Below are 72,089 nucleotides of genomic sequence, written 5' to 3'. Positions count from 1 at the left end.
CAAAGTTCTTCAACCTTATAAGGAAAGAACAAAGGGTGAAAACTAACAGAAGCAGGGAGAGGTAAAACATTTTTTGCAATGGCTTAAGATAATGAACAGTTGGCTAACTGTTTTCCAACCTCAAGGAATAGATATTTCAGACATGTAATTTAGTGAGACTCTTATGGCCAAGCTCTAAAAATAATGTTATTGGCTGATTTAGTTCAAATCCAAGGTTTTTTTTTTTTTTTTTTTTAATACTAAATGAATTTTTAAATAAATTGCTTAAGTCATCTTGGATATAATAAAGATGCAAATACATATATATATATAATTTCACTCTTAGTTCACATTGTGTGATTACCCTTAAGATAGAGAGCAGATATTTCCATGCAATAAACTTTGCAGTGATGGTGGCACAGAGGTTAAAGCTATTGACTGCTAACAGAAAGGTAGGTGGCTTGAAACCACCAGCAGCTCTGCAGGAAAAAGATGTGGCATAGGGTGCCTCCGTAGAGATTTACAGCCTTGGAAACTCTTTGGGGTCACTAGGAGTTAGAATCAACTTGATGGCAGTTTTTTTTTTTTTTTTTTTTGGTTTATTTTATTTTCTGTATATTTAAAACATTCTTGACTACGTGATTATTATGCAGTGCATTTTTTGATCAGAGAATGCCAGTATAAACCTTTCTCTCTCTCTCTCTCATTCTCTTTGTGTGTACATACACACACACACTTTTTAGGGAGCTGACTTTGCCACAGATCTGCTCAGATAAGTTAACATATTCATAAGTTGCATCTCTGAATTTGACGGTGGAATGCTAGTTCAAAATCTTACTTTAGATCATGGCAGAATAACTGTAAAGGACTACCCTTCTATCCTTTTTGTGGTAAATAACCATTGAATTGGAAAAATACTAATACAAGTGGCATAAAAAACAGAAAAAAAAAGTCTGCCCTTAAGAGAAGGGCACAGACAGGCGAAGCCAACATGGCGCTATAGACAGAAGCACCACCACACTGTCCCTCCACAGCAAAGACCTGAAAAACTAGCTAAAACAGAGACAAATGTCGGTCCTGGAACCCTAAGCATCAAATGAAGAGATAAAGAACTCAGACAAGCACTGAATGGAATAAGAAACTTACAGAACAGAGAATGAGGAGAGATATGTGCAAAAGTCCCCTATCAGCTAATGCAGCATGGATTCACCATCTTGGACTCCTACTTGGCCTCCACTGCATCCTAACTGGCTGCTGTAGGTTGGCCGCCCATAAATGTAGGGTCTGCGTCACTTAGATCAGACCAACATCGGAGATTAGCAGACATGGAGTGTGAGAAAGCAGCTTCACGGAGCTCCCAGCAGGAGACAGAGCTCCCGGTAACCAGCAATATACTCTTTCCCACCCCCAACCCTTCTTGCCCCCACTTGGTCTCTGCCGCTTCCCACCTGCTGCACTTTCTTGGCCAGGAGGCACCAGTTCTGGCCTTGTGCCACTTGGACTTGCCCTGCCCACAATGGCCAGTTCCATCAGTACCATTTGTTTATTGCTGATGTTACTTTTTCCAATTCTTTTGGTTTCTTTCCTGCCTCTCACCACCTCCCCCTCCTTTCTCTCGAAGACCTAGTTTCATGTGCCAACTTTCTTCTTGAAAGTTGTGAACTGCTGCTCAGTTGGGGAACTGCCTTCCTGGTCCATGCTACCACATTGATGGGATCACCAGTGCCTTTTTTTTTTTTTTCTCTCTCTCTCTCTCTTTGTTTTGTTTGTTTTTCTTTGCATTGCTTGGGAGCCCCTTCTAGCTGGGCTGTACTTCCTGGCTTGGAAGCCACTTCCCAGTCTGCACAGCCATGCCACTAGGATCTCTGGGGGCATTTTTTTTTTTTTTCTCATTTTTCCTATAAGACTTTCTTCATTTCTCAATTTCTTGTCTCCCTATATTTACCTTCTTTTCCTGTCTCCTGAATGTCTAGCACTGTGTGACACCTATGCCACTTCTGGCCAGGCAGGGAGCTTTTCTTTTTTTCTAATTTTTATTTACTTATTTATTTTCTTTTTCCCTTTTTGATTTTCTCCATTTCTCAGCCTCTCATCTCTCCATTCCAATGGCAGTATCCCTTACCACTTTTTTGTGTGTGTTTGTTTTGTTGTTTTCTTTTTTTGCTATTGTTGTTGTTGTTGTTGTTTGTTTTTGCTCCTGTTACTCTCTCTCTCTTCTTTCCCATAGTTATCTTAGCTCCACATATCACACCCCCCCGCCCCCCCCGCTTTCTGCCTACCTGCATTGTGCACTGAACAGCACACCCCTGAGTAACACAGACATGGTCTACTGGAATCTGCCTTGCACTGATTTCCAGCCCACCCTGTCGGCCCCAGTACACGCCACAAACTACCCATCCCAGGCCCTTCCCTTCAGCTGAACCTACTCTGCTGCATCACAGCTGAGTGACTGGCCCTGCCCATTGGACAAGGAGGTGAAAAGTATGTTGTCCACAGACAATCAAACAACAAAGAACACCTGCTTAGACATAACAAAATAAACAAAAAAGCATATATATCCTGTTCTTTAATCCCATATTTGATTTCCCTTGCAATGACATAAATTTAAAGGAATATTCCTTTGAATATACCAAGGAAAAAGCTTCAGTTTGTTATTGATAATTATAAAAATTAACTTAAATACAATTGAGGAGGCTAAAAAAAACATAGCAACAAAGTTTTACTCTGAATTTATACTGTTAATTTAATAATCTCCCTCTGAAGAAGAGTCATGCTCATTATTTTTTGCTTAACTATCTCAAAATGTAACAGTTTAGGATGTTAAACAACTGCTAACTTTTCTGTTTAATTTAGAGTTTTAAAATATCCATATTTCTTGACCACTTTGATTTTTCTGACTGCTAGCTTTGATTTTTTGGGCTATACATTTCTCATTGCACACCCGGAATGACAAATTTCTTAGGGTATTAAAAATAAGTAAATGCTGTTAAAAGGATTTGCCTGGTTTAGAAATTTCTCCACAGCAGCAATTTATCCATCATAATTCGTGCAAATCTGTGAAATAAGCAGTGGCTGTGAGGTTGAACTTTAGACAAACTTCTCACTTTTCCATACTGACAATTATATTTTGTAAATGGAGAATTCAGAACCTGTCATAGAATTTATTATTCCTCTGTGGTCATGCAAATCCCATAGGCAGCATACATTTAATCTCTCCTCTTTTCATTAGTTTTTTTAATGAAAAAATCTGTGGAGAAGGGAAATTTTGGGCTAGTTCTCTAGAGGCAAATCTAAGAGGCAAGAAGGGAACTGATAATTAAATTTAAAGAAAATTTAAATGCTCTCTTTTCTACAATAGAGTTTGGACAAGGCTAGCTCGTGACAGAGTATCTTGTTAGCCCACTGAATACATAGACAGGTGATTATTATGCAAACACGTAGTATTTTTTGTTCGTTTGTTAACAGTTGGCAAGGCTGGATTTTAGATTAGGAATTTTCATTTTTGCAGTCTTTTTGGTTTTTCTGCTAGGTCACGTGTGAATTGTTTTTATTTAAAATTTCTCATAAAAACCCACTTAGGTTATAGACTTTAGTTTGAGTTTTTTTTAAGAAAATAATTTCTTTTTTTTCTTCTTTTTTTTAGATGAAGGTTTACAGAACAAACTAGTTTCTCATTAAACAGTACACATATTGTTTTATGACATTTTATGGCATTGGTTAACAACCTCCGACATGTCAACACTCTCCCTTCCCGGTCTTGGGTTCTCTTTAACCAGCTTTCCTGTTGCCTCCTGCCTTCTAGTCCTTGCCACTGTGCTGGTGTGCCCCTGTAGTCTTGTTTTCTTTTATGGGCTTGTCTAATCTTTGGCTGAAGGGTAAACCTGGAGTGTGACTTCATTACTGAGCTAAAAGGGTGTTTGGGGGCCATGCTCTTGGGATTTCTGCAGTCTCTGTCAGACCAGTAAGTCTGGTCTTTTTTTGCGAGTTAGAATTTTGTTCTACATTTTCCTCCAGCTCTATCTGGGACCCTCTGTTTTGATCCTTGTCATAGCAGTCGGCGGTGGTAGTGGGACACCATCTAGTTGTACTGGACTCAGTCTGGTGGAGGTAGATGTGATCTATTAGTCCCTTGGAGTAATTTTTCCCTTGTATCTTTAGTTTTCTTCATTCTCCCTTGATCCCAAAAGAATAAGACCAATGTTGTACCTTAGGTGGTCACTCACAGGCTTTTAAGACACCAGGCACTACTCATTAAAGTAGAATGTACAACATTTTCTTTATAAACTATGTTATGCAAATTAAGCTGGATGTTCCCTGAGACCATGGTTCCCTTGGCCCTCAGCAAAGCAGTTCAGGTCTTCAGGGGTTTGGGTGTGTCTACGGAGCTTCCATGACCTTGCCTTGTACAAGTTGTACTGGCTTCCCCAGTATTGTGTACTGTCTTATCCTTCATCAAAGTTGCCACTTACCTATTGTCTATTTAGTGTTTTTTCCATCCCCATCCCTCCCCTTCCTCATAAGAATCAAAGATTGTTTCATTTTGTGTGTAAACTTTTTCATGAGTTTTTACAACAGTGGTCTCATACAATATTTGTCTTTTTGTGATTGCTTATTTCATTCAGCATGATGCCCTCTAGATTCATCCATGTTATGAGATGTTTCACAGATTTATCATTGTTCTTTATTGTTGTGTGATACTCCATTGTGTGTATGTACCATAGTTTGTTTATCCATTCATCTGTTCATAGGCATTTAGGTTGTTTCCATCTTTTTGCTATTTTTGTTATTCTGAAGAATGCTGCAATGAACATGGGTGTGCATATTTATGTGACGACTCCTATTTCTCTAGGGTATATTCCTAGGAGTAGGATTGCTGGATCATATGGTATCTCTATTTCTAGCTTTCTGAGGAGGTGCTATATCATTTTCCGAAGCAATTTTATCATTTTGCATTCCCACCAGCAGTGCATAAGAATTCTAATCTCCCCACGGCCTCTCCAACATTTGTTATTTCCTGTTATTTTTGATTCATGAATGCCAGTAATGCTGGGGTGAGATTATATCTCATTGTAGTTTTAATTTGCATTTCATAAATTTTTTTTTTTTTTTTAAGGGCTAGCCATCATGAGAATTTCATCAAGTGTCTTTTCGGTGCTTGGATGTCTTATCTGGTGAAATGTGTGTTCTTTCCTTTGCCCATTTTTTAATTGGATTAGTTGTCTTTTTGTTGTTGGATTTTCTTGTAAATTTTAGAGATCAGACCTTTGTCTGATTTGTAAGAGCCAAATTTTTTTCCACCATCTGTAGGTTCTCTTTCTTATTCTTTTGTTGAAGACTTTTGATGAGCATAAGTGTTTAATTTTTTAGAAGATCCCAGTTATCTAGCTTGTCTTCTGGAGTATGTGTGTTGTTGGTTCTGGTTTGTATCCTGTTAATGCCATGTGTTAGTGCCTCTAGCATTGATCCTATTTTTTCTTCTATGAACTTTATAGTTTTGGGCTTTATATGTAGGTCTTTGCTCCATTTTGAATTAGTTTTTGTATATGGTGTGAGGTATGGGTCCTGCATCACTTTTTTTCAGATGGACATCCAGTTTTGCCAGCACCATTTGTTAAAGAGATTGTTTTTTCCCCATTTAACTGACTTTGGGCCTTTGTTAAATATCAGCTGCTCATAAGTGGATGAATTTATGTCTGCATTCTCAATTCTGTTCCATTGGTCTACACATCTTTTGTGGTACTAGTACCAGGCTGTTTTGACTATCAGGGCAGTAAAATAGATTCTAAAATCAGGTAGTGTGAGGCCTCTCACATTGTTCTTTAACTTCAGTAATGCTTCATTTATCTGGCGCCTCTTCCCTTTCCATATGAAGTTGGTGATTTTTTTCTCTCTCTCATTAAAAAATGTGGTTGGAATCTGGATTGGAATTGCATTACATCTATAGATGGCTTTTGATGGAATAGACATTTTTATAATGTTAAGTCTTCCTATCTATGAGCAAGGTATGTTTTTCCACTTATGTAGGTCTCTTGGTTTCTTGCAGAAGTGTACTGTAGTTTTCTTTGTGTAAGTCTTTTACATCTCTGGTAAGATTTATTCCTAAGTATTTTATCTTCTTGGGGGCTACTGTAAATGGCATTGATTTGGTGATTTCCTCTTCAATGTTCTTTTTGTTGGTGTAGGGGAATCCAACTGATTTTTTTATGTTTATCTTGTATCCCGATACTCTGCTGAACTCTTCTATTAGTTTCAGTAGTTTTCTTGAGGATTCCTTAGGGTTTTCTGTGTATAAGATTATGTCATCTGCAAATAGAGATGCTTTTGCTTCTTCCTTGCCAATCTGGATGCCCTTTATTTCTTTATTTAGCCTAATTCCTCTGGCTGGGACTTCCAGCAAATGTTGAAGAAGAGTGGTGATAAAGAGCATCCTTGTCTGGTTCCCAGTCTCAAGGGGAATGTTTTCAGGCTCCCTCCATTTAGGGTGATGTTGGCTGTTGGCTTTGTATAAATGCCCTTTATTATGTTGAGGAATTTTCCTTCTATTCCTATTTTGCTGAAAATTTTTATCATGAATGAGTGTTGGACTTTGTCAAATGCCTTTTCTGCATCAATTGATAAAATCATGTGATTCTTGTCTCTTGTTTTATTTATGTGGTGGATTACATTAATTGTTTTCCTAATGTTGAACTATCCCTGCATACCTGGCATGAATCCCACTTGGTCATGGGGAGTTATTTTTGATATGTTGTTGAATTCTATTGGCTAGAATTTTGTTGAGGATTTTTGCATCTACATTCATGAGGGATATAGGTCTATAATTTTCTTTTCTTGTGGTGTCTTTACCTGGTTTTGGTATCAGGGATATGGTGGCTTCACAGAATGAGTTTGGTAGTGTCCCACCCTTTTCTATGCTCTGAAATACCTTTAGTAGTAGTGCTGTTAACTCTTTTCTGAAAGTTTGGTAGAACTCTGCAGTGAAAACGTCTGGACCAGGGCTTTTTTTTTGTTGGGAGTTTTTCGATTACCTTTTCAATCTCTTCTTTTGTTATGGGTCTATTTAGTTGTTCTACCTCTGTTTGTGTTAGTTTAGATAGGTAGTGTGTTTCTAGGAATTCATCCATTTCTTCTAGGTTTTCAAATTTGTTTGAGTATAGTGTTTCATAGTAATCTGATATGATTCTTTTAATTTCAGTTGGGTCTGTTTTAATATTGCCCCTCTCATTTCTTATTTGGGTTATTTGCTTCCTCTCCTGTTTTTCTTTTGTCAGTTTGGCCAGTGGTTTATAATTCTTTACATCTCTGGTAAGATTTATTCCTAAGTGTTTTATTAATTTTGTCGATTTTTTCACCTCAGAAGAAAGGCCTGTCAATCTACTTCTGGAAAATCAACGCCTGTCCCATTTTTGTAGTCCAGTCACTCTTGCATGAGTAGGAAAGGAAGTAATTTCAGAGAAGTGTTGATAAACTGAGATAAAAGGGACAAGTTATGAAATCTCCTGGTAATTTTGACTTCTGTTGCCTCAATTCTGCTCCTACGACTTTCGATTGAGTTGTCTAATTCTAAAATTCTATTGTTAATCTGAATTTCTTTTTGCTGTCTCTCTATGGATTCTGGCAGCCTATTACGTTTGTCATTATAGTCTTCTCTAATCTTAATTTCCTCTTGTGCTTTGTCTGTGTGTTCATTAGCTTGTTCTGGATGTTGTCTGATTTTCTTTTTGATCTCTTGAAGAACTCTGTCTTTTATATTTTACCTCTGGTAATTCTAGAAAATTCTCTTCATCTGGAAGATTTCTTGATTCTTTGTTCTGGGAGCTTGCTGAAGCCTTCATAGCCTGCCTCTTTATGTGATTTGATATTGGATGTTGTCTCTGAGCTATCAATAAGTGATTGTATTTATTTATTTTGTGTTTTTCTTACTGTGCCCTATTTTCTTGTTTTGTTTTGTTTTTATATACCCAAATAGGGTGTTTGAGTTACTTAGTTTGATTATTGACAACTTTGAAGCTCTAACGTCCTATCACCAGGTGGTTAGAGCTGTTACTAAGTATGTGAGCTCAGGAGTCCTTTTAATCTTCTTGTATGGATGCAGCTCAGTTGTCTAGATAGTCAGTCACCAAGTGTGTGGTACAGGCTCTCAACTACCGTCTTAGACAAGCAGGAATTATTGGTATAGGCACAGGTATCTTGCTGAAGTAGTGGGTCACACAATGAGCAAGGCAGGGGGCTGACAACCGCCCCTGAGTGTCTGTAAGGAAAATGTGTTCCTGTTCCCTAGAGTGCTTAGGTGGGTGGGTTTTTTAGCCAAACTATGGGTAAAAAAAAAAAAAAAAAAATTTTTTTTTTTTTTATGGGCATCCAAAGCTGTTGGCTGTAAGGACTTGGAGGCACCACTTATCCTTGGACTCCTGTCTTGGGTAGTTATGTGGCATGGGTGGAGTCACTAGTTCTCAGGCCCCTGATGTGGATAGGTGAGGGCCCTGCTTAATAGGCAAAGTGGTGCCAAATGTCACAAACCTGCCTAACCACCATATAGCTGAAGCAGTTGAAGTTAGACTTCAGGTATATACCCTGTTGTACTGTGCTAATGGGGTCTATGTTGTTGAAATGGGCCCAAACAGGTCTGTGCAAGGGTGAAAGGCATTGAAAGTCTATGGACCTCTTATGCTTGTGCCTGGGCAAAGGAGCTGTTTCTGCTCTGTGTTCCCAGTTTAGGGGAACCGGCAGATTAATTTTTCTGGTTTTTCAATTTATTCCTTCTCCAGGGCTGGGACAATGGCTCAGGGCATGTGACAGGCCTTACTTCCGATCCAGGGAAAGCGGCTATCACTGAAGCCAGTTGGGGACCCAGTGCAGAGTGGGGGTGGGTCAGGTAAATGGGAGAGAGTTTTTTTTTTTCCCCCCAAAAGAGTGATTTTTGATCAGCACTGTAGATTAGACCCATGTATTTATCTTTCGCCAGTTGAGTTCCGCCTTTCTCTGACTCCAAGGCGTGAGTGTCTTGGTCTCTTGCAATATGGAAAATGTGTTCTGAACACCACTGTTTAACTCACTGAGCTCGCACCAGTGGATCTGGCCTGCAAGGTGCTGTTTCCTGCTGGGTCAGGTGTGGCAACTCCTCGCAACTTCCAAACTGTCTCTCCCTTCCCCTGCCGCTCAGTCCAACTCCTCAACTTTGCCCTTGATATTCAGGGCTCCCATACTGTCCTGTATAATCGATTCACTTGTTTTTTCAGGTCTTTGCTGTAAGAAGGACCACAGGAAGTGTCTACCGTCTTGACCCAGCCTCCCTTCTATCTTCTTTTGATGCTTTATATGTCATTCAATATTTTGCCCATAGAATCTTTCAGTATTGCAAATCTCGGCTTGAATTTTTTCTCCAGTTTTTTCACATTGAGAAATGCTCAGTGTGTTCTTCCCTTTTTGTTTTCTAACTCCATGTCTTTTGCACGTGAATAGACAAAGGAATAATAAAATTCTACCTAGATAGCAATAAAAAAGCAATTAAATTGTTTTCCTATTGTATGAAATATTAGATATTCTTTAAGAAGCTCAAGCACAATCTAAGATTGAACTAATAAGATCTCTTACATCTAAAACTGAATTTCTTCATATGCTTCCATTTTTAATCTTTGCATTTATATATTAAAATCCTCATATTTTTATTCACAAGGGAAGAATTCACATGCTTCAGAAATTTTTTTTTATGAGACTAGAAGAAAATTAAAAAGTTCTGATTCCGTTCTAAGAATGAAAAAATATATTACAACATTGAGAATTAAAGTCATTATAACCTGTCATGTCACTGGCTAAATCCAAGGGCTAGCTGCTTTTTTCTATGAAATACTAATGTTGGGAAAAAATTATTTTCAGATGTGTCGTGTACTCATTTCATTCTATGTATCTTTCCTGTGCACATAGAGAAGAATGACTCTCCACAGGATCTCTTGGAGAATTCTCTATCATTGGGCCCAGGAAAAGAATCAAATCAGATTTTTCAGGTACTCCATCAAAAGCATAGAATTTCCATTACCATTTGTAAAATGGAATTTTTGCAAATGCACAAAAAATAGTTGGAAGGTGTGTTAAGAAAAATCAAAATATGAGTATTAATTGGCTGCTTCCAGGTGCATTATGCTTGTGTATTTCCAAGATACACTAGAATACTGTCTATAGTACAATTGTGATATGGTTCGCATAATCTACCCTAAACTGTGCCTAACAAACATCTTGATCCCACAATTATTGCATGCTTTGGGGGCCGATGATTATGCTGACTTATCACAATGCACGCATTTTCTTCCTTAGTGAAAATTCACTTAGAACATGTTTCTCTAATAGGAGCGTTATAAGGGAAAGGGTTAGTGATGAGCCAAGGAAGGGGACATTTGCATGTTAAAGAATTCAAATAAGCATTTTTTGATCAGAAATTTCTGTATTGAAGAAATGTATAGATAATTGATATAACCGAACTGGTTAAAAATTTCATCCTATAGAAGGTTTATTTGCAAAATCACCACCATTATCTCTGTGAACCCAATTGCCTTTTTAGTCAACATATAATTTTACTTCTCATATCATGTTGTTATTGTTGTTAGCTGCCATCGAGTTGGTCGCCAATTCAAGGGCCACCCTGTGCAAAACAAAAGGAAAGGTGCCAGGTCCTCGGCCATCCCCATGATTGGTTGGGGGTTGAAACTTTGTGATCCATGGGTTTTTCATGGTTGATTTGCAGAAGTAGATCAGCAGGCCTTTCCTCCTAATCTGTCTTAGTCTGGAAGTTCTGCTGAAACCTGTTCAGCACCATAGCAACACGTAAGCCTCCACTGATAATTGTGACTACACGTGAGGCGCATTGGTTGAGAACTGAACTAGGGTTTCTTGCGTGGAAAACTAGAATTCTACCACTGAACTACCATTGTCCTCTCTTCATATACAAACAATCACACCTGTTGCCATCAAGTTGATTCCAACTCATAGAGATCTTATAAGACAGGGTAGAATTGCCCCATAGGATTTCTAAAGAGCAGCTGGTAGATTTGAACTGCTGACCTTTTGGTTAGCAGCTGAGCTCTTAACCACTGTACCACCAGGGCTCTATCTCTTCATATTAAGGGGCCTATAAATGTTAAAATTAACAACACTAGGGAAACTTTTAACTGCATTTAGTCATTTTTTAGAGAAGGGGAAATAATATCATAAAATACTTGTGATTATGTGAGTCTGTCCTTATGGGAAGAAAAAGTAGAGGGTCACTAGCAATATTCAGTGATTTTCAGTAAATTCTCTCTTATTGCCAAAAAAAATTACCCAACATGAACTCACTGGTATTTAGAGTTAGAAATTAAATGCTTATTCTTTTGGCCAAGTGCTGGTGCTATGGCATTCATTTTCATTAAAATGCAAATATCCTAAAGGCAGGGCTCCTAGTTTTACTCTCATTTATATCTTCCAGTAAACAATGGATACACAATCAATATTTCTTCATTCATACTGTCAGATGGGTTAAGAGAGAGCACAATTGATGTGGGAGGGGAAATAGAGAAGTAGAGAAGTAGAGAACCAATTCCCAGTAAAGCACATAGTTCAGGAAGAGAAATGTAAAATTGGGGAAAAAAAAAAAGGTCATAAAGACAAAGTTTACTTATATCACAGCTTTGCTGAGGGTTGACCTTGATTCTGCTTCAGAGAAAACACAGTGATTACATGAAACACCTTCAGAATTATTATAGTACAGTGAATGACAAAATGAATACCATGGATTACTAATACTAGAAAGTACTTTTAATAATATTATTGGTTACTACACATCTGAATAAAATATGTAGAATGAGTAGAGTTTGTAAAATGCTCCTAATTTATTATTAAACAAAACGTATTTCCTCCTTTGTATGGATAAAAGTGAGGAAATTAGAAGAAAAGCATTGATTGTAAATTTAAAAATGCATATTGAAATGCAAGGAATCTTCAATTTTTCTTGAACATGTGAAGGGGAGGGTGTTAAATGCTGTGGTCCTTTGTGTTAATTGTTATTTGAGAAGAGCTTAATAAAGAGAGGATTATTTTTTGTTTGATTTTATTTAATTTTTAAATTAAATAAGTAAAATTCACCTTTTTGTTGTACAGCTCTATGAGTTTATATACATGCTTACACCCTTGTAAACACAAAGACAGACCACAGAACACCTTAAATATCCATAAGAATTCCCATATATTCAGATTCTCTCCCCTCATCTTATATTTTTGCCTTTTTCAGAAAGTCATATAAGTGGAATCATACAATATATAATGTATAATGTTTTGTGGCTAACCACTTCCACTTAATATAATGTATTTAAGATTCAGTCATGTTATACATGTATTGATAATTTGTTCCTTTATATTGTTGAATAATATTTCATTGTTTGGATATACCAGTTTGTTTAACCATTGAACCACGGAGGCACCTCTGAGCTAGATTTTTTTTGGTGATAATGAATAAGGCTGCTTTAAATATTAATGGGTGGGCTGTGTAAATTTAAGTTTCATATCTCTAGAATAAATAACTAGAAATGTGATGGCTGGATCAATTGATCCAAAACATCAATGAATATAATTCACCATATCATTAACCTGGAGAAGAAAAGCCATATTGTCATGTCAATACATAAAAAGAAAGCATTTCACAAAATTCAACACCCATTCATGATTCAAACTCTCAGCAAACTAGGAGCCTCTGATCATATCTTGATCTACTAATCGTAGCCCTGATTAATGAGAATATATTGCTTTCTGCATATGATGTATAGCCACACACATTGTTATTAATGTTCAATATACTGTGATGTGTGTTTGGTAGTTTAGATTTAACTCAGTTATAACAAAAGCTAAATACATTTAGATCTTACTCAGTTTTCCCCAGAATTTGCAGCTTTGTAAGACTTCTTTTAAGAAAACAAAAGAAAAAAATGGAATTTGATGTTTTGAGCTAAATAATGAAACAGACTTTCAGTCTACTTCTTTAAAAAAGAAAAAAACACTCTACGTATGTAGAAAATCAGAGTTAAGGTGATATTCCACGTAGTCAGCTTTAGACTTTTATTCTGTCCTCTAGATCAGCACTCAGCTACATAATACTGTAAATACAAACTCTTGAAAACTTGTAGAGTATAAAACAAAAAAAAATCACAAATCACAAGAGAATATTAAGTAGAATTTGTTCATTCATTTCAGCTGTTTACTGAATAAATATTATTGATTATGTAGTTGTTTTATTAGCTGTCATTGAGTTAGCCTCCAACTCATGATGAACCTGTGCATGATAGGACAGGTCACTGTGATCATAGAGTTTTCATTGACTGATTTGTGAAAGTGGACTGAGGTAGAAACGTCATGAGAGGTAGCTTATGTGTTTTCTGACTGCAGGATAAGTAATTTCGTTAGTACTTTTCCTCAGTTACCTCTTTAGAGCCTTCAACATCGCCATTGCTGAAAATTGTTAATATGGAAAGAATGAAGTATGTTTTAGGTCTATACATATGTTTTAATATACAGTTCAATTTACTAATCAATGGGCACGTATTAGAGATTCTTGATACTGTGCCGGTTTTTTTGTTTGTTTTCAGGTATCTGCACACGATTTCACTCTACCTTTCCTTGCTCTGCTCTGTATTGAAGGAATCTGAATCCCTGAAGCCCTAAATCTGAATTTCACAGACTCTTCGCCAGCTTGAGTCAGATTTGACAGATGGGAAACAGTGGTAGATTGATTGATTTTAGTTTTTATTTTGAAATAATCATAGATTCACAATAATTTGCAAAGATAGTGGGGAGAGGCACTGTGTAGTGCAATATTCTAGAAAATATCAAAACCAGGCATTTGCCGTTGGCAAAATGTGTATGTAGTTCTATGTCATTTTACCACATATATAGATTTGTGTAACTGACATCGCAGTCAAGCTACAGAACTGCTTCATCACCCCAAAGATAACTCTCATGCTATCTGTTTATAGTCGCTACTATCTGCTCCCTCCAACATCCCTAACCCCTGGCAACCATTATATGTTTTCTGTATCTAAAGTTTGTCATTTCAAGAATTTTATATAAATGTAATCTTACAGTATGTAATCTTTTGAGACTGGTTTTCTTCATCAGCATGCAGAAACAAACAAACCCGTTACCGTTGAGTTGATTCCAACTCATAGATTAGAACTGCCACATAGTGTTTCCACGGAGCAGCTGGTAGATTCAAACTGCCAACGTTTTGGTTACCTGCTGTAGCTCTTGACCACTGCATCAGCATGCCCTTGAAATCACCGGTAGGATTTTAAGAAGTGGGATGGGCAGTGCAGCAGTGAGCAGACTCAGTTCCTTTGGAGTTCCAGCGGCAGTGCTAATGGGTGGCTGCCAGGAGCTGCGGGCTTCAGGCTTTCCTCTGGACTGATGGTTAAAGCAGGGAGCGGCTGCAGGCCTAAGTGGCCTTTGGCAGTTCTGGCATCGGCTGTTGCCAGCAAAGTCAGTGGTACCTGAGCTTCTGAGTTCTGGAAACATCATCTCCCTTCCTTTGGTTTCTTCAGCCCTCAGAATCGAAAAACTTCCCTCAGTTATCAGTCTCTCATTACCTATCGTTTGCTCTTTCTACTTTTGCAACACCTTTGTAATTGTTCCCTATATTTAATATCTTCTAATGAATTACGTAGCATGACTCCTGTTTTCCTGACTGGAGCTTGACTATAAAAAAAAAAAAAAAATAGACTATAGGCATCATTAAACAGCATTAATGCTAAGGAGCTATCTACATAGTGTATTGCAAACACATATGATGACACCAATAATATTATTAATGTTAATAATAAAAGAGCTACTATTTATTGAGAATCTATTTTGTGCTAATTATTTTACATAATAGCTTCCTTCCAAAGAGCTTACACCCGTAAAGGAAATGAAGACTGGTGTGAGAAGAGTAAATCCATGTCTCTTTTGTCATAGTTACCTAGTGCTGCTGTAACAGAAATACCACAAATGAGTGGCTTGAAAGAACAGAAATTTATTTTCTCACAGTTATAGAGGCTAAAATCTACATCAGGGTCTACACTGGTAGGACCTAAGTAGCCAAAGAAAACAAAAAATGCCTTTTAAAAAACAAGATCACATCCACAAGTACATTTGTGACTTCTACACACTTTTGTAGGACAAAATTCAACCCATTACAGCTATTTAATTTTCTATGTAAATTTTATGAATGAAAAATTAAAGCCAGTGCTAGGAGCCAACTAGTATGAAATTAACCCATCTCACATGACAGCTCATGTAGAAGTCCAATGGTCATCCGAACCTCATTATGGTTAAGATTTAGATACTCGCCGATGGACCCAGGATACGATGCCAATTAAATGGTCTGGTGCTATTGAATCACATTGTGAAATGCTGTCCTGCTTAGCACTTCATATGCCAAGTACAATTCAATATCCCTTACCCTGTGAAAATACCTTTGGCATCACGTTTTATAATTGCCTGAAAGTCATATCGTATGAACGGTTTGGTGTTACCATTAGGGGCCTTCAACATTTAATGGTTTCTCAAAAAGCTGAGAATGAGAATGATGCCCGTGGCCTAGTTTAATAATTCATAACGTATTTGAAAGAACCTTTGTGTTTTGCTTTGTCTGACTACATTTAAGAAAACAAAACAAAACAAAACAAAAAACCTTTTTTCTCTAAAAGAAAAAGATGCCATCAAAATCCTCCTAATTTATTAGGAACTAATACTTCCATCTCTCAGTTTTCTCTGGAAAAACATTAACCTTTTCCTGATAACTTTTAATTATATATGCTTTATTAATAAATGGCACTGATTATCACCTAGTAATTCCTCCATGAATTTTTAAATGAAAACCCCAGTGAAACTGGATTCCATCCTAACAACAAACTTTACTTCCTAGTAATCATACCGAGTGTTTTGGGCTACATTTTGCCATTTTATATACCATTTAAAAAATTTTTGACATTGGTTAATCAAACCTTTAAAAGTAATGTTTTATACATACATTTTATATTCCTACCATGTGTACAAGCTACTTAAAGGAAAATATTAATATATCCTTTTTTGTGTATAAAAATGAACTCTTAAATCAATATAATCTTCAATTAACATGTTTGTGTCTATGTTTTAATATATCAACTACTCATTTTATAAACAAAATATACAAGCCCCTTTGATCATGGCTCTGTTACAGTTTGAATTGTGTTCCCCAAAAAATATGTGTTAAACTTCTTTTAGCCGTTGTTCCTGTGAATTAAAACTTTTTAGAGCAATAATGTCTTTGAAGATACTATCAGGTAAGTCCACAGGAGTAGGGTGGGTCTTAATAGTGATTGCTTCTGAGTTAGGTTTTATAAAAGAGCAGAACAGACAGGGAAACAAAGTTACACACAGGGGGAAGACACCATGTGAAACTCCTTCTAGAAGCTAAGGAACGCCAAGAAATGCTCTGGGCTGCCAGAAGCTGAAAGAAACAAGGAAGGATCTTCCCTTAGTGCCAACAAGGAGAGAGCTGACACCCTGTTGACTCCATAGTTTGAGCTTCTATCCTCTGGAATCATGAAAGAATAAATTTAATATGTCTGTTTTTCTGTATATAAGCTCTTACATGAATATAATCTCGGATTAACTTGTATCTGTGTCTATGTTTTAATGTTTCAATTTTTAATGTAACAATCAAAATATACAAGCCTCTATAGGAAAACCTGGTGGCGTAGTGGTTAAGTGCTATGGCTGCTAACCAAGGGGTCAGCAGTTTGAATCCACCAGGCGCTTCTTGGAAACTCTATGGGGCAGTTCTACTCTGTCCTATAGGGTCCCTGTGAGTCGGAATCGACGCGACGGCACTGGGCACTGGGTTTATGATCATGGATTCTGTTACAGACTGAATTGTGTTCCCCCCAAAATATCAGTTAAACTTCTAGTAGCCAAAACAATGAGTACCAGGCATTTCGTGGCATTTTGGTAGAGTAGTCCTAGGAAACTGAAACGGGTCCCATCTGATATAGGTGCCCTCTTAGCTTTGCTGGATCGACTCACTGAAGTAGGTTTATTTGTTTGTCTGTTTTAGCCTTGTTTTCCACTGATTAAGACTGGATGGTTTTATTCAGCAAACATTGACTCAGTGCTAATTCCTAGGTGGAAGCATAGCACTCAGCATGAGAAAGACCCCACTCTCATGAAACTTTTATTCATGAAACTTAAACTAAATATGACAGATACTAAATAAAAAATAATTGCTCATAATGATAATGTTATAAAGATCATAAATCACAGAAATTTTATAATCTGAGAAACAATGATTTTAAATAAAAAATTTCTCTCAGGATGTGACGTCTAAGCAGAGAATTGAATTCTGTCAACAATTCATTCAGATAATAGAATAAAGAACACTTTAGTCCCTGACTAGCACACAGTCTCTGACTTGGAGATTAGCTTCACCTATTTAACAAACATAGACATAGGCATTGACTTTTTTGTTTTTTTCAATAAGAGTACGTAGTTTAGATTTCTTATTGAGAGCAATAGGAAGGCATTTTTCTTGCGATTTAGTAAAATTTTATGGTAATGAATATGTAAGCTGTGTGTGAAATGCTGTGTGTAAAAGGTAATCAAAATATAAGCATCTCTTCATACAAGTGAGAGGTGATGTTTGCTTAGGATGGAAACAACAGTTATGAAGAGAAATGGGCTTGACTGCAATATACTCAGCTGGCAGAATTGTAAGTATTTGCTAGTGAATAAGATATCACAGCTGTGTGATAGCGTTATGTGCATCAGTGAAAGTTCTAGACAAAGCCAATGAGGAAGCTCTTCAACAATGGTAATAAAAGTTAAATTTCTATTGAACTTTACTGCTTACACAGCATCTCTCAAATATTATATAATTTATCTTCTAAATACGAAATAATTATTCTTACTATACCCTGAAGTTGAATTCAATGAGCGTCAGAAAGATGAAGTCAATTAACACAACAGGGCTTTCTTTAAGGCAAAGTTAGAATTTTAAAACAAAGTTTCAGAATCCTTGTCTAGAAATTATGGCATAAATATCACAAAGCCACAATTTGTACCAAAGTTTATTCAATTAGAGACCATTGTGATGGGAGGTTACAATATGTAATAAATTTTTTTTAATATTTTAATTACATATAACTATGTTTCTTAAATGAAACATTGTTGCCCTAATATACTAGTTGGAAACCCTGGAGGTGTAGTGTTTTTTTTTAATAATATACTAGTTAAGGAGTCCTTGTGGCACAGTGGTTAATTCGTTTGTCTGCTAACCAAAATGTTGATGCTTTGAACCCACCAGTCGCTCTGTGGGAGAAAGATGTGGCAGGCTGTTTCCGTAAAGATTGCAGCCTTGGAAGTTCAATGGGAAAGTTCTATGCTGTCATCTAAGGTTAGAATGAGTTGGAATTGACTTGAGAGCAACAGACTTTTTTTTTTTTTTTTTTAATGTGTCTTAGTTCTCTATTGCTGCTATAAGAGAAATACCACACGTGGATGAATTTAACAAACAAATGTATTTTCTCACAGTGTAGGAGGTTAGAAGTCTGAATTCAAAGTGCAGGGTCTGGGGGAAGGCTTTCCTTCTCTCTTCTCTCTCTCTTCAGCTTCTGCTTCTTGGTTCCTTGGAGATCTCCATGTGTCTTGACATTTTTTTTTTTTTTTACCTCATCTCTCCTCCACTTACTTCTTTAATCTCTTTTATATCTCAAAAGAGATTGACTCAAGATCAACCCTACACTAATCTTGCCTCATTAACATAACAAAGGCAACTCATTCATAAATTGGTTTACAACCACAGGCATAGAGATTAGGATTTAAAACACATGCCTTTGGGGGGCATAATTTAATTCATAACAGCAAGTTAACAAAAATTTCATTAAAGGAAACATTTCAGAATCACTTCATTTTGGATTTGTCACATAAAAAAACATAGAAACTTTAAATTTCACATAAAATAAAAAAATGCATTCTTAACTGCAACATAATTTAATGATATTTTGATTAATATCAGACATTCACCAGGGAAATTGATTTGGCAAATTAAGTTGTAGAAAATGTTGATGTTATAATAATATCAGTTATTATTATTATGTTATTTATTGCTTTTTAAGTACGTTAAGGGCTAATCACTATCCAAGAATTATTTTATTTAATTCACAAAAATATACTGCAGGACAGAAAATATATGGATTTTTCCAAAGTGGATATTGAGGAGATACCTCAATTAACTTGATCAAGAGCATAAAGTTGTAAGTTGCCTAAGTGGGAAATGACCCCCAACCATAGTTAAATCTAATTTATAATAAATACTTTTTAAAGCACATACTACTTTTTTGGCATTATGCTATACCCTGGGGGCAGAGTTACAGTGGTTGGAATTATATTTGTTGACTTAAGGGGTGTCTGAAAATGTATTGTGTTTTTTGAGTGTTTAGTTCATTTGTTTTCCATATAAACATGTGCATACTGTATTTCATAACACGAAGTTTTTTCTAGTCTCCCTTATTTGTGTAATATGGAAAACCTATAAATTCGGACATTCGGACATAAAGCAATGAAAGTAAGAATATAAACATGAATCTCATTTATTAAAAGCATAATGCATTTCAAAAATGCACATATCCTAAGTGTGCATCTCAGTGAATTTTTAGAAAGTGAACACGTCCAGGTGACTGCCACCCAGGTCAAGAAACAGAATAATACCAGCTAACTGTAAAATTCCCGACCTCCTGCATCCAATCTTTGTTCCTTCCTTCCCAAAGCTAACCACTATCTTGACTTTTAACACCAGAGATCAGTTTTGCCTGTATTAGACCTTAATAGAAATATAATAATTTAACATACAGTTAGGGATTGAATTTTATCCCCCTATATGTGCTGTAAATCCTCACTATACATGTGGCCAGAATTTCATCTGTGAATAGAGTTTTCTTTGTTAGGTTAATGAGGCTATATCAGTGTAGGGCATGTCTTAAGCCAACTACTTTTGAGATATAAAAGGAACAGCTTAGGCACAGAAGCAAGAAACACAAATACGGTAAAGCAGATGCCACATGGAGATCTCTAAGCAACATGGAGACTGCTAGGGAAGCTGAGATAAGAACTTTACCTGTGAACAGACTGAGAGAGCCAGCGTCCTGAATTTGGAGTTCCAGCCTCCTAAATACCCTCTTGTGATATTTCTATTACAGCAGCAATAAGAAACCAATACACATGCATTCTTTTGTGTCTGGCTTCTTTTATTCAACATCATATTTGTGAGATCTATCTATGATAGTGTCTGTGTCTTTAGATCATTTTCATTGTCATATAATATTGCATTTTTGAATGTACAAAACTTATATTTACCTATTCTTGTTGTGTGTCGTCAAGTTGATTCCGACTCATGGGACCCTATAATAAAAAGCAAACAAACAGACCCATTCCCGTTGAGTCATTTCCAAATGATAGCAACCCTATAGGACGGAGTAGAACCGCCCCATAGAGTTTCCAAGGAGCGCCTCGTGGATTGAAACTGCTGACTTGGTGGTTAGCATCTGCAGCACTTAACCACTACACCACCAGGGTTTCCCATGAGACCCTATAAACCAAAAACCTAAACCCATTGCCATCCAGTAGATTCCAACTCATAGCAACCCTGTAGGACAGACTAAAACTACCCCATAGAGTTTTCTAGCCTGTAATCTTAGCAGGATGACATAGATCTTTTCTCCCTTGGAGCCACTGGTGACTTTGAACAGCTGACCTTTCAGTTAGCAGCCAAGCAGTTCTTAACCATGGCACCACTGGGCTCCTTTTACCATTCTATTCTTGATAAATGTTTGGGTTGTTTTTAGTTCAAGACTATTACAAATAAAGCTGTATTTTTTTTTTTTTTTAATATGGTCACCTAACTGACAAAATGCCATTTATTGAAAAAAAAATTCTCCACTGCTCTGCTGTGGCAGCTTTGAATAAATGAAGTATTCATATGAAGAGTTCTAGACTCACTATTCCATTCTATTGATCTGTTTCCTTTAACCATGCATGGTACTACACTGTCATAATGACTTTCTTTTCTAATAAATCCTTTTTTATTTATTAGAATGCTCTTTTTTCTTTTTCCTCAAGAGTCATGCTATTCTTGAACTTTGAATTTCTAACATTTCAGATTCTCTTTACCAGTGTTGATAAACAGTACACAGCAATTTGTTTATTAGTGCCTTGAACCTATAGATCAATCTATAAAGAGCTGAAATATTATGTCTTTCAACTCATGGATGTGGTATATCTTCCAATACACTTATTTAAAAAAAAATTCTCTCAGTAACATTTTATATTTTTTAGTAAAATTCTTTCATAACATACCCTTATTTATTCCTAGGTATTTGTTATTTTCATACTGTTGCAAATATGGGGTGGCTCTTTGCGTCATGAATTCATTCTTAAACGCATGGTTTGGAACATAGAAATGCAATTTGCAACTGAGTTTTTATTTGCCTTGTCTTCAGCAATATTTCTAAACTCACTTATTGAACCTAATAATGTATTTATAGGCTATTTGGATTATCTACATGCATAATCATCTACACTATTAATTAGGACATTTTATTTTCATTCTTTATAGTTTTTATTATTTTTGTTATTATTGCACTGTTTAAGACCTACAATACAATATACAGTAGAAATGGTGATAATACAATTCTTTGTTTCAGACCTAATCTTAGAGAAAGTGCTTTTAAATTTTCATCATGCATAATATTTTCTGAAGGATTTTGTAGATACACCTTATCAAAAGCAATCTAACATTCCTTGAATAAACAATTTGTCAGTGTTGTACATTTTATGTATCATTGGATTCAGTTTGCTAATGTTTTGTTTGGATTATGTACTCATGTTTTATAAGTCATCAGTTTTTGACAGGAAGGATACGCTGGTTTTACAGAAGGAGTTAGGAAATGTTCCCCTTTTTCCCTCTTTTCTGGGAGGTTTTGTGTAAGACGAATGCCATTAGTTGGTTCTCTTTAAAAGCATTCTCCAGTGGAGCACCGAAGCCTGGGTTTGTGATAGGTTTTGATGTGCAGATTCAATTTTTTTTTTTTTAATACATAGTAGGTCTAATTGGAATCTCCATTTAATCTTGTGCAAATTTTACTAAGTTGCATTTTGCTTGTCCTAGGAATGATGCACTACATTGGGCAAATCTGCTGCAAAAGGCCTCTTTAAGGTGTTAAAAAGCAAAGATGTCACTTTAAGGAGTAAGGTGCACCTGACCCAAGTCAGGGTGTTTTCGATCGCCTTATAAGCACGTGAAAGCTGGGTAATGAATAGGGAAGACCAAAGAAGAACTGATGCCTTTGAATTATGGTGTTGGCAAAGGATACCAAATATACCATGGACTGCCAAAACAACAAACAAATCTGTCTTGGAAGAAGTACAGCCAGGAATGATCCTTAGAGGTGAGAATGGTGAGACTTCATCTGACATACTTTGGACATGTTATCAGGAGAGATCAGTCCCAGGAAATTGACATCACGCTTGGTAAAGTAGAGGGTCAGTGAAAAAAAGGAAGATCCTCAAGGAGATGCATTAACATAGTAGCTGCAACAATGGGCTCAAGCATAAAAATGATTGCGAGGATGGTGCAGGATAGGGCAGTGTTTTGTTCTGTTGAGCACAGCAGCTACGAGTGGAAACCGACTTGATGGCACCTAACAAGGAATGTGCCTAGTTTATCTAAGTTTTTAAAAATATTAGCACCAGTCATTCATAGTATGTTCTTTTGGGCTCTACTATCTGTAGTCTCTTATTCCTTACTGATACTGCCTATTTTGTCTCCAATATCTTTCTCAGTCTCTCACTCTTTCTCTCCCAGCCTTTCTCTCTCTCTCGATTCTAAGAATTATCAAATTTTGTACATTAATTGAAATAAATAACTTTTTATTGTTCCTCTACTTTGTAAATTTGTTGTATTTTTCAATCCTTTTGGGTTTTGTATTTATTTCTGTTTCTTCATAGGTTTTGTTTGTTTTAATATGGTCTCTTTTCTCCTTAATATTTTGTATAGGTTTCTTATACAGAATTGATTTTCTGCCTTTCTTCTTTGAAAATACATGCATTTACATCTATAAAGTTCCTACAGCATAACTTCAATTGTACCTGTGACTTGGGTGTATCATATATTCATTATTATTTAGTGCAAAGTATTTTCTAATTACCATTGTGAATTTTTAAAATTTGGCCCTATGCACAGCAGAATGAAATACTACCTTGTCCTGCACCATCCTCACAACCGTTGTTATGCTTGAGCCCATTGTTGCAGCTACCGTGTCAATCCACCTCATTGAGGGCCTTCCTCCTTTTCGCTGACCCTCTATCAAGCATGATGTCCCTCTCCAGGGACTGGTCCCTTCTGATAATATATCCAAGTATGTGAGACCTAGTCTCACCGTTCTTGCTTCTAAGGAGCATTCTGATTGTACTTGTTCCAAGACAGATTGTTCATTCTTTTGGCAGTCTTTGGTATATTCAGTATTTTTCAACTCCACTACTACAGTTCAAAGCCATCAATTCTTCAGTCTTCCTTGTTCATAGTCCAGCTTTTGTGTCCATATGAGGTGATTGAAAATACCATGGCCTGGGTCAAGCGCACCTTAGTCTTCAAGGTGACATCTTTGCTACTTTACACTTTGAAGAAGTCTTTTGCAGCAGATTTGTCCAATGCATTGCGTCATTTGATTTGCTGACCGCTGCTTCTGTGGGTGTTGATTGTGTATCCAAGTAAAATGAAATCCTTGACAACTCTAATCTTTTCCCTGTTTATCATGATGTTGCTTATTGGTCCAGCTGTGAGATTTTTTTCCCCCTTAGGATTAATTAGTAATAGGCTTTTACATTTATAAACATAAGAAGGTTTCCAAGTTATAATTTGTTATGAATTCGTGGCTTACTTCCATGTTACCATAATGTACATCCTGAATTATTTAAATTCTTTAAAATTTGTCAACATTTGCTTAGTGGCATAGCATACGGTAAACTTCTATTAATGTTCTATGTGCACTTGACAAAGTTGTATTTTCTGCAGTTGTTAGAAGTGACGTTCTATAAATAAAAATTATACATAGTACTGTTCAAATCTTCCATTTTTTATCTGATTGTTCTATCAGGTACTGAGAAAGGTGTATTAAAATCTCCTAATACTGTGGATTTGTACATTTATCTTTTTTGTTCTTTTAGTTGTTGCTTACGTGTTTTGACATTATAACATTACATGAAAAGAAATTTAAAATATTTATATTTTCCAAATCAGTGAAATATTTTGTCCTCAGGAGTGCTTCATCTTTATCTTTAAAAAAAAAAAAAAAATTTGTTTTTTTTAATTTACTTAAGTCTTTTTCCTTAAATTCAACTGTATCTGATAATAACATGGCTCCATCAATGCCTTTAGGTCAGTACTTCCATGGTATTTCATTTTCTATTCTTTTACTTTTAAATGCTGTCTATATTATTTTTTTTTATATTATATTACATATTTTTTCTGATTATCAGAGTATAATTTATTTTCTTTATTCATTTTGACATTTACTGTCTACTAAATAAAACATTATGTTTGGTAAAGTAGAGGGTCAGCAAAAACAAGGGAATCCCTCAATGAGGTGGATTGGTACAATAGCCTCAACAATGGGCTCAAACATGATAAAAATCACGGAGATGGTGCCAGACCAGGCAATGTTTCGTTCTGTTATACATAAGGTTGTCCTGAGTCAGAGCCAACTACATTATATCTTACAACAACAAATGAAACATAAGTTCCATTTGAATTCCATGTACTTTCTGATATTATAGAGTTTAAATCAATCATCTTACTATTTGCTTTCTAGTTATTGTGTTTGTTCTGTGTTTCTTTTATCACTTAATTTACTCTTTATATTGATTTCTTTTTAATTACTCCATTTGTCCCTACTATTACTTTTATAGTTACTCATTCTTTCACTATTTTAGTGGTTACCAGTCAGATTCTGTCATATATTTTCTTATCAAAGTCTAATAAAAATAAATATTAATATCTCAGACTGGAAATTTCTAGGACTTGGACCACATTAACTACACTTACTTTCTCTGAATCTGTATCCTATTGTTTCTCATATTTTTAAATGTCTATATATCTTAAACTTTAATAAGTGTCACTATTATTCTTTTAAGCAGTTAATACCCATTTATAGTTATCAAAATATTTTTCTTTAAGGCTTTTAAACCTATTTTTGAATGTATGATCTTTTATTTTCATCTGGTTTCATTTATGCTTTATTTGAAGATCTTCTAGTATTTCCTGTATCATGAGGTATGCTAGTGATACATTTTCTTCATTTTTTGCTTTTAATTTAAAAAAGATTTTATTTTATCTACATTTCTGAGAATATTTTTCTTAAAATTTCTAGGTTAGAGCTCTCTTCTCCTTTTTCATATAATATTCAATCCTATACTTTCTTACATTATTTCTTCTGAGGAGCTATAGGTCTATATTATCATTGATCATTTGAATACAATGAAGTATCTCACAGAAAATTCCTATTTTTTTTTTTTATGTGTCTTTATTTCTCTTATATACTCATTTGTGAGAAACATTGATGTCATTATCTGGAACTATTTATTGCATTTTAGTATGTGTCCAAATATTTTATGCCTTTTGAACAGAAATTCTAAAGTGTGCATGCATGGGGTGTGGCATTAGCAGGCCAAATATGCGAGGGGGGTTGGAGGGATGTTAAGCTAAATTCCTAGTTTCTTTACCCTGCAATTATGGTATAGCTATCACCATTAATCCTGCTTAGAACACTTATAACATTAAACTCTTTACCTATAACTTATATACACACACATACACACACACACCCACACCCACACACACACAGGGCAGAAAAAGAGAGAGAGAGAGACATAATTCAGTGGCTGTGAACTCAGGTGTAGAGTTAAATAGGCATAATTAAAATCTTTCTTATATTTTTCATGCTTTAAAATAATCTTGATTACTTTAACTTTCTGTAGTATGTAGGGTGATTAAATGGCTTGTGCTCTAGCAATAAGAAAAAAATGATGAAATACAATTCATAGTTTATGTGAGGTTTTTTAATAGTACTGAGTGCAAGACAGGCTAAGGACCTGAATTCCAGAGTGAGGTATGCCCTCCGTAGGTGAGCGGCTGCTTCTGTAACTGAGAGCAAAAATTCTTCTCTGAGTGCAGATGGGCGGAGGAGGAGCCAAAACTTTAAATGACAATTTTAAATAGTAAGGCGGATTGAAATTTGAAAGAAATTTCAAACATAAATTACTAGATCGAAAATTTCTTTTTGCCCCAGAAATGTTGCTGAGAAAAAAAAAAATTATCTTGGGGCCCAATACTATCCCAGTTCAAATTAAAAAAAAAAAAAAAAAGCAACCTCCTCAACACTATTCCATTATACTCATTATGTAGACAAAAACAAAAGAATGAGGAGTATGAAGAAATAGCAGATTCGATCCACAATCAGGATGAAAAGAGTATTCAATAGAAACAGACAATCAAATGACAATGATGTCATTAACATTTAATCAATAACTACTGTGTGTGCGTGTGTTGTAACCTCAGGAGAAAAAGGCAATGGCTGTTTTCACAGCTGGGGGCAAAGCAGTACCTTTGTAAAAAAAAAAAAAAAAAACTATTTATTTTCTTGTTAAGAAAATACACAGCAAAACATACACCAACTCAAAGTTTCTAGATGTACAATTCAGTGACCATTCTTTGAGTTGTGTAACCATTCTCACCTACCTTCTCTGAGTTGTTCCTCCCTCATTAACATAAAATCACTGCCCTCTGAGCTTCCCGTCTAACCTTTGAGTTTCTGTTGTCAATCTGATCCCATGAAGGTAGATCTTAAAAGAACATAATGCTCAAGGCAGACTTTTTTTACTAAGATAAGCTACTGTTTGCTTTTAAGAAGACTTCAGGGGATATTTTTGGTTTAAGGTCTAAAGATTATCTCAGGTCAAGGTATTTGAGGGTTCATCTACCCTCCATGGCTCCAGAAAATCAGAATTCCATGAGATTTTGAAATTATGTTTTGCATCTTCCCACTCTGGTCAAGATTCATTTATAGAGTCTTTGATCAAAATGTTCAGCAACAGTAAGAGGGCACCATCCAGTTCTTCTGTCCTCATGGCAAAGAAGCCAAATGTATAGAGACCAAAGTTTATCAGTAGTTATCAAGGGTGGGAGGGAGCAGGAAAGGGGAAGGGTGTTGCTTATTGTGTACTGATTTTTGGTTTACAGTGATGGAACATAAAGGACAACTATATACATGGACACGTGGACCTCTCCAGATGGTTACACAGGAGTCAAATTGACTACATCTGTGGAAAGAAATGATGGAAAACCTCAATATCACCAGTGAGAACAAAGCGGGGCTGACTTCAGAACAGACCATCAATTACTCATATGTAAGTTCAAGTTGAAGCTGAAGAAAATTAGAACAAGTCCACAACAGCCAAAGTACAACATTCAGTATATCCCACCTGAATTTAGAGACCATCCCAGAATAGATTTGATGCATTGAACACTAATGAGTAAAGACCAGACGAGTTGTGGAATGACATCAAGGACATCATATATGAAGAAAGCAAGAGGTCACTAAAAAGACAGGAATGAAAGAAAAGACGGAAATGTCAGCAGAGACTCTGAAACTTGCTCTCAAACATCAAGTAGCTAAAGCAAAGGGAAGAAATGATGAAGTAGAACAGCTGAACAGAAAGCTGAACAGAAGATTCCAAAGGGTGGCTCAAGACAAAGTAAAGTATTATAATGACATGTGCAAAGACCTGGAGATAGGAAACCAAAAAGAAAGAACACGTTTGGTATTTCTCAGGCTGAAAGATTTGAAGAAAAATTCAAGTCTTGAGTTGCAATAGTGAAGGATTCTGCATCAAAAGAAGATGGAAGGAATATACAGAGTCACTATATGAAAAAGAATTGGTTGATGTTCAGCCATTTCAGGAGGTAACACATGATCAGGAACTGATGGCACTGAAGGAAGAAGTCCAAGCTCCACTGAAGGCACTAGCAAAAAATAAGGCTGCAAGAATTGACAGAATATCAATTGAGATGTTTCAACAAATGGATGCAGCACTGGAAGTGCTCACTTGTCTATGCCAAGAAATTTGGAAGACAGCTACCTGATCAACTGATTGGAAGGGATCCATATTTATGCCTATTCCCAAGAAAGGTGATCCAACCGAATGCAGAAATTATCAAACAACATCATTAATATCCCCTACATGTCTGTCAGTTGTGGTACTGTGTGGGCTTCTGAGTTGCTGTGATGCTGGAAGCTATGCCACTAGTATTCAAATACCAGCAGGGCCACCCATAGTGGACAGGTTCCAGCTGATCTTCCAGGCTAAGGCAGACTAGGAAGAAGGACCCAGCAGTCTACTTCTGAAAAGAATTAGTCCGTGAAATCCTTATGAATAGCAATGGAACATTGTTTGATATAGTGCCGGAAGATGGGCCCCTCAGGTTGAAATACACTCAAAATGCAGCTGGAGAAGAGCTGCCTCCTCTAAGTAGAGTCAACCTTAATGACAAGGATAGAGTCAAGCTTCTGGGACATTCATTTCCTGATGTGGCACAGTTCAACATGAGAAGAAACAGCTGCAAGCATCCATTAATAATCAGAACCTGGAATGTACAAATATGAATCTCAGAAAATTGGAAGTCATCAGAAATGAAATGGAATGCATAAACATTGGTATCCTAGGAATTAGTGAGCTGAAATGGACTGGTATTGGCCATTTTGAATCAATCATATGGTATACTATGGAGGAACAACAACTTGAAGAGGAATGGCATTGCATTCATCATCAAAAAGAACATTTCAAGATCTATCCTAAGTACAATGCTGTCAGCGTAGGATAATATCCACACACCTACAAGGAAAATCAGTCAAGATGGCTATTATTCATATTTACACATCAGCCACTAAGGCCAGAGATGAAGAAATTGCAGGGTTTTTTTTTTACCAACTTCTACAGTCTGAAATTGATGTAACATGCAATCAGGATGCATTGATAATTACTGGAGATTGGAATGCAAAAGTTGGAAATGAAGAAGAAGGATTGTTAGTTAGAAAACATGGCCTTGGTAATAGAAATGATGCCAGAGATTGCATGACAGAATTTTACAAGACCAATCACTTCTTCATTGCAAATACCTTTTTTCACCAACATAAACAGTGACTATACACATGGACCTTCCCAGAAGGAATACACAGGAATCAAATCAACTACATCTGTGGAAGAGGAGATGGAGAAGTTCAATATCATCAGTCAGAAAAAGGCCAGGGGCCAACTGCAGAACAGACCATCAATTGCTCATATGCAAGTTCAAGTTGAAATTGAAGAAAATTAGAACAAGTGTATGAGAGCCAAAGTACAACCTTGAGTACACCCCATGTGAATTTAGAGACCACCTCAAGAATAGATTTGATGTATTGAACAGTAATGATGGAAGACCAGACGAGTTGTGGAACGACATCAAGGGTATCATACATGAAGAAAGCAAGGGGTCACTAAAAAGACAGAAGAGAAAGAAAAGACTAAAATGGATGTCAGAAGACACTCTGAAACTTGCTTTTGAATGTTGAGTAGCTAAAGCAAAAGAAGAAATGATGAAGTAAAAAAGCTGAACAGATTTCAAAGGGCGACTCGAGAAGACAAAGTAAACTTTTATAATGACATATGCAAAGACCTGAAGATAGAAAAACAAAAGAGAAGAACTCGGTCTGCATTTCTCAAGCTGAAAAAACTGAAAAACAACTTAAAGCCTTGAGTTGCAATATTGAAAAATTCTACAAGGAAAATATTAAACGATGCAGGAAGCATCAGTAGAAGATGGAAGTAATACAAAGAGTCACTATACCAAAAAGAATTGGTCTATGTTCAACCATTTCAGGAGGTAGCATATGATCAGGAAATGATGGTACTGAAAGAAGAAGTGCAAGTTTCATGAAAGCATTGATGAAAAACGAGCCTCCAGGAATTGACAGAATACCATTTGAGATGTTTTAAAAAACAGATGCAGCCCTGGGAGTGCTCGCTCTTCTATGCCAAGAAATTGGAAGACACTTACCTGGCAAAACGACAGGAAGAGATCCATATTTGTGCCCATTACACAGAAAGTTGATCCAACCCAATGTGGAAATTATAGAACAATATCATGAATATCACACGCAAGTGAAATTCTACTGAAGATCATTCAAAAGTAGCTGTAGCAGTACATCCACAGGGAACTGCCAGAAATTCAAGCCAGGTTCAGAAGAGGACATGGAACCATTGCTGATGTCAAATGTATCCTCCCCAAAAGCAGAAAATACTGGAAAGATGTTTACCCGTGTTTTATTGATTATGCAAAGCCATTCCACTGTGTGCATGATAACAAATTATAAGTAACATTGCAAAGAATGGGAATTCCGGAACACTTAATTGTGCTCATGACGAACCTGTACGTAGATCAAGAGGCAGTCGTTGGAAGAGAACAAGGGGATACTGCATGGTTTAAAGTTAGGATAGGTGTGCATCAGGATTGTATCCTTTCGCCACACCTATTCTATCTGTATTCTGAGCAAATAATCTGAGAAGCTGGACTGTATGAAGAAGAACAGGGCATCAGGATTGAAGGAAGACTCATTAAGAACCTGTGTTATCCAGATGACACAACCTTGCTTGCTGAAAGTGAAGAGGACTTGAAGCACTTATTAATGAAGATCAAAGACCACAGCCTTCAGTATGGATTACACCTCAACATAAAGAAAACAAAAATCCTCACAACTGGACCAATGAGCAACATCATGATAAATGGAGAAAAGATTGAAGTTGTCAAGGATTTCATTTTACATGCATCCACAATCAACAGCCACGGAAGCAGCAGTCAAGAAATCAAAAGACGCATTGCATTGGCCAAATCTGCTACAGAGGACCTCTTTGAAGTGTTGAACAGCAAAGATGTCACCTTGAAGACTAAGGTGTGCCTGACCCAAGCCATGGTATTTTCAATCACATCATATGCATGTGAAAGCTAGAGAAAGAATAAGAAATACCGAAGAAGAATTAACGCCTTTGAATTGTGGTGTTGGTGAAGAATATTGAATATACCATGGACTGCCAAAACAACGAACAAATCTGTCTTGGAAGAAGTATAACCAGAATGCTCCTTAGAACCACGGATGGCAAGACAAAGTCTCATATACTTTGGTGTGTTATCAGGCGGAATCGGTGATCATGCCTGTTAAAGCAGAAGGTCAATGAAAAAGAAGAAGACACCCAAGGAGATGGATTGACACAGCGGCTGCAACAATGGGCTCAAGCATGACAGGGATTATGAGGATTGCACAGGACCGAGCAGTGTCTCATTCTGTTGTACATAAGGTTGCTATGAGTCAGAACCTACTTGATGGCACCTAACAATAACAACCCAGAAAACCCAGTGCCAACAGTGATGGAAAAATTACATTGATTAGGGGTAGTGTTGCACAACCTATTATAGTAAGCGCTGTCAGTAAGATGAACATCTGTAAAAAGTCGAAAAGTTGAATTGGCAAAAGTTGTGTGTGATATATACATTTACATACAAAACAAAACGAAAAAACAGTAGCTGCTGAGGCTGCTTATGTACAACCAAACCCCTCATAGGATTTGGTTCCCTGATTTTGAGGTTTAGGGTCACAGTTTCATGGACATTCCAGTAATAGGCCCAATAACGTGTTTAGTGCTTCTGTTTTACCTCCTCATTTGTTGCCTAGTGCCTGGGGTCTTAAAATCTTGCAAGTGACCATCCAAGGTACAACAATTGGCATCTTTCACCTAGATCCACAGAGGAAGAGGGAGAGTCAGGAATAGGAGGAGGAAATTGAATATGTGGCTAATTGCATCCATGAACAACTGCCTCTTTTGCAATGAGACCAAAAAAACTGAGTGGTGCCTGGCCACCATTAATGTAGTACCTTTTGATGCTTCTTTCTTCAGAAGTAAATTTCTTTCCGTCCTGTCCCAATTCCAATTATTGACTGCATAAATTGACCAGGTAAGGGTAAGTTCGATAAGGAATAGAATATGAGATGAAAGTCCCCTCTGTCTTAGATTGCTAGAGCTGTCATAACAAAATACCATAATGTGGTTTGCTTTCAAGGCAGTTGTACTCTCACAGTTCTGGAGACTAGATTTCCAAATCAGGGTATAGGCCATTTCACTTCCTTCTGTGAGTTTTGAGAGAGGGACTGTTCCGTGTCTCTCTTCTAGCTTCTGGTGACTGCCTGCAATCCTTGATGATCCTTTGCTGCTTGTTGATGTACCTTTACATGGCTCCTTCCCCCATGTGCGGCTTTGACTCCAGATCTGTTCTTCCCTTCACCACTGTGAAAGGATTAGGACTAGGACCCATCCTTCTCTGGTGTGACTAAACCTATGTCATCAGAGAAAGACCATATTTTCTCAAACATATTTTTTGGGGGGACCCAATTCAATATATAACACCTTCTGTAGGAAGAAGTAAGCTTACTTCTTTCATCACTTTTGAAGTACTAAAAGGAAGATTGAGATGAAAGTGGGCCATGCAGGTCAAATGGACTCCTGCATCTAACATTTGGAGTTTGAGAAGGTTGTTATGCAAATATCTATGCTTATATGGAAGAAAGACAGCTGCCTTGTTTTCACTAATAGATTTACCACCACTTGGATCAATTTGCACATGGAGTGGACATAACTTTACAGTATTGGTGGGAAGCGTAGGCTAAGACAGTTTTTCTAATTCCCTATACCTTAAAGAGGCAGCAGGAGTTCAACAGATTCCTAAATGCCATGGGAAGGGAACAATGTCAAGTTTTTTTTTTTTTTTGCTCATTTTTGTTTGCTAGCTCTCCTACCCCCCCGCCCCCCGCAATCTGTACTTGGGGGTTTATGGATAAGACTAGATCAATTGTTGTAAAACAAGTTACCTAACTAATAACCTACCACATCATCTTTACCCATTTGAGATGAAAAGTAGTGTGAGAAAATTTCTAATTCACTACCCAGACAACTGTAGCAGAATCTTAAAATATAATTTAATTTTTAAGATATACAGGATTTTCTTTTCCAGATGGTTGATAGCCAAAAGGGTATAACTCTAAAATTGTAGTAATTTATATGGTTGTGTAAAAAAATAATAATAATATCTGATTTTCATTAATCAAATTTATGTTGTACACAAGTTATTTATCCTCTCTGTATGCCACATTCCTTCTCTCTAAATGATTTCAGAATCTCTCAGAATGCCTGTCCCTAATATTTATGAAGATCAGGGCAATAGTAATAATGGCAACCCACATACCACATTTCTAAGTATTTTAAAATTACAAATCAAGCTAATAAACTGCTCAGTAAAATGCATCTTTCTCCTTTGAATATCATATCTTCAGATCAATCCGTAAAGGTAGATTTGACTTTGGAATTCTGGTATCCTTAGAATTGTGAACTAGCCCCAAGAATTTGGAATGCAGTTTAGACCCCTTATCTTCCCATATCCAGTTCCGTACTGTTCAAGTGGCTCTGTATGTACATACGGCAGACAACCCAGCCTATACATTCCCGAAGCCTCGGTTCCAAGGTCACCTTTTGGGGGTTCATATATGTGCACCAGCAACATGGTCTGCCTTTGGGATTAACCAAGTGAAGAGGCTTTTGTAGCCTGGGACAAGTGTGGTACTGAACCAGCAGACACTTTCAGAATCCCTATCTCCCAGAACATAATCTAAAATATTAGCGAACAGGCTCTCATTCTGGAATACTTTCGGGGTGGGGTAGCAAGGAAGGAGCCAAAGCGGAACCCTCAAAAGTGCAGACGTCAGGACAAGAGCTCCTTTTGCTCCAGTCTAAGATTGGTTCTGTCTCTCCAGTGGTGCTATGACTACGATAATGTTAGTCAGCACTTTAGGGCAGGAACACTGGGGTCTTTAAAAAAAAAAAAAGCACAAAGCTGGAAACATGAGAGACATTTTACTTATATAACACAGACTAAACCACATGCAGAGGAACGTTAATTCCGGGAGCTGGAGCTGTGAGTCAGAGCTTGTATTTCTTGTTAAGCCACTGGCAATCCAAAGTTATAAAATTATGTGACTTTAAGGTCAACTTAATATTGTACTGCTGCTAATATATATCGTCATGGTTTCCTACTGACGTACACATTGAGTCATCAAGTTTCTGATATTTATCAGATTAACTCAGCACCATGTGCGTTGTTCTGCCCTCAAAAGAAAGTGTGACCTACTATACATATAACAGGAAATATGAGAAACTCAATGCCATATAATCAGTTTTGAAAATGGTTGGCCCTAACTCACCCTATCCAGCATTCTACATCTTTTAATATCCATTCAGAGAGTCTAATAACAAAAACCATTCTTATGGATTAAAGAAAAAAAGGTGTTTTTCCCTGGTTTTTTAGTGCTTTTTCAAGTACTCTATTATCTAAGATCTTTGTTGAAGACAGAGCAGCTCCAGTTCTAAAGAATACACTCCATTTCCATCAGTTACATTATTGGCCTATATATCTGCAGTGTAAGAAATTGTAAACAAAAAATTAATCCAAATGTTTGAATGGTCAGCTGTTATTTAATCATTATTTCTTACTTGTATCAAAGCTTATTCTAATATTAGAAACAATCATAATAATATAATTAATTGTAATAAGTTTGTAAAATAAAAGTCTCCCAGCTACCAGTAAGGTAGAAGTGATATGAAAAAATATGATTCATTTTTATTTAACCCCTGAGATAACTGAAGTATGAAAAGAATTAGTCATTTAATCTATTTAACAAAGCAAGGCAATCATGTTATTGAGTTCAAAGTGATTTATTCTGATATCCCTAGTTATGTCACACACACACACACACAAAGATTAGCAATTTTCGATTTAGTAACCATGAAAACCATCCTTATTATTCGCATTACAGTGTTCAAATCACATTGGCCATTGGTGACTGACCAACCCAGGAGAACTCGATGGAAGACATTTTCATGGACTGTCTCTATATAGTTGGTCCACTGCTAGCCTAGACACTTCTACCTGTGCTCAATTACAATGTGTCCTATGTATCTTTGGCTTCTACCTTCACATTTGTACTTGATTTTAAATTACTATTTTTAAAAATACAAAATATAAAACTAAAACAGTGTTTTATTCTATTCTCATTGTCACATATTCTTAATACTTTATATTATTTTCTAAATGCATCTTGGTCCTCCTGATAAAATGGTTCAGTTATAGTGTCAGAAATACAATTTCCTCTTATTTAATTCTCATTTTCTCTTTCCATTATTTATGGTAAAGATACAAGATCAGGCTATGATGGCCTAGTGATTTGTTAATTGGATTCAACTAGTATACTTTGTCACATTCTGAAGTTTCATGAATTCTCAAAGTCCCTATGTGAAATAGAAGCAATGCCAGTAAATCGATTATTCATTGTTTTTGTTTTTTGAACTTTTTTAAAGATTCAGGCTTTATTCTAATACCTCTATTTAATGTTCAAGAAATGACAGTTATGTCTCCTCCCTTGCCTTATTAGCTGTGCTGATGATAAACAGACCATTTAAAGCAGTAATTGCATGTTTTGTCTGTGGTTGTGGAGTCCAAATCTGGAAGGATGACTGTAAATGAGAAGATAATCATCAAAATATTTTATTTCTCCAGCACCTTATTGCTACAGGGAAAGGAAATTAAAATTCAGTGAGCTTAAAGGTAAATCCTTTATAAAGGAAGTTTTGCAGGATTTTTTTTCTAGATCATTTTATCTACCCAATGACAACAAATTTTATGCAAATGATTGAGATATTTAAAGAAATAATAAGTTTCCACAGTTACATGCTTTATCAATAAATATTTTCTTTTAGAACAGTTTTAGGTTTGCATAAAAAATATGAAGATAGTAATGCATGCAGATTCCCCAAACCTCTTCTTATATTAGTATGACATGTTTGTTACAATTAATGAACCAATATTGGTGCATTATTACTAACTGAAGTTCCGACTTTGTCCAGACGTCCTTAGTTTTTACATAACATTCTTTTTATCTTCCAGGATCCCATCCAGGATACCATCTTATATTTAGTCATCATGTCTTCTTGTGTTCTTCTTGGCTATGAGAATTTCTCAGACTTCTCTTGTTTTGGATGACCTTGACAGTTTTCAGAATTACTGTTCAGATGTTTTGTAGACTTTCCCTTAATTTGGATTTGTCTGATGGTTTTCTCATGATTACATTGTGGTCATGTGTTTTGGGGAAGAAGACCACTGAGGTCAAATACAATTTTCATCATATCATACCAAAAAGACGTATTATCCAGGAGACTTTTCACTGTTGATGTTGGCCCTGATCACCGGGCTGAGGTAGTATTTGTCAGATTTATACATTGTAAAGTTATTTTTTTCTCCCTTTCCATACTTCACTTTTTGGATGAAGGTCATGATGTACCACCTACCCTTGAGAAGTGTGAAGTTATGCCCCTCCTCCTTGAGGGGGGAGTATCACTATAAATTATTTAGGATTATTCTACACAAGAATCTCTAGATTTAGAATTTGTTTATTCTCGCTCATTTATTTACTAACCCAAGTACTTATTAATGCAATTACTTATTTATATCAGTATAAATTCATAGGTATTTATTGTGTACTTTGAATTATCATCTAATACTACTTTTTAAAATTTTGTTGCTTAAATTGTTCTCCTTTAGCCATTGAGAGTTCTTTCATTTGGCTCCTGTAGGGCTTTGAGATAATGACATCATGGTTCTTTTTTGTTTGTTGTTTTGTTACTTTCTGGCACTGCGAGGTACTCCAAGTTTATCTTGTATATTTTCAGAGCCAGGATTTCTCTGAAAAGCTCTGGTTCTATTTAATGGAGAATGATATTATAAACCTTTATCTGGACACCAGGTATTCTGATTTTTACGGAAGTATTATTGCTTCTATTCTCCCATAACTGACAAAACAAGGGGATATATGTGTGCATAATGACCCACCAGCTGCTCTGTGGGAGAGAGATTTGGCGGTCGGTCTGCTTCTATAAAGATTTACAGCCTTGGAAACTCTATGGGGGAGTTCTATTCTGTCCTATAGGGTCACTATGAGTGGGAATCAACCTGATGGCAATGAGTTTTTTTTTTAAATAATGACTCCAGTATATGTATATATCTAAAAATATTTCTATATGTAATCATCTGTATCTATATTAAACTAAACCGTAGGAAATACTGATGTCAACTCTAATTCATTACTACGTGTATCTTTCTAGCCTACTTCACTTGCTCATCTATAAACTTTCAATCCAATACTGAGAAACCTGGTACCCACCATCTACTATCCGTTTACTTTAATCGTTCATATCAGTATGTGCATATAACAAAATTAGAATTAACTCATAGGAAGGCAACGTTATCAACCCATTGTTGTTGTCGTTCTTCGGTGCTGGAGAGCCAGCTATTACAGCCACCTTATATGTAAGAGAGCTAAAAAGTGCCTAGTCCTGTGCCATCTTCACGATCATGGATATGCTTGAGCTCATGATTTCACCTATTTTGTCAGTCCATCTCATTAAGGATTTTCCTTTCTTTCACTAATCCTCTACTTTATCAACCATGATGTGCTTTTTTTGGAATCGGTCTTTCTTGATGACATGTCCAAAGTAAACAAACCAAAGTCTTACAATCCTTGCTTCTAAGCAGCATTCTGGTTGTATTTCTTCTAAGATTAACATTTGTTCTTCTGGTATTCCACAGTATATTCAATATTCTATGCCGACACCACAGTTCAAATGCTCTGATGGTTCTTTTGTTTTCCTTTTATCATTGTACAGCTTTCAGCTTTCACGTGCATGTGAGGAGATTGACAGACCAAGGCTTGAGTCACGTGCATCTTAGTCATCCAAGTGACATCTTTACTTTTCAAAACTATAGAGTAGGTTTTTGCAGCATATTTGTTCAATGTAACATATCGTTTGATTTTTTTTGACCACTACTTCCCTGGATGGTGTTTTTTGATCCAGGAGGAATGAAATCATTGGCAATTTCAATTTTTTCTTCATTTATAAGATGTTGTTCATGGATCCAGTTGTGAGGATTTTCATTTCCTTCATGTTTGGGTATAATCCGTACTAAAGGCTATAGTCTTTGACCTTCATCAGTACGTGATTCATGTTGTCTTCATTTTTGGCAAGCAAAGTTTTGTCATCTGGAGTACAGTGCTTATGTACAGAAACAGTCACCTTTAGTATTATAGACTCCACTCATTTCCAAAGCTCTTTAGGTTCGCACCGCTTTTATCCTACCTGCTTCAATTCAGTACATGTTTCATGCATTTGTAATACAGTTATACTGCTTTGTCACATTCTACGTTCCATCCTGGGATCCCACAACTTCCTAAGTGGTTTTTTTTTTTTTTTAATTTAAAGTATGTTGAATTTAAGTCTTTATGCTGTATGTTATATGGGTTTTGACAAATGCATAGTGTCATTTATATGCCATTACAATATCATACAAAATATATTCAATGCCATAATAAATCTACTGTGTTTTACCTATTCAACCCTCTCCTCAACCCTCCACCCCTGGAATCCTTGGAAGTCACTGATCTTTTTACTGTTGCTATAGCTTTGCCTTTTCCAGAATGTCATATAATTGTAATCATGCAATATGAAGCCTTTATCGACAGACTTCTTTCACTTAGTAATATGCATTTAGAGTTCATTCATATGTTTTCATGGCTTGATAGCTCACTTTCAAGTAAAATGAAATCCTTGGCAACTTCAATATTTCTCCATTTATCATGATATTGCTTATTGGTCCAGTTATGAGGATTTTTGTTTTCTTTTGTTGAAGTGTAATCCATACTGAAGGTTGTGGTCTTTGATCTTCATCAGTGAGTACTTCAAGTCCTCTTCACTTTTGGCAGGCAAGGTGTGTCATCTGCATATCACGCATCGTTAGTGAGACTCCCTCCAATCCTGATACCATGTTCTTCTTCGTATAGTCAGCTTCTCAAATTATTTACTCAGCATTCAGATTGAAGAAAATACAGTGAAAGGATATAACTATAATGCCCACATTTCCTGATTTTCAGCTGTGCAATATACTCTTGTCCTATTCAAAAGACTGCCTCTTGGTCTATGTACAGGTTCCTTATAAACACAATTAAGAGTTCAAGAATTCCCATTCTTCACACTGTTATCCATAATTTGTTATGACCCACAAAAGTTGAATATCTTTGTGTAGTCAATAAAACACAGGTAAACGTCTTTCTGATATTCTCTGCTTTCAGCCAAGGTCTGTCCCACATGAGCAATGATATCCCTCACTCCACATCTTCTTCTGAATCCAGCTTGAATTTCTAACAGTTCCCTGTTGATGTACTACTGCAACTGTTTTTTGAATTACCTTTATTAATTTTTACTTGCATGGGATATGAATGATATTGTACAATAATTTCCACATTTGGTTGGATCACCTTTCTTTGCAATAGGCACATATATGGATCTCTTTCAGTTCGCTGTCCAGGTAGCTGTCTTCCAAATATCTTGGCATAGACAAATGTGTGCTTCTAGCATTGCATTTATTTTTTGAAACATCTAAACTGATATTCCGCCAGTTTCTGAAGCCTTGTATTTTACCAATACCTTCACCGCAACTTGAAATTCTTTCAGTGTCATCAGTTCTTAATCATATAATACCTTCTGAAATGGTTGAATCTCAACCTATTATTTTTGGTACAGATACTCTGTGTATTCCTTCCATCTTTTGATGCTTCCTGTGTCACTAAATTTTTTCCACATGGAATCCTTCAATATCGCAACTCAAGGTATAATTTTTTTTTTTTTTTTTGTAGGCATATGGATGTTATCCTACAAATGACAGCATTGTACTTCAGGATAAACCTTGAAATGTTCTTTTTGACAATAAATGCAACATCACTCTTCGATTTTTCATTCTCGGCATAGTAGACCATATGATTCTCTGATTCAAAATGGCCAATACCAATCCATTTCAGCTCACTAATGCCTAGGATATCGATCTTCAAGCTTCAGTTTTGACAACTGCCATTTTTCCTTGATTCATACTTCATACATTTGACACTTTGATTATTAGTGGATGTTTGCAACTGTGTCTTCTCATTTTGAGTCATGACACATCAGTAAATGAAGGTCCTGAAAGCTTCTGTACGCCATCTGTGTCATTAAAGTCAACTCTATTTGAGGAGGCAACTCTTCCCCCATTGTATTTTGAGTGCTTTACAATCTGAGGGCTCATTTTCTGGCACTATATTGGACAGTGTTCCACTGCTATCCATAAGGTCTTCACTGGCCAATTTTTTCAGTAGATTGCCAGGCCCTTCTTACCAGTCTGTCATAGTCTGAAAACTCTGCTGAAATCTATCTACTATGGGTGATCCTCCAGGTATTCGAACACCAGTGGCATAGCATCCAGTATCACAGCAATGCATAAGCCACCTCAGTAGGACAAACTGACAGAAAAGTGGTGGAATTTAAATATTAAACACACCTAGACTAGTGTTTAACCAAACAACTGGATATCATAGCCTAATCAAGTTGACACATAAAATTAACCATCACAAATGTATTTTCATATTTTTTTTTTTTTTTGCCTTCTGTATATCTTCTTTGGTGAAATGTCTGTTCAGATCACTGTTTATTTTTTAAATTGTGTTGTTTTGTTTTTTTCTCATTATTGAGTTTAACGTGTATTTTACATATTTTGGATGCAAGTTAGCTATTCGATATGTGTTTTCCAAGTATTTTCTCTCAGTCTATGGGTTGTCTTTGGATTATTCTAACAACATTTTGCACATAATAGAAGTTTTTAAGTTTGATAAAACACAAACCAAACCAAACCCATTGCATCAATTCCAACTCATAGTGACCCTACATAGGACAGAGAAAAACTGCTCCATAGTGTTTCCAATAAGTGCCTGGTGGACTCGAACTGCCAACATTTTGTTTAGCAGTTGTAGCACTTCACCACTACACTACGAGGGTTTCCAATAAAACTTCTTTTTTTTTTTCATTGATCACGCTTCTCGTATTGTTTAAAAAAAAAAAACTCTTCTCTCAGCTCAAGAATACCTAGATTTTCTCCCAAGTTTTCTTGTAGAAGTTTTATAGTTTGTAGTTTAGATCTATGATTCATTTTTATTTGATTTTCATAAATTGTGTAAAGTTTGATTCTAGGTGATTTATTCTTTTGCATATAAATGTACGATTTTTACAATACCATATATTTAAAAGATTATCCTTTCTCTATTGAACTGTCTTAACTCCTTCATCAAGTGTCAGCCGATTATATTTTTTGTGGTTTTATTTCTGGGCTTGCTTGTCTGTTTCATTGATCCCTGTATCTATTTTTTTCAGCTGCACCATGCTGTCCTGATTACCACAGCTTTGTAGTAAGCCTTAAATTTGTATAGTTTAAATTTTCCAGCTTTACTATTGTTTTTCAATATTCTTTTGGCTATTCTAGATCTTTTGCCTTTCCATATGATATTTAGAATAAGTTTATTGACATCAACAAATAGCTTTCTGGGATATTGATTGAGATTATATTGAATGCATCAATCAAGTTGGGAAGAATTGCTATCTTAATAGTACATATTTTTATTACCTCTTCCATTGCTTTGGGGATTTAATTTTTTTTTTTTCTTGTGTGCCAATATAAGGGTAGAAGGTGAGATTTTAAAACTCTGTAAAGAAAATAGATTTTGATTTTTTATGCTTCTTTCTTTGAAGGAAAAAAGAGTGTAAAAAGTAACTTAGTCTTATTTAAGACTTTATATTAAAAGAATTTAAAGAAAATAAAAAGACAAATCCAGGGAAAGATTAAACAGAGATAAGACAAAGGGATATGTCTGATTGTGTTTTTGTTTGTTCTTTTTTTATTTTTAGCCCATATTAAACTTTATTATCATATTTTTAATTTATACATTTTCCTACATAAACATTTTCTTGCAATGTTCCTTAAAGGGCTTATTTCAGTAAAAAATAAATTTTATCTTCTCAAATCTATTAATTAATTTCTATTAATTATTATCTATTAGTTATGGTTTTCACCCTTGGGGTCGTGATTACAGACTCGCTTTTGAAAGGTTGTATGAGTTGGTACTTAATTTTCTATAGTACTCTTACTTTCTTTTTTAATCTACACGTTTAATACACTTAGAATTATTTTGGGGGGGTTGTTGGCTATGTGAATTAGTTTTTTTGCAATTAATGCATATCCAGTTATCTAAAATAACTTAATGGATATATCTCTTTCCTTAAAAACATGCCAACTAATAAGCAAATCTGATATTCCACTGAACCTAAGAGTTATTACTACATTTCTGCTTGCCTGGGGCAAAGACTGCTAGCTAGTCTTGAAACTATTTTCCGTCTTCTGAGCAAGTATGAAGAGACTTTCCTGGGCTCACTACCATTACTGGTGAATGGGGAATAGTCACTGACTTATGAAGAAACTATTGTGCGTTTCTCCTAAGCCTGGTTTGTAAAAAACTCGCAAACGTAATCCTTAATGGTTTTTCTCCATCTGGTGGTATCCTTGAGGAGGGTAATACATGGTGGAAGGATTCTATTGATTCAGAATAATTCTTTTCCCTAAGTTTTTAAACATTAATTAGGTCCTGTTATTTCGTAGTTAACAATTCAAATTTATCTAAGATATGTCCTAGTGTTTTATACTTTTAAGTAATTTTATCTGGTACATGATGACCTGTTTGTTATTTCAAATGAAAGTCTTTTCTCAGTATTCACTTTTTTTTTCTATTTTTTTTTTAGCACATTTCTTATGTTTGATTAATTGTATTATTTTAGTCGGGCATAATAATTTGCCTAAAACATTGTTTCTTCAGGATCTCTTTTCCATGGACTTTGGGGTCAAGTTGACCTAGTTTTAAATCAACCAGTTAAACTGTATTACCTTGGGCAAATCACTTAACATCTCTCAACAACAGTGCAGTCACCTACAACCATTACTTTATAAAGCTGAGATAGAAGAAAGTTATACTCAAATTTAGTTAAACAACAGATGTGAATGGTTATTACAGTATCTAGTATATTTTAATCTGTTTGTAAGTATTTGTTGATATTATCTTTTTTCAGAACCTGCATACCTCAAGCTCTTTCCTATTGTGGAATAATATTTCTGTATATTGTTCCCTCCTCCACTGTGTGTGTGTATGTGTGGAGGGGGGATGATGTTAGATCATTTTCTTAGCCTCAGCAAAATGCCTCCTATTTGAAGAAAACTTCACTAGTGGTCCCATCTAATGGGGCCGCTTCCTTTTTTATTTTTTTCTTTCAGGCTTAGCCCTTCAATTTATCACTCAATGACACTTTGGGAACCCTTGTGGCGAAGTGGTTAAGAGTTTGGCTGCTAACCAAAACGTTGGCAGTTTGAATCCACCGGGCACTCCTTGGAAAACCTATAGGGCAGTTCTACTCTGCCCTATAGGGTTACTTTCAGTTGGAATTGACTCAATGGCAAAGAGTTTTGACACTTAGCATAAATTTAAGTGATGATTTGTTTTATTTTTTTATTGCATCATTTTTTCCCCAAGAAAAAAGGCATTCTGAGGGCAGGTGTACATCCATCCATCCTTCCCTCCCTCCTTCCTTCCTTCCTTCCTTCCTTCCTTCCTTCCTTCCTTCCCTCCCTCCCTCCCCCCTCCCTTCCTTCCTTCCCTTCTTCCCTCCCTCGCTTCCTCCTTTTTTAGTTTTTCCCATCCCCACTAGCTATTGCAATGTCAGAAACATAGTAAGTGTTGAATAAATATGTGAATTAGTTTCTCAGTGTACTTTTTCTGTTTATTCCAAAATTTCTTCTTCTTTTGTGTCCTTCACATTTCTGTTTCATTTCCCCTCAACTGAAGATTTTGCTTTTGTCTATTTCTAATGTCTTCAGCCCTCTAAAACACACTCACACAAACACTAACAGACATACACACAGAACAGCTCTCAGTCTGGGAAAACAGCTAGTTTCAAGCACTTTCAATAGGGAATATTTTGTCTATTTTTTCTCACTACTTTCCCTAGGAGATATCTTTCCAAATACAGTATAACGTGGATTAAAATTTTACATCTATACACGTATGTAGAAAAGTAAGTTGTATTTTTCTTTTTTTATTCCTTAAGGGTCTTGTCAAGTTCAAAATTTATTTTCTGTTCATGATAGTAGGACACATAACTGAAAGTTAAGTACCAAACACAAAAACCTTAAACTTGACAAAGATAACTGAGTTTTTTCAGGTTTCAGACAATTTCAGGGGATTTCACTCTTTTTTTTTTTTTTTGCTATCTACATTCCATGTAACCCTGCCCTGTCCAGTCTCTCTAATCTCCACTCTGCCCTGTGTTTCAGAAGTTTATCACTGGGTTGCCAGTGGACTGGTTGCAGGAGTAAAGATAGGCAGGACCGTAGGTTGAGGGTGTTTATCCCTCTGTGCCCTTCCTTTCGGATCGCCTTGGGCTTGTTTCATCTACATCAGTGGCCATCACCAGGAGACCATCTAATGATTCTGGTTGACAGCTACCTTGCATTGTCTATTTAGTTCTATGAGTGGTGATAAAGCTGTTGGCAGCTCCAGGCTTCTTTTCTATCCCTTCTGTTTTTTTCTATACCTGGCCCCAAACTTTGTAAATAGTACTTTTTCAAACTGTCATCTAATTGTCCAATTTGAAAGGATTTTTTTTATTTGGCCTGATGGGTCCCTGACTGTTGCAGGAAAACTCTCATTTTTTTTCCTCACAAATGGAGTCTGGGAAAGGAGAAAGATCAAGTACACTTATAATCAAGTGGGAAAGCTGCTCCAGGTCATTGTACGCAGTTCTGAATCCTAACTGCCTTAGCGAGGTGAGGACTTCACTCTAGTATTTGCTTGTTGTTGTTGTTGTTAGGTGCTGTTGAGTCACTTCCAACTCATAGCGACCCTATGTATAACAGAACTTAGGTAAATATAATCTCCTGTCAAGCTCTTCAGCTGGAAAAACTTGGGATCTGACCTGTCACCAAAGTGGAGGGTTCCTCACCTAGATCCACCTTCCAGTTTGTGTTTTTATCATGGAAGACACCTCTGAGTCTTAGCCATCCTCCTCCTGGTCCCTGCAAGTTCATCCCACAATCCTCTATAGGTCATCTCATCCTCAGCAGAGTGACTCCTTCACAGGCCTGCCTCTCCTGTCAGTTGCTTGGCTAACCCATCCTCTGGTGGTACTCAGCACTTCTAGAGTCTGCCTAAGGGAAAAAATCAGAGAAATTCACATTTGATGGAAGAGGATAAGTGACATAGGAATAAATGAGTAGGTAATTCTCGCACTTCTAAACTAACAACTAAGATGCACCATCTTGTTCCAGTGTCATCGTAAATGCAGGGACTTCTCTACCACATTCAGTTTTCTTAGGCTTCATTATTTGACTTTATACTTTGCAGAAGAGTGTTCCAATCATCTCCATTCCTACATTCCTTAGGACTGTAATGGTTAAACAGCTACATGAAATATATAGCTTAAGGGAGAGGAAATTATAATCTTTATTGCTTCAATATTTAAGTTAAAAAAAAGTCCATTACATAGTTTTTTCTGTTCGACTTGGCCTCTACCGCAGATAATCCTTTTGTTCCTCTATAGTCAGTTTCCATGGTTATTTACCTAGCCAATTTGGGGAAAATTAGAGTTTTCTCATTTAACTGAGGTTTTGTCCCCGATTTGGACATTTTCTTACAGAGAATTGTTTGTGCTATGACAGGAAGAAATTTACTCAGGGGTAATCTCTGTTGCCTACAGGAGCTTTGTTATGGCAGCACATGTATTTGTTCTTCTGTTTTTCTAAAAAAGTAGGTTCTTGGTGATAAAATCTCTCTTAGAGTAAGGGTGCTTGTCTTTCCTATGTAACAAATAATCTAGACCTCAGTGTACTAGGTTAGAATACATTATCTTTGATTTAAGATACCACTTACTGCTGCCTGGGTTATTTAACTTCTATTGGGAAGCTGGTCAGAGTAAAGACCAACTGTCCAGAGACTTTGTCATCTGTTTATACACTTGCTGCAGTCTAAAAAAATGTTCTTTCATTGAAGCAAAAATGACTCCTATTGGCGAGTGCAGTGTTATCCATAAAATACCTTCACCAGTAACTTGCATCCTATCAACACCTTTGCTTCCAGATTTCAGAGATTTTATGAGGTTTCTTTTCATCTATTTCATGTAACGCTGAATTACTGTTGCAGAAAGGGGAGGCCTGTGCTGACTGTTGAAGAATTACTTCAATATAATAACATTTTCACTATGTCTTAGAGAAATTCTTCAATTTGGCACTTTGTTTTTCACCATTCTGTAATTTCAGTGATAAAAATTGTTCTCCACTAATCTGATCTTACCTTAATGGCAACTTCAGTGAGTCCTTAGGACAGAGATTTTGAATACTGTTCTTGTGTTGTCATCTTTTTGAGAAGTCCTTGAGCTTGGTTAAAGGAATAAGTAAGAAGTAGAGAGGCTGAATAATCTTCCAGGCAAAGAAAACAGAAAGAAAAAACACATACGAAGTCTTTAGAATAAATGTTCACATTAAATATGTTTCTTAAGATGTTCCCAGAAAAATAACGTGACAATTTCAAAAACAACTGTATACAGAATTTAACAAACTCATAATAGTCAATCTAATTTAATTTCCACGTGTCCATAATTTACTCTAGCCCATGCATTTTTTTTTAGATTTATTGTTCATGAATTCAGACAGTGAAAATGCTTCTAGCCTCAAAATTTACGTCTCTCTGTGGAAAACAATCATTTCAATCTCCATTTTATCTCTCTAAATCTTTCAATGTCTTGCTTCTTTGACTAATAATAAGACTTTGTAAATAGTGAAGGTGCTTGTCAAAGTAATGAAAAAAATATCATTCTGTATATTTGTCAGGTTGAACTATGCGAAGACTAACATGTAGAAGGAGTATGAATTCTTGATGTCTAATGTTTGAAAGGCACTGATTGACCTATTAGACAAATTGGCATGTAAGAAGTGTACCCTGTGCGTGATTTTCCCCACAAAATCCCCTATAAAGGATCAAAGTTAAATTCGCATGCCTTATAAAGTATGCAGGGTTTTAGCTCCTTCAAGGTAACAGCAATTTTGAAATTTTTTTATTAAGTGCTAAAGGGCTTTATCTCTTTTTTAAAGCTATGATCACTGGTGGGGGACAACTACTCTCCTGAAAAACTTCCTACTATATTATTATGACACATTTTTAAGTAGAAATTAATCAAAGGTTCTTTCCTTCATTTCCTCACCTTTCCCCACTCATCAGCCTCCTCTCCTCACTGCTATCTATCACTAGACTCATAGTGAGATAGATAATAAAGGGAGAGCCTTCTCCCATATGTGCTGATTAGAACTTCACATCCTTTGGCTTTGGACCTCTTGCTGTTTTCTTCATGAGTTTCACTTAATGTATTTTACATACATTCCTAACAGGTGTTGAAAACCCCACTCCCTGATTACAGAAAGGCCATATTTCACAGCTAGGTATGTGATATAAACAGAGGGTTATATTTCACTGGAACTAATCCATGTTTAAACCAGTAATTACCATTTATAGTGCTGTCTTTAGAATGTCTAATAGCCCCTTGACTCCCCTACACCATCCATGCTAATTCACATACAAGAATTTCCAAATGAAAACAAACCTTATAAATCTTTCAAAGTGGTCATGAGGGTACTCTTTGTGAAGCTATGAAAACCATTAAACTGACAATGATAACATTGTGTGCATGGACATATCTTAAACACATAGATCTATATCATTCAACAACAGGAATTCAATGTGCTTGATAAGTGGCAGACACTGTGTAACTATCCCCATTGTAAGAGGGAGAGAGACAAAATGCTGGGAAAGTTAGGCAGCCTCCGTGAGGCCACATGAGCAGAACTCATATGCTTTCTAGAGATTTCTCTGACTATAGTTGCTGTGAAAAAGTTAGAGTGATGAAGTGAGTTCCTGATTATTGAGGGCCTATTATCAGCACATAAAAAAAAAAAATAGAGGTGCCAAATTCCTTAACTATTCCATCTTGATTTTACTATCAAGGCCAGTGACATTTCAGTATCCAACAACGCAGTAAGTGATTATTTTCAATTCACTATTTCTGTGTATTTCCTATGATAACAATTTTTATATTTCACTAACCTTTATAGTATCAAAAATTCTTCCCAGCCCCTTCCTCCTCTTACATCATAGTTTTTGGTGATTTTGTATAGATGAAAGTCTTGTAATGACTTGGTTTGTTCAATAGTGCTTCGTACCGTGTCATATAATGAGTACGGCTTATGGATAGTTATATATCTTTTGGTCTTAAACATGTTATGTTTACGGTCCTTGATCTTCTTATCTTTAAACTGAAGATAATTGATTTTTTTATTCCTAAGGCCCATTCTGGAAACTCCGGTGGCATAGTGGTTAAGTGCTACTGCTGCTAACCAAAGGGTCAGTGGTTTGAATCTGCCAGGAACTCCTTGGAAACTCTGTGGGGCAGTTCTACTCTGTCCTATAGGGTCGCTATGAGTCAGAATCGACTTGACAGCGCTGGTTTTTTTTTGGGGGGGTTTTAAGGCCCATTCTAGTTTAACATGCATTACTTCATAGTTTGGTTTCCTCATTCATTACGTCCCTTCAATACAGGACAGCAGTAATCATGCAGCTTCTCAGTCAAAAAGGAAATAATAACACTACTTTATCCATTGATTCTTCTTTTATTGAACAAAAGAGCCAAATTTTAGGCACCTGACAGTATTATGTGCACTTGATAATATATTAGGCTGATTGAAAAATCATGTGCTACACATTCTTACCTCAGAAATACAATAAGTTCCATCCAAGCCACTTGAAACAACAATGGAAAAGGAAAAAGCGATACCTTAAAAATGAGCTGAGCTATTCAAAAGCATATATCACTCACTCCACTTTGCCAAATGAGACAAAGAAGGTCATATCTAGTGAAAATCAAAAATTACAATCTAGCACCATTATTACAAATATTACAAGGAATATTTGCTGCGGAAAAAAATGTACTGAATTACAAAGTATACAGAGATAGAATTTGAAAAAAAAAATTTTTTTTTTTTTATTTATATACAAGGTGGGAAACCCTGGTGGCATAGTGGTTAAGTGCTATTACGGCTGCTAACCAAGAGGCTGGTGGTTCAAATCCACCAGGCGCTCCTTGGAAACTCTCTGGGGCTGTTCTACTCTGTCCTATAGGGTCGCTATGAGTCGGAATCAACTCAACAGCAGTGGGTTGGTTGGTTTTGGTATATACAAGGTTATGGAAAGATGCTTCCCTAATGGGATTTTACTGTGATAATAATTTTAAATTTTATCCCTAAAGTATGACAGAAATAATAGAAGAAAAGTCATTGTTACAAAGAAATTCTTCTAGTGAAAAATTCAGAATATATTGTTGTGATTAGTAAAGCCACTTTACTTTTAGAAAGGAGAATTGTCTTATATGTTTTCACCATTCCCTGTATACAACTTGAATTTGTTTTCTATAAATCCGAGGAATGTTCAAAGGACATTTCCGAAAGGCTAATATTACCAGGCATTTTTCCTTAGTCCCTTGTACATTTTGTAAAACATGGTTTCATTCTGAGCTTCCTTTTTTCCCCTTCAAATATTGAATTTTAATTTGTAGATGAGTAAGTTTTTTCCAATTTTTTGACCAGTGTATCTGGCTTTAGGGAATGGACTTATATTCCAACAGTCTTACCTTATCCTGTGACTACAAAATAGATTAAATTGTAATCTTTTATAATAAAGTATGTATGCTGCCTGCTTATGAATTTATCAAAGCAGAATTTCATGACTTATATCCCCAATGGGGGATATGTATTGTCAGTACAATCCTTAACCCATTCAGTAAATAGAGACTAAAAGAAGATAAATTATAATTTCATTCCTGTTTGTACATGCAGGTATATACACATTTCAAATTACATAATTTCTGTGTCTTAATTCAGGATTCAAAAACAAAGAAAGAAAATATAATATATTTAAAGTACTACATATGAGCTTCTAACTGATAGAAGTGTAACATTAGTAATTTAAGAAATATTTCAAAGCAACATTTTGTATTATTGGGACAGACCATTAAAGGGAACGGCCAAGGTTAACTATTTTGCTAGTGAAATTTTAGTAAATATTTAGAAATGTAAAACAGAAAACCAAATAGACCTCTCCTCTTTCTTCACAAATTTGAGATTGTGAGAAAGAAGAAGGAGGAGGAAGATGAAAAAATAAAAGAGGAAGAGCAAAAACTACCTTTCTCTATATATGTAAGAAGCCCAGTAATTCTGAAGCTGTTATTGAAGACAATAATAACCTAAGGCATAGCACTGAAAAGTAAAAACCTCAGCCATAAACTAGTTGCCATCAAGTTAACTCCAGCTCAAGGTGGCCCCGTGTGTGTGTTAGTAGAACTGTGCACCATAGGGTTTTCAATGACTAATTTTTCAGAAGTAGATTGCTAGGCCATTTCTTCTAAGGTGTCTCTGGGTAGATTCAAACTTCCAAACTTTCGGTTAGCAGCCGAGTGGATTAATAATTTGCATCACCCACGGACTCCAAAGATGAACCTACTACCTTTTTAATTTTCTTTTGGTAAGGAGAACATTTGAATTCAATACTTTAATGTTAATGTTAAATTGTAATATTAATCTTTTATCAGTCTTTATAAAAACGAGGTTGCTCTAGCACTGCAAATTAAAAAATGTTTGCATATCCATTTTGGATTGATGTTATAGTTGTTTATAACAGTCAGGTTAATTACTTTCCTCTCAGAGAGAAAAAAAATTCAAATGGAGAAATATGTAGTAATTAATGTTGCAGTTTTCATGGGGAGTTATATGATATGCTTTTCTTCTAGCCCTTCTTTGGGAACGTTACAGAGATACGAGCAGGAATAAGGCAGAAACAAATAAAATATCAACTTTATTATTGTTCAGTCTGGATTAGGGAACTAGATTTTCTTATCTTTGTACATTGTGAGTCCAAAAGAGAGTTTATAGGGTTTGCACAATGTATGCTCACTTTCTGCTCAAATTTACCCATCAGTGAGGTGCAGCAGAGAAAGGCTCAGTGTGATCTTTTCATGGAGTTATTCTCATGCAGTCATGAGGTTGTGGCCTAAGGTTCTTTCCAATAGTTAAAAGAAAGATGTTTGATTTCCAAAAGAAAAATGTTTAAATCCCAGCTTAACTACTTATGGCCTTTATGAATTTGAGCCAACAGACCAACATTTCTATGCTTTTCTTTCCTCTTCATCTAATAAGGGGCAGGGAGGGGGGCACTGCAGACGATGTTGTGAGAGACAAGTTGTTGCCGTTGTTATTAGATGCCATCAAGTTGGTTCCAACTCACAGCAACCCTATGCACAACAGAACAAAACACTGACTGGTCCTGTGCCGTGCTCACAATCATTGTCATGCTTGAGCCCATTGTTGCAGCCACTGTGTCAATCCATCCCGTTGAGCGTCTTCCTGTTTTTCATCAACCCTCTCCTTTACCAAGTATGGTTTCCTTCTCCAGACACTGATCCCTCCTGATAACACGTCCAAGGTATTTGAGACTTAGTCTCACCATCTTTGCTTCTAAGGAACATTCTGGTCATACTTCTTCCAAGACAGATTTGTTTGTTCTTCTGGCTGCCCATGGTATATTCAACATTCTTCCCCAAAACAAAATGCTTCTTCTAAGATTCAAAGAAACAAGCATGGTATGTGCCAGTAAAGAGCATTAAAAGATTAGTTTTAGTTATAGTTCTTGTGGTAGAAGAAGTGCTAGTGGTAGTAGTAGCAGCAGCAGTAGGAATAAGTAGTAGTAGCAGTGGTAGTAGCAGTAGTAGCAGTAGTAGTAGTAGAGTAGTGTTTAGTCTTAAAGGATAATCTTGATGTCCTTGCATTACTATTGATAGGTATATGACTATTTCCTTACCATAGATTTAGGTACTGACTTAAACATCATTGCGTATTATGTGCATAAACCAAAAAAAAAAAAAAACAGCAAACCTGTTGCTGTTGATTCCAACTCACAGTGACCCTATAGCATGTGAATAGTATGTAGAAAAAAACTATCCCAATTACGGAAATCTGATACGTTCAAAATTTTCCATATATATGTATTTTTTTTTTTTTTATTGTGCCTTGGATGAAGGTTTAGAGAGCAAATTAGTTTATCACTAAACAGTTAAAATCCATACTGTTTCATGACATTGGCTGCCAACCCTGCAAGGTGTCAACACTCTCCGCTTATGAGCAGTAGGTCTCAACTAAGATTCAAAGAAACAAGCATGGTATGTGCCAGTAAAGAGCATTAAAAGATTAGTTTTAGTTATAGTTCTTGTGGTAGAAGAAGTGCTAGTGGTAGTAGTAGCAGCAGCAGTAGGAATAAGTAGTAGTAGCAATAGTAGTAGCAGTGGTAGTAGCAGTAGTAGCAGTAGTAGTAGTAGAGTAGTGTTTAGTCTTAAAGGATAATCTTGATGTCCTTGCATTACTATTGATAGGTATATGACTATTTCCTTACCATAGATTTAGGTACTGACTTAAACATCATTGCGTATTATGTGCATAAACCAAAAAAAAAAAAAAAAACAGCAAACCTGTTGCTGTTGATTCCAACTCACAGTGACCCTATAGCATGTGAATAGTATGTAGAAAAAAACTATCTCAATTACAGAAATCTGATAGGTTCAAAATTTTCCATATATATGTTTTTTTTTTTTTTATTGTGCCTTGGATGAAGGTTTAGAGAGCAAATTAGTTTATCACTAAACAATTAAAATCCATACTGTTTCATGACATTGGCTGCCAACCCTGCAAGATGTCAACACTCTCCACTTCTGAGCAGTAGGTCTCAACATTGGGCTTAAAATATTCAGTAAGCCATGCCGTAAACAGATATGCTGTCATCCAGCCTTTGTCGTTCCATGTATAGAGCATAGGCAGAGTAGACTTAGCATAATTCTTAAGGCTCCTAGGATTTTCTGGATGATAAACGAGCATTGCCTTCAACTTAAAGTCATCAGCTGCATTAGCCCCTAACAAGAGTGTCAGCCTGTCCTTTGAAGCTTTGACTTCTCCTCTCTAGCTATGAAAGTCCTAGGTGGCATCTCCTTCCAATAGAAGGCCGTTTCGTCTACGCTGAAAATCTGTCGTTCAGTGTACCACCTTCGTCAGTTGTCTGAGGCAGATCTGGGTAACTCGCTGAGGCTTCTACGCCAGCACGTGCTGCTTCATCTTGAACTTTTATGTTATGGAGACGGCTTCTTTCCTTAAACCTCATGAACCAAACTCTGCTAGCTTCAAACTTACCTCCTGCAGCTTCCTCACCTCTCTAAGTCTTACGAAGAACTGAAGAGAGTTAAGGCCTTGTTCTGAACTAGTCTGTGGCTTAAAGGAATGTTGTGGCTGGTTTGATCTTCTATGCAGGCCACTAGAATTTTCTCCATACCAGCAATAAGGCTGTTTCGCTTTCTTATCGTTCGTGCAGTCACTGGAGTTGTATTTTTAATTTAGTTCAAGAACTTTTCCTTTACATTCGCGCCTTGGCTAACTGTTTGGTGCAAGAGGCCTAACTTGTTGCCTGTCTCAGCTTTTGGGATGTCTTCCTCACTAAGCTTAATTATTTTTAGCTTTTGCTTTAAAATGAGAGACTCGAGGATCTTCCTTCCACTTGAAAACTTAGAGGCCATTGCAGGGTTATTAGCTGGCCTAATTTCACTATGGTCATGTCTCAGGGAATGCGGAAACTTGAGGAAAGGGAGAGAGTTGGGGCAATGGCCAGTCAGTGGAGCAGTCACAACACACACAACATTTATCAGTTAAGTTCACTGTCTTATATGGGTGCAGTTCACGGTGCTATAAAACAATTATAATAGTAACATCAAAGATCACTGATCACAGGTCACCATAACAGATATAATAATAATGAAAAAATCTAACATATTGTGAGAAATACCAAAATGTGACACAGAGACAGTAGTGAGCATATGCTGTTGGAAAAATGGTACCCATAGACTTGCTTGATGCAGGGTTGCTACAAACCTTCTATTTGTTAAAAACAAAAAAAAACAATATCTGTTAAGGGCAATAAAACAAAGTGCAATAAAATGAGGTATGCCTGTATATCTAAAGCCTAAATTCCTAGCAGTAGAATTTCAGGACAAAGGGTATAAACATATACAAATCAAAGTGTTGCTGTTGTGTGCAGTCAAGTTGATTCCAACTCATAACAACCCTGTAGGACAGGTTAGAAATGCTCTGTGTGGTTCCCAAGGCATAATCGTCACAGAGGCTGACTGTCACATCATTCTCCTACAGGTCGGCTGGTCATTTTGAACCAATGACCTTCAGTTAACAGCTGAGTGCTTAGTCACTGCACCACCAGGGCTCCTTCTACACAAATCAATAGATAATTATGGCAAAATTGCCTTCCAGAAGAGATATAACCAGGTAATACTCCTATCAAAATGATTTGTGAGTGCCAGTATAGCTTTATTCTGATCAGGAAAGTGTACCATTAATCTTTGATGTTGTTGGCATCTGATGAATGAAAATTGTGTTTAATGCCATTATTTTATGGGCTGAATTGCGTACCCCAAAAATATGTGTTAAATTTCTGGGCTTTTTTCTATGGACATAATCTTGTTTGCAAATAGTTTTTTTTTTTTTTTTTTCCAATGTTGTCCTACCAGCATAGGACAGATTCTAAACCTAATCACTTCTGAGTTAGAGACCAGAATGTATACAGAAACACAGACATGGGGAAAGCCACATGCTAAGGAACAATAAGGAATGCAAGGATGACTGGGGGGTACCAGAAACTAAAAGAGGCTTACAGAAGGAATTGACAAGGTGGAGACCCTGATTCGGACTTTTAGCCTCTAGAATTGTGAGAAATTAAATTTCTTTTCTTTAAAACTACCCATTTGTGGTATGTCAGCACTCGGTAACGAAGACAAAACTGTTTTAATATACTTATCCCTGATTATTAAGGAGTTTGAGTAACTTTTCATGTGTTTATTTGGCATTTACATTTATTCTTTGTTAAGTTGATAATTATCATCTATTGTGCATTTTTATATTTGATTGTCTTGATTTAATCTAATATATAAATATTAAAGTGCGTGTTAGTATCAGTGCTGGTTTTGTTGCAGTCTCTACTAGTCTATTTCTTGTTTTGAACTTTATACGTATTGTCGCTTTCAGTTCTGGATATCTGGCAACTATATAAGTGATACACGTACATGGGGAAAACAAGAAGAATCAAACATTTGAACTGGACATCTGTATACTTCTTATAAAACTAGACTTTTTTTCCAACACGTTGACCTCCCATTTACTCCCTGTTTGCTAAATTTGCAGATACTTATTCCTCTACCAAGGAGTCCCAGTGGTGCAGTGACAATCTCTCGACTGCTAACGGAAACGTTGATGGCTCAAACTCACCAGCTGCTCTGAGGGAGAAAGATATGGCAGTCTGCTTCCGTAAATATTTACAGCCTTGGAAACCCCATGGCACAGTTCTACTCTGTCCCTCAGGGCCACTATGACTCGGAATTGAGTCGAATGCAATGGGATTGGTTTTTTGGTTTATTCGTCCACCTGATTTTTTAAAGTTGCTGCATGGGAAGGCACTCTCTCTGCTCTAGGGGGAGATCCTTGTCTCTTTCAGCTTCTGTAGCCTTGGCATTCCTTGGTTCTTGCTTATACTCATGTGATATCTGCCTTCCTCCGTTTGTGCCTCCTTGTCTCTGTGTCTATGTGCCTCCTTATAACTCAGAAGTGACTGGGTTTAGGACAGGTCCTACTCTGATATGAACTCATTAACATAACAAAGAAACAGGATTATATCCTCTGGTATGTTGTTGTTGCTGTTGCAAGGTTCCAAAGAGTGGCTTTAGTTTGACTCGTATCAATTCCATGTAACAAAGTAGAATTGCACATATAGTTTTTTAGGCTGTAATCTTTACAGAGCAAGATCAACAGGTCTTTCTCCCACAGAGTTGGTTAGGTGGGTTTGAACCTCCAACCTTTTTTTTTTAATCAGCTGAGTGGTTAATCTTTGCACCACCCACCATACCACCAGGTCTACTTATATCCACAAGTATAGGGTTTAGAATTCTAAGACATATTTTGGAGGGCACAGTTAAATTCATAACAAATGCTTTACAATTATCTGAAGCCTAACATAGCCAAAACTGAACTATTTCCATAAAAATTACTGTATCCTTTTCTGCCATGGAGTCATCTCTGTTCCAGTAAATTTCTATCTTCTGAATTTTCTCACACATTTAATTAAGCACAAATTAACAAATTCTAACAAAAATGGCCATAATCATCTTCCCCTCCCCAACTTCCACCCCACATTAATGAAGTGACATTCAAGCAGTCATCATATGTACACATTTGTCTTCTTCGTTCATTCTCCACTCTCTTTAGATTTCTAGGGTTTCCATAACAAAATACCACTAAGTGGCTGGCTTTACAATAAATAAATAAATAAATATTTATCTATCTATTTGTTTATTGTCTGTGTAGCAGCTGCTGAAGAGGGCCTGCCTGCTGGCTTAGGTCACTTAGGTTCCTCCTTTTGCTGCAGCAAGATATTTTTTCTTTCTTTCTTTCTTTTTAATGGTATCTTTGAACATTTTCAAGCATTCTTTTTTTATTTTTATTTTATTATTGTACTTTAGAAGAAGTTTTACAGAACAAACTAGCTTCTCATTGAACAATTAGTACACATATTATTTTGTGACATTGGTTACCAACCCCACAACATATCAACACTCTCTTTTCTTGACCTTGAGTTCCCTATTACCAGCTTTCCTGTAACCTCCTGCCTTCTAGTCCTTGCCGCTGTGCTAGTGTGCCCCTTTAGTCTTGTTTTGTTTTATGAGCCTCTCTAATCTTTGGCTAAAGGGTGAACTGCAGGAGCAACTTCATTACTGAACTAAAATGGTGTCCCAGGACCATACTCTGGGATTTCTCCTATCTCTATCAGGCCAGTAAGTCTGGTCTCTTTTTGTGAGTTAGAATTTCATTCTACATTTTTTCCAGATTTGTCCTGGACCCTCTGTTGTGATCCCTGTCAAAACAGTTGGTTGTGCTAGCCTGGCACCACCTAGCTGTGCTAGACTCAGTCTGTTGGAGGCTCTGATAGTTGTGATCAATTAGTCCTCTGGGCTAATCTTTCCCTTGTGTCTTTGGATTTCTTCATTCTCCCTTGCTCCCAACAGGGTGTTACCAACAGTATCGTAGATGGCCACTCAGAAGCTTTTAAGACCCCAGACATTACTCACCAAAGTAGAAGGTGGAACATTTTCTTTATAAAATATGTTATGCCAATTGAGCTAGATGTTCCCCAAGACCACAAAAATAAATTTTTTGTCTCAACAGTCCTTGATGCCTGAAGTCCAAATCAGGGTATTGGCTCTGTTGAGTCCTTCTGAACATTTTGAAAAAAGAGGTGTTTCATGCTTCTATCTTCTGGAGGCTTCTGGCAAACACTGGCCTTCCTTGGCTTGCAGATGGATCTTCAAATGGCATCTTCTACCTGTCTATACCTGTGTCTTTCCTCCTCGTATATAAGACCACACTTGGATTAGATTATGACCCAGCTTACATTATTTTGAAAGACGTTATTTTCTGTTAAGGTCACATTCACAAGAGTCAGGAGACAGAACTTCATCACATCTCTTTTGAGAACACAGTTCAATCCATAGCACCCAGTATGTAATCACAGTGATTTTCTTAAAACATACATCAGTTCTTGAGTGATTAGAGATGACTGCCCATGGGTCTCCTGGATTTCTTAATGTCTTGTGAGCAGAAACACTTATTTGTTTACTATCCAATATAATAAAGATAATGTTTTTCTCTGAAGGAAAGAACAGCTTTTTCACCTAAACACAGTGTTTCTCTCCTGTAAAGCAACCTACTGCCTTTTCCAGCATTTATCTGGGCCCAATTCTATTGCTATTGTGGGACTTGGAAGCAAGGGATAATGACACAATTATCCCTTGATGTTCATGCTTGCACTTGCTGTGCCATGGGTAATAAAATCCTTTGTCTCTGACTAAAGTGTTTCATGCCTTCTACCAGCATGCCTGAAACTGGCAGGATAACTTGTAAGCTTACAAGCAGGGTAAAATTTCCCTCCATTCACATACTTAATATTGTTTTCTTGCATAATTTCTTTAATGTTTTAGTGTAGGGTTTTAAAGAAAATTTGATGCCTTTATCATAATCTTTGATATCCTGCACAGTCTGTAGAAACCTAGCTCATTTGGTATCATGTTACTACCATTAACTTTCTGTACTTCAGGCATTCTAACCTTCCCTCAGTTTCTCAAGTACACTGAGTTTTTTCTTGCTTCAAGGATTTTGTAATTGTTGTACCACCTGCCTCTTATGCACATAATATGTTAATATATTATATAATTTATGAACATATCGTATATATGATCTCCCCCATGTGTCTGTCAGTTTCACGTAGTGTGGGGGCCTGTGTGTCGCCGTGATCCTGGAAACTTTGTCACTGATATTTAAATACCAGCAGGGTCACCCATGGTGGAAAAGTTTCATCTGATCTTTCAGACTAAGACAGACTAGGAAGAAGGACCCCACAGTCTACTTCTGAAAAGATTTAGCCAGCAAAGTCATGAATAACAGTGGAACATCATTTGCTATAGTGCCAGAAGATGAGCCCCTCAGGTTAGAAGGCACTCAAAAGAAAACTAGGGAAGAGCTGCCTCCTCAAAGTAGAGTTGACTTTAATGAAATGGATGGAGTTGAGCTTTCAGGACCTTCATTTGCTGATGTGGCTTGAGACAAAATGAGAAGAAACAGCTTCAAACACCCATCAATAATTGGAACCTGGAATGTACGCAGTATGAATCTAGGAAAATTGAAAGTTGTCAAAAATTAAATGGGAAGCATAAACATTGATATCCTAGGTATTAGTGAGCTGAAATGACTGGTATTGGCCATTTTGAATCAGACAATCATGTGGTCTACTATGCCAGGAACAACTTGAAGAGGAGTGGTGTTGCATTCATTGTCAAAAAAGAACATTTCAAGATCTATCCTTAAGTACGATGCTATCAGTGATAGGATAACATCCATAAGCCTACAAGGAAGGCCAGTTAATATGACTATATAATTCAAATTAACGCAGCAACCACTAAGGCCAAATATGAAGAGATTGAAGATTTTCACAAACTCCTGGAATCTGAAATTAATGGAACATGCAATCAAGATGTATTGATACTTACTGGAGATTGGAATGCAAAAGTTGGAAACAAAGAAGGAGGATTGGTAGTTGGAAAATATGTCCTTGGTGATAGAAATGATGCTGGAGACCTCATGATGGAATTTTGCAAGACCAACGACTTCTTCATTGCAAATACCTTTTTTCAACAACACAAACAGCGACTATACATGTGTACCTCACCAGATAGAATACACAGGAATTAAATCGACTACATCTGTGGGAAGAGACACCTGAAAAGCTCAATATCGTAAGTCAGAACAAGGCCAGGGCCAACTGTAGAACAGACTGATAATTGCTCATATGCAAGTTCAAGTTGAAACTGAGGAAAATTAGAACAAGTGGACAAGAGCAAAAAAGTATAACCTTGAGTATATCCTATGTGAATTTAGAGACTGTCTCAAGAGAAGATTTTACACATTGAACACTAATGACCTAAGATCAGACTTGTTGTGGAATGACATCAAGGACATCATACGTGAAGAAAGCAAGAGGTCATTGAAAAGACAGGAAAAAAAAGAAAAGACCAAAATGTATGTCAGAAGACACTCTGAAACTTGCTCTTGAAGTTCAAGTAGCTAAAGCAAAGGAAGAAATGATGAAGTAAAAGAGCTGAACAGAAGATTTCAAAGGGCAGCTCGAGAAGATAAAGTGAAGTATCATAATGACATGTGCACAGACCTGGAGATGGAAAACCAAAACGGATGAACATGCTCAGGGTTTCTCAAGCTGATAGAACTGAAGAAAGAATTCAAGTCTCGAGCAGGAATAGTGGAGGATTCTATGGGGAAAATATTAAATGACTCAGGAAGCATCAGGAAGATGAAAGGAATAGACAGAATCACTATACCAAGAAGAACTGGACAGCATTCAACCATTTCAGGAAGTACCATATGAGCAGGAACCAACGGTACTGAAGGAAGATGTCCAAGCAGCACTGAAGGCATTGACAAATAACAAGGCTCCAGAAATTGATGGAATACCAATTGAGATATTGCAACCAACAGATGCAGTGCTAGAAGTATTCACTCATTTATGCCAAGAAATTTGGAAGACAGCTACCTGACCCACTGACTGGAAGAGATCTATATTTATGCCTAGTCCCAAAAAAGGTAACACCATTGAAGGCAGAAATTATCAAACAATATCATTAATGTTACATGCAAGTAAAAGTTTGCTGAACATGATTCAAAAGTGGCTGCAGCAGTATGTCTACAGGGAACTGCTGGAAATTCAAGCTGGATTCAGAAGAGGATGCAGAACCAGGAATAACATAGCTGATGTCATATGGATCCTGGCTGAAAGCAGAGAATACCAGAAAGATGCTTACCTATGTCTTATTGACCAGGCAAAAGAGTTCAACTCTGTGGATCATAACAAATTATGGATAACACTGCGAAGAATGGGAATTCCAGAACCCTTAATTGTGCTCACGAGGAAACTGTACATGGGTCAAGAGGCAGTCATTTGAATAGAACAAGGGGATGCTGTGTGGTTTCAAGTCAGGAAAGGTATGCATCAGGGTTGTATACTTATTCAATTTGTGTGTTGAGCAAATAATCCGAGAAGCTGGACTACATGAAGAAGAACGTGACATAAGAATTGGAGGAAGACTCATTAACAACCTGCTTTATGCAGATGGCACAACCTTCCTTGGTGAAAGTGAAGAGGACTTGAAGCACTTACTGATGAAGATCAAAGACCACAGCCTTCAGTATGGATTACACCGCTACATAAAGAAAACAAAAATCCTCATATCTGGAGCAATAAACATTGATAAATGAGGAAAAGACTGAAGTTGTCAAGGATTTCGTTTTACTTGGATCCACAATCAACACCCATGGAAGCAGCAGTCAAGAAATCAGAAGAGCATATTACTGCCAAAAGAATGAACAACTCTTTCTTGGAAGAAGTGCAACCAGAATTCTCCTTAGAAGCAAGGGTGGTGAGAATATGTCTCACATACTCTGGACGTGTTGTCAGGAGGATCAGTACCTGGAGAAGGACATCATGCTTGGCAAAGCACAGGGTCAGCGGAAAAGAGGAAAACCCTCAATGAGATAGGCTGACACTGTGATTGCAACAAAGGGCTTCAGCATAACAATGATTGTGAAGATAGTGCAGGACCAGGCAGTGTTTGGTTCTTTTGCACATAGGGTTGCTACGAGTCAGAACCAACTTGATGGCACCTAACAACAACGACAACAACTATATATATATATATATATATATACACACACACACCCACGTATATATGTAATTTTTCCCCTTTTGTTAACATGACTGCACCCTTCTTAACATTTGAAACTGTGCCCAACGCCTTCTACAGGAAGAAGTCTGTCTTAACCAACCTGTTACTTCTTCATCCTTATGTCCCCAATATCACTTACTGGCACTCCCTAGTTACTTTCCTTCTAGCTCTTATTACAACTTGCTGTTTGTTTTACATGGCTGATTACTAGATTTTGTCTTCTTCTCCCATTAAAGTGTATCCTTAGGTGTGACATATATGATTTTTTATATATATATATGGGTTGTGACAAATATGATTTTCTGTGTCAACCTTATCTTAATTAAAAAAAAAATTAAAGCCTCTTGATGGAGGGACGCATGCCTTATACTTAGAGTAATCATACTTACATAATAAACAGGAGAAATCCATGTCACAAATAACTTTTTTTCCATTTACAAATTATTTTTGTACTGTATGAAAAAAATGTAAACATTCAGTTATACAATTAATGTGTTTCTGTTATTAGCTAGGAAAAAAAAATAGGGTGTCCTAAAAATTCAAAACATATAATCAACAAATTTATTGTACTTTGAAGACTGGCACAATGGTCACAGCAATAGCTGTAAGCATACCAATGATCGTGAAGATGTCACAGAACTAGGAATGTTTTATTTTATTTTACATAACATTGTCATGATTTGGGGCTGCCTCAAAAGCAACTAATAATAATATCCACATGGTAGTTATTCTAGTGTTAGATATCAAGTGGTGAATAAATATTTGTTTGAATGAATCTGTTAATGAAGGCGATATTTTTCCTCTCTATCTGAAGGTGCACCTACCTGAGCATTTTACTGGAGACAAAGTGGAGTAATGAGCCAGAGTTTTGCCAAAATATTTAATATATTTGGAACCAGAGAACATGATCACCTTGATGTCAACGGCTTTGTTTAATCGTGCTTGTTTGTCTCTATGCTGATTTTAAGATTATTTAACACTAGTCTGATGGTTTTCTGTGTTGAAACATGGGTCTAAAAACTGTCACACATCTGAGTTAAAAGGTAGGTAGTAATTGAAACTTCGGAGTTAGTTACAATGAAACGTATTGTTCAGTTGATGGTAGTGGAAGGTGTGTGTCTCAGTCTTCTGTAACGTGGGTTCCCAATCATGGTCATGTAAAACCGAGTGTTTAGCGTATAACCTCAGACTGGGCATCTTCGACTCTCTAAGTGATAATAGTTCCCAAGCTGCCAGTACAAATATAGTTCTAAACAGGTAAGAAATGTGGGTCACAGGTAATGGACAAAAGGGTACATTGGCTCCTTGTGTTGAAAAAAATGCCAGTTTTGAAGTTAAATTGATCGAAGCAGAGAATTCTGAGTTACATGAACAGCAGTGTTTCTCAAGATGTGACAACTTCTTTGGGCCTTCATCACTTCTGCCATACATTCAATCCAGCACTTATTACTTCAGTTTTTCTGGTACACATTCACCTGACTGCTGGCACATCTGCTCTGGGGGTCATAAAAAAAAAAAAAAATTTTTTTTTTTTTGTTGTAGATCTGAATATTTCAGATTCTGTGAGCTGTGAGAGGCACTTGTCCTGGAGTGTGTATACGTAAATCTTGGCCAAGGAATAAAGAAGATTTAATAACGTACTTTGTTTATTTGTTTTAATTTAAAGGGAATTAAATAGCATAGATGGGAGCAGCTATGGTTCAGTAGTAGAATTCTCACCTTCCCTGTGGGAGGCCGGGGCTTGATCCCCAGCCAATGCACCTCACGTGTAGTCTCCACGTTCTGTCTGTTGGTGGAGGCTTGAATGTTGCTGTGATGCTGAACACGTTTCAGCAGAGCTTTCAGACTAAGACAATCCAGGAGGAAAAGTCCAGGGAACCACTTCTGAAAATCAGCCAATGACAACTGTATGGACTGCAACCAATCGCAAGGATGGCACAGGACTAAGCAGCATTTTCTTCCTTTCTGTATAAGGTCACCATGAGTCGGGGGCTAACTCACAGCAGCTAATGACAACAAGAAGTATCAAGGGCATTTTTCATGGGCTTATCCTGCTCCAATTTTATTCAATTCTTTTGTAGAAAGAAATCTCAATGCCAGAATGCAAAAAAGGGAAAAGATGTTAATAATGGGAAAGATGAATTAGATTACTGAATTTGTGTCTGAAACCTGAGTTCAATCAAAAGTAGGAAGGGAGAAAAAGCAAAAGTATATTTCTTTTCATATCCATGAAAATTTTCTTCAAAAAATCTTGAGATTTACTTTTTTCAGTCTCTCTCACCATAGGGAGGAAAGCCATGGTACATCTTTTCTGGTGTGTGTGTGTGTGTGTGTATGTGTGTGAGTGAGGTTGAGGACATCAAAGAATGGAATGGTATATAGAATGTGAATTCACTCAGTCATTCCCTGTTATATATGCCCACAAAAATCACAATTGTCGAACATATTGGGTAATTAGAACTGAAGGAAAGGAGGATCCCTGAGGAAAATTTTCAGGTGTCCAAATAAATTCATCTTCCTATTTTCTTAGGGATTATTCTAACTGAATATTTTCTAAATAGCATATATATAAATATATACCCGTCCCCCACTCTTTAATCAAATCACAGAATTCTATAGAAAGGAAAATGTGTATGTTTTGATGGCAATCTGTTTTTCAAAGAGACTAGAAATAGATCCATCTATTAGATAGATCTATCTATTTGTTTTGGTACAAGAAAATTTGGTAATTTGATAAATCTAGTTGTTTCTGCTGAATTAATTCATGCATACATGCATAGTTTCGTTGTATTTGTTGAATTAATTTATGATAATCAATTGTAAGCTTTTTTTTTTAAAAGAACTTAAAAGTCAAATTAATTTCATGCTTCCTATTGCTTCTTTAAAAGAGGCCAAAAATGATTGATGGGGGTTGACTAGAATATTTTATAACTTGTCAAATTTTGTTTGTTTTTAAAAAATAATCTATTAAAAAATTTCCAATACTTTAATAAGACCCTATCATACTAACATATTTTAAAGAAGAATATGCTTCAACACTGAGAAGCCAACTACCTTCACTGAATTTTTGAGGATCAAAAGAACTTTCCTTGTTCTACTCCAAATCTCTTTCTCAAACTAAGCCAAACATGTCTTCATTAATTGACTAGAAATATGTCTAAATTTCCAAACATTGTTTAACAATCTTCGTTAGAAAAAATATAGTGTTAAGTCATGTCTGTGTTTTATGATCTCCCTGTTTTAGAGGGAGGGGATATAGGGCCAACAAGATGGGGCAGAGGTGATTAGCTGCCTAATTTTCAGCAAGACTTAAGTTATATAATTCATTTATTACCCCATTCTCACTCATACCAGGCTAGGATGCATATTACATAACATATCATAGGTCTCTAAGAAAATGAAACAGGTAATTATATTTTTAGAAGTTTAAGAGTTAACATATATGGGGTTCTAGGAGATAGTATTAGAGGAGGCCTGAGTTAAAACAACAACAACAACAACAAATAGGAGACACTCAGTTAAATTTGAATTTCATATAAACAAAAGTAATTTTTTATATCTCCCAAATATTGCATGGGGCATGATTATAGTAAAACAAATGCATTCTTTAGCTGAAATTAAATTTTAACTGTGAGCCCTGTACTTTTAAGCACTAAACCTGTATAGTGCAGTGGTTAAGTGCTTGGCTGCTAACAGAAATGTTGGCAGTTCAAATATACCTAAGCAGCCCAATGGGAGAAAGACTTGATGACCTGCTCCTATAAAAATTACAGTCTAGAAAACCTTATGAGACCTTCTACTTCTAGACCTATAACTAGACTTAAATCCCACCAAGCCCCCAAAAGTGAATGAAGTACAAAGTGTGACCCAGGAGGAAGAGTGCTAGACTCCAAAAGAACGGCTTGACTTTTCTAGTATGTACAAACAGAAACCTGGGGAATATGTGTGGGAATGGCTATTAAGGGTACAGGATAATGGTGCAAAGAATATAAAGATGGATCAGTCTGAGTTTATTGATATGGGCTTACTAAGCACAGATTCTTCACTCAGTGTTTCAGCTTAAGATGTTAGGAAAGGTTGCTGAAGCATGGATTACATGGTAACCTATACTAAATGAAGCTGAAGTACCAGACCTGCCTTGGTATACTATAGAAGAATGTATCCAAAGGCTTCGGGAAATTGGCATGCAGGAGAGGATTCATTAGGTTAGACCCACAGACCCACACATGGAGTGCCCAGAGGATGCATCTTTTACCACAGTGGTGAGGAACAAGTTTGTGAAGGGAGCCCAGCATCCTTGAAGACTGCTGTGATTGCTATTTTATATAGGTTAGATTTGGCAGTAGGAACTTCCTAAATGAATTAAGACACCTAACTATAATGGGGCCAAGTTGCGGCACTCAATTGACAAAGACAAGGTGGACATGGTTACTGTAATGGACAGCAGAGTCAAAGCAGTAATCAGAATAGTCTGACTTATATGGACTTATGGTGTTGGCTACTTAGTCATGGTGTCCCTAGGAGTGAGATAGATAGGAAATCTACTAAATATTTACTTGATCTGTAGAAGCAGATGAATTCTAGGTCAAGTAGATAGCAGTCTAACTCCAATCATAAGACTAGAGAGTCATGACCCCTCATTCAATTCCCAGACTTGAACAAGTTTAAAGATCCATGACATCTTGATTGAAGGGGATGCCAGGTTTCCTTGAGGAAGGACTCAAATACACTGCTAAAAACTTATACTCTTAATCTTTCTCCCAGCTTTACCCAAAGTGATCTGTGGCCTTTTACTAGAATGACTCTTCACTGGGGAAAAGGAAATAATCAGACTTTTTTGGTATTACTGGATACTGGCTCTGAACTGACACTAATTCCAGGAGACTCAAAACATCACTATGGCCTAACAGTTGAGTGGGGGCATATGGAAGTCAGGTTATTAATGGAGTCTTAGCTCATGTCTGTCTCACATTAGGTCCAGTGGGTCCTTGAACCCATCCTGTAATGATTTTCCTAGTTCCAGAGTGCATAAATGGAACAGATACACTTAGCAACTGAGACAGAACCCCACTTCTGGTGACAAATGTTTTAGGCTGGGTTCTCTAGACAAGGAAAACCGGCAAAATATATAAATGTTTATAGAGAGAGAGAGATTTGTATCAAGGAAATGGCCCACACAGTTGTGGAGGCTAGAATGTCCCAAATCCATGGGTCAGGATAGAGGATTCTCCTAATTCACATAGTCACAGGGACTGGAAAACCCAACATCAGCAGGTTGGAGAGCAGGGCTCTTGCTCACGTGCTGTGAGGTTGAACTAATCCCAAGATCAGCAGGCAAGACCACAGGTAAGCTGCTAGCTCAAGTTACAAGAATCAGAGATCAAACAGGAGCCAGTTGCAGTATCAAAAAGGAACAAAATCCCATGAGCCTTGCCAGAGCATCCACTTATATTCGATGCAGGTCACGTACCCAAGGAAACTCCCCTTCAACTGATTGGCTACTCACAGCAGATCTGATCATGGGTGTGGTCACATGTCAGATCTCTACAGGGAAGTGATCATAACATTAACATTATTATTGAGTCTTCATCTAATCCTGATGTCCCATTCTTCTTCATATAGTCCAGATTCTTGGATTATTTGCTCAGTATACAGATTGAATAGGTATGATGAAATAATACAACCCTGATGCATGCCTTTCCTGACTTTCAAACATTAGGTATCGTCTTGTTCTGTCTGAACCACTGCCTCTTGGCCTGTGTACAGGTTCCTCATGAGCACAATTAAGTGTTCTGGAATTCCCATTCTTTGCAATGTTAACCATAATTTGTTAAGATCTACACAGTTGAATGCCTTTGCTTAGTCAATGAAACATAGGTAAACATCTTTCTGGTATCTCTGCTTTCAGCCAGAATCCATCTGACATCAGCAGTGATATTCCTCCTTCCAAGTCCTCTTCTGAAACTGGCTTGAATTTTTGGAAGTCTGTATACTCCTGCAACAGTTTTTGAATGATCTTCAACAGAATTTTACTTGTGTGTGACACTAATATTGTTTGATAATTTCTGCATTCAGTTGGATCACCTTTCCTTAGAATAGACACAAATATGGATCTCTTCCAGTCAGTTGGCTGGGAAGCTGTCTCCCAAATTTCTTGGCATAGACAAGTGAGTACCTCCAGTGATGCATCCATTTATGAAACATCTGGCTGTGAAGAAAGGCCTGGTAGTCCTGTATTTTCTTCTGATGATGAGTGACTGATCATAAACAAATGCAGAAGGTACAATATTTGTCCTGAAAGAACCAGGATAGATAATGATTACAGAGTTGCAGATGTTGGGGGAGCCTAGGGATCTTGCCAAAATCTTGTAGAATTCTGGGCCTCCTCGTATATTTGTGCTGAGGGAGATATGAAGGCAAGCTGAGGGGTGGCTTCTACGGCTGCCAACTGACAGCTGTAGAGATCAGCCCAGTAACAAATGCTCCCATATCAGAAACTGGGTTACTTATTTAATATTTATTCTATAAATGAAAAATCACATCTGTCTATGCTATCCTTCTTTTAACTTTGAGAATTCTGGATCTGTTAAATGGTAGTATCATGCCATTTTTTAAAATCAACATATAGTTTAATACCTCCATTCTGAAATAATAAAACCAACCGAACCAAACCCCTTGCCATTGATTTAATTCTGACTCATAAGGACCTTATAAGACAGAGTAGAGCTGCCCCACAGGGCTTCCAAGGAGTGGCTGGTGGATTCAAGCTGCTGACCTTTTGGCTAGCAGGTGAGCTCTTAACCACCGCACCACCAGGGTACCAGTAAAAAAGAAAGTATGAGTGAATTATTTTAATTAACAGGGGGAAGGCAGTACATAAATATTTCTATTTAAAACAATTTTGGCAAGTGTGTCCATACACATACATGTTCATAGCATTTTTGTATATTTTTTTTATATATATATATATATTTTTTATATATATTTTTATATCAGTGTGATATACGGGCAGAGGTTTTAGGGGAAAAATGTGTTCCAGAGAACCAAAAAAAGAAAAAAAAAAGAATTGTCTTTTCATCAAAAACTTAGGAGATTGCCTGTTTTCTCTTTGGTTAAACCCAATCTTGATTATAAAAATAATTTTAAAGAGAAATTCTGAAGACTTAAATGTCATTGTTTCCTTTTATTACAATTGCTAAACCCAAGTTGACTGTATTTTATTTTTCCCCTATTTGAACAGTTATCTTGGGAAGTGATTAGAGCCAGCCTGATACATTATACTAAGCGGTAGCATCAAGAATTTTATGCAGGTATTATTATAAAAAAAAAATTTTTATTATTATATTTGCATAATGGATTCTCTTTAAATATGTTGCAGAAACATTTATTACCTAGAGCTTCTATAATAGCAAAGTACAATGTACCACACTAAAACGTTTATCCCCATCTGGTTTAAAGATTGCCAAATGGTATAATGATATGTGTGCTCTAGAAGATTTAGAAGATATTACATGGCACGAAATACACTTACTTTTATGGTTTTTCAGCAGGAACATGATTGTTAGAACTCACTTACTTTTATGGTTTTTCAGCAGGAACATGATTGTTAGAACTCACTTATGAGGCCCTAATCTTGTTTATATCCATGACTTGCTGGGAGCCACATTTTTGCTTTAACCTTTATGCTGTAAAAGAAATATCTACATGTTACCCTAATGGCCTTTGAGATCAGCCAGGGGTTTCCTTGTTAGCGGTTTAAAAAAAAAAAAAAAAAGGAGGAGACTAGTACTTATGCTGTGTGTCTTATTTTGTGGACTTGCTGTGTGACTCCAAGCAATAGAGTAAATACGATTATTCAAAGGAAAATCATGCGAGTAGAAAATAAAAAAAAAAAAATCATGTATGTCTCTGGTAATGCTAAACAATATTAGGCTGCCTAAAAAAATATTAGGCTGCTTAAGCTGTCATTAAATGCCATCAAGTTGGTTCTGACCCATAGCGACCCTATGTTCAACAGAATAAAATACCACCTGGTCCTGCACTATCCTCACAATTGTTGTTACATTTGATCCCATCGTTGCAGTCACTGTGTTAATTCAGATATTAGAGGCAATGAGAGTCTGGACTAAGATCAGGGAGGTTCACAAAAAAAAAAAAAAGTTCCTTTAAATGAATGAATGTATTTGGACATTTGCAAGAGGATGTGAGATTTCTCATTCTATTTGAGCGCTAAATTTTTCAAAACTAAATGTTTCAAAGCACTAAATTTTCAAAGCATTGTTTTGCCATATAGGTCTGCTAAGTTAAACTTGATGCATTTTTTTTTCTTGTCCCCATTCTTAATCTGGCACTCCCTAAAACAAATAGAAAGGCAGTGCCAGGTAAGAACACTCAGGGCCACTTTCCTCTAGAAATGTTTAACCATTAGCTCTTGTAGATGGCCAGTAAAAAAGAGAAAGACCCTCAATGAGATGATTGACACAGTGGCTACAACGATGGGCTCAAGCATAGCAATGATTGTGAGTATGGTACAGGACTGGGCAATGTTTAGTTCTATCATACATAGGGCAGCTATCAGTCACAACCAATCTGACAGCACCTATCAACAATGGGGAAACCCTGATGGCATAGTGGTTAAGAGCTACGGCTGCTAACCAAATCTCAGCAGTTCAAATCCACCAGGCGCTCCTTGGAAACCTTATGGTGCAGTTCTACTCTGTCCTATAAGGTTGCTGTGAGTGAGAATCGACGCAATAGCAACAGGTTTGGGTATCAACAACAACTTACTCTCTCTGCCGTATGTACGATAAAACTAAACACTGCCTAGTCCTGTACCATACTCACAATCATTGCTATGCTTGAGCCCATTGTTGTAGCCACTGTGTCAATCATCTCATTGAGGGTCTTTCTCTTTTTCTCTGACCATCTACATTACCAAACATTAGATGTCCTTCTCCAGGGGCTGGTCTCTCCTGATAACATGTCTAAGTTACATGAAGAGAAGTCTAGCCATCCTGGTTTCTAAGGAGCGTTCTGGCTGTACTTCTTCCAAGACAGATTTATTTGTTCTTTTGATAGTCCATGGTGTATTCAATGTTCTTCACCAACATCACAATTCAAAGGGGTCGATTCTACTTAGGTCTTCCTTATTCATTGTCTAGCTTTTGCATGCATGCGAAGCAATTGAAAACACCATGACTTGGGTCAGTTTCTTCTTAGTCCTAAAAATGTTATCTTTGCTTTTTAACACTTAAAAGAGGTCTTTTGCAGTAGATTTGCTCAGTGCAATACATCATTTGTTTTCATAACTGCTATTTCCATGGATGTTGATTGAGGATCCAAGTAAAATGAAATGTTCGACAACTTCAATATTTTCTCCATTTATCATGATGTTGTTTATTGGTCCAGTTGTAAAGATTTTTGTTTTCTTTTTGTTGAGGCATAATCCATACTGAGGGCTGTGGTCTTTGGTCTTTATCAGTAAGTGCTTCAAGTCCTCTTTGCTTTCAGCAAGCCAGGTTGTGTCATCTGCTTTCAGGACATGCATTTGCTGATGTGACACAACTCAAAATGAGAAGAAACAGCTGCAAACATCCATTAGTCATTGGAACATGGAATGTACGAAGTATGAATCAATGAAAATTGGAAGTTTTCAAAAATGAAACAGAATGCTTGAAGATCAATATCCTAGGCATTAATGAGCTGAGATGAACTGCTATCGCCTGCTTCGAATTTGGCGACCACACGCTTATGATGCTGGGAATGACAAGTTGAAGAGGATCAGCATCACGTTCTTTGTCAGAAAAACATTTCGAGATCTATCCTGAAATCCAGAACGGCCAGTTACAGAACAATATCCACATGCCTACAAGGAAGATCGGCTAATATGACTATTACTCATATTTATGCTCCAAGCATGAATCCCAAAGATAATGAAATTGATAAAACTTGAAATTCTGAGATGCAATCATAATTACTCATGATTGGAATGTGAAAGTTGGAAAGAAAGAAGGATCAGTAGTTGGAAAATATGGTTTCATGATAGAAATGAAGCCAGAGATTGTGGCACAGAATTTGGCAAGACCAAAGTCTTACTCGTCAGAAATAACTTTCCAACAACATAAAAGGTGATTATGCACTTGAGCCTCACCAGATGGAATACATATGTCCTGTTATATCCTCATTAACTTTGCTGGACGTCCATTATCGTCTTCCTTTACCAGTTGGTCTAAATGATATTACTCTCATTTATTTTTGACTGTTTCCATTGGAGTGGTGGTGCAGTGGTTAAGAGCTTGGCTGATAACAAAAAGGTCAGCAGTTCAACTTTTTACAGAAAGGTAAGTCTAACATCTTAGAGTAACCTTTGATCCTTCACTCTCTGTGCTCCTACACACAGTTATAAAATT

Source organism: Loxodonta africana, chromosome 20 (assembly GCF_030014295.1).
Source record: "Loxodonta africana isolate mLoxAfr1 chromosome 20, mLoxAfr1.hap2, whole genome shotgun sequence".
NCBI lineage: Eukaryota > Metazoa > Chordata > Mammalia > Proboscidea > Elephantidae > Loxodonta > Loxodonta africana.
Note: the sequence above shows the minus strand (reverse complement) of the source record.